The sequence below is a fragment of the Euleptes europaea genome, chromosome 2 (genome assembly GCF_029931775.1).
Source record: "Euleptes europaea isolate rEulEur1 chromosome 2, rEulEur1.hap1, whole genome shotgun sequence".
Lineage (NCBI taxonomy): Eukaryota > Metazoa > Chordata > Lepidosauria > Squamata > Sphaerodactylidae > Euleptes > Euleptes europaea.
The window spans coordinates 118,947,834-119,009,654 of NC_079313.1; the positions used below are offsets into that span (position 1 = coordinate 118,947,834).

Consider the following 61,821-nt stretch of genomic DNA (forward strand, 5'->3'; position numbering starts at 1 on the left):
GACCGGCAGAGGCTCTCCAGGGTCTCAGGCAGGGGTCTTTCACATCACCTACTCGCCTAGTCCCTTTAACTGGAGATGCCGGGATTGAACCTGGGACCTTCTGCATGCCAAGCAGATGCTCTACCACTGAGCCACGGCCCCTCCATGTTACTGTCTGAGCATCCTTGATAAACTCTTGGAGGTGTACTTCAGTACAGGGGTTAGGAGAGATTTTTTTTCATCCATCACAACCCCCCTCCCAAAAATGATAGGCTTAGATCTAACCATTGCAGATCTTTCCTGCCTTCCCACAGAAGCCCCGAGACCTCTGAAAAGCAGATCCTCCTTGACCAACTGTACACCAACAGTGGCCATGCTGGCTCAAGAGGCTTCATTGATAAATGAAACAGTGGTAGAACACACTGTCAAGTCACAGCCAATTTATGGCAATCCAGTAGGGTTTTCAAGACAAGAGACCAACAGAGGTAGTTTGCTATTGCCTGCCTCTGCATAGTGACCCTGGTATTCCTTGGTGGCCTCCCATCCCAGTACTAACCAGGGCTGACCCTGCTTAGCTTCTAAGATCTAATGAGACTAATGGGCCAGCCTGGGTCACCCAGATCAGGAAACTAGATTTTTCTCATTCTCACTGCAGCACCCACTTCCTCCATGCCTCATAGCATGTTGTCCACAAGGCTTTCTTGGGCCCTAGCATTAGTTTGGGGGCATTCATAAAAGGATTTTGGCACAAGTGAGGGGCAGGAAAGAGGCATGTCCACGGACTCTCCTGGCACTTGTGGACCATCAGTTCCAACCCAGAGGTTCAATCCCCAGCATCTCCAGTTAGAAAGATCGGGTAATAGGTGATGTGAAAGACATTCCCTTAAGACCCCTGGAGAGCCGTGGTCAGTCAAAGTACTTGTCAGGAGCTGTGCTGGTCAGGCAGGCTCTTGACATGAGTTAGGCCCAGGACAGTTTCTGTGTATGGTTGGTTTCCTTTTCAGACGCTGCCCAGATGGTCCCAGCTCACCCCCCTGCGCGTCCTTGAGCTTTCAGCGGGCAACTCTGGTATTATGGCTGAGCTCATTCCCTGCTTCCCTTCCTTCCCTTTACTCCCTGTTTCTCACCAGGCTCATTATCTCCCAATTCCCAGGCCACTTGCTTTGTGCTTAAAGTTATGCTTTGTAGGTTGGATGGTCATTAGCAGCTTTGAACTTGTGGATTGCTCATGTGTACCTGCGTGCTCCTGAATAAACGTTTACCTGCTTAAGATCTACCTGTCTGAGCAAGTGACTTTTTGGGATTGCTGAGGGCAGCTGAAGAACCTCACAGTACTGACCTAGATAGACCAATGGTCTGACTCAAGATAAAGCCCCTTCATGAGTTCATAAACTGGCGTATAACAGCAACACAGTTAAAAATCCAAAAGCACCAAGGTCATACTTTTTAGTAGGCGCAACCAAGGGTCAAACCAGATACGCAGTTGGCTCTTCAGTGTCCTTTTTCTTGATAAAGCTGTGGAAAGTACCACTTCAAATCAGGGCTGTGGACCCCTGGCACCATTTTCCTGACTTGGGGGAACAGGACTTTTTCCTCCCTGCATAATTTTTTTCATCTCAAATGATTTCCTGGGAGGGCTGCCAACTCCAGGTAGGGAAATACCTGGAGATTTGGGGGTGGAAATAGAGAAACCGGTAGGACAGGAGAGGAAGAAGTAAATCACCCTGCCCCAAATCAAACCCTCCCATGGCTGCAATTCATGAAGGATAGGCAGACTAGAGAGCCAATTATGGATGTTCTAATCTAGCATCTCATCAGGGCCAAACCTAAAATGCCCCCAATCTACATCAGATTCCCTCCTCCCAGCATGATTGCTTTTTATGGACAAAGTACATTTAAAAAAAAATATTTTGTACATATTTATACTGCCCTTCCTCCAAGGAGCTCAGAGTGGCATACATTGGTCTCGTCTAGGGTTGCCAGGTCCAGATTGGGAAATATCTGGAGATTGGGGGGGTGGAGCCTGAGGAGGGCGGGGTTTGGGGGGGGAGGGACTTCCAATGAAGTATAATGCTGTGGAGTCCACCTTCCAGAGCAGCCATTTTCTCCAGGTCACCTGGAGATCAGTTATTATAGCGGGGAGATTTCCAGCCACCACCTGGAAGTTGGCAAACCTAGTCTCTCCTCCTCCACCATACCACCACAACAGCCTGTGGGGTAGGCTAGCCTGAGAGACCCAGGGAGCTTTTGGGGGAGATTTGAACCTGGGCCTCCCAGATCCTGGTTTGACACTTTACCCCCTCCACCACATTGGCTCTCTGGACTTCTGACAGAACGGCACCATCCCACGCTCTGAAAAGCAATGCACAAGTGATTACTGCGATGGATTTCCCACACTAGTATAAAGTTCCTTTTAAACAGGCTCAGTGTCTGTGCGACATGCTCAGGTTAGACAGAATGGATCATTTCTCTTTCGGGGGCGGCGGATGATTTCCACCCAATGTTCATGAAGGAACAGGGGGGGAAATGACTCTCTTCTGTGCCTCTTTCTCCCCCCCCCCTTCCAAAGAGCTACTGCTAATCTTGAGGCCTGGATAAAAGGCACTTTGTCCTTTAATTTGCTGCAAGGTCCATGACCCTTATGCCGGCACAGTAGGAAGTCAGGAGCCCGGCTCCTGCTGGCCAGACCTTTCACACTATTTAACACCAGCTTGCCAAATCGGTCACACAGCAAGGAGCTAATCCATTCATGACTCGGGGAAGAAAGGCAGAGAGCTTGTAATAGCCTCCGAAGCCCACAGGTCAGTTCTGCTGAAGATGTGCTACCTTTGGGACTAATTGCTTTTTTAAAATATATACATACCACTAATTGCTTTGTTTTCAGCAACCCCCTCTTTTTGCAGTTAGTTTCAGGTCTCAGAATTAGGCTTGCCTAGAATATTGTCTATTTATTTGCACAATGGTAGCAAATAAATGCCCTGACCTGGATGGCCCAGGCTAGCCTGATCTTGTCAGATCTCAGAAGCTAAGCAGGGTCAGCCCTGGTTAGTATTTGGATGGGAGACCACCAAGGAATACCAGGGTTGCCGTGCAGAGGAAGGCACTGGCAAACCACCTCTGTTAGTTAGTCTCTTGCCATGAAAACCCCAAAAAGGGGTCGCCATAAGTCGGCTGCGACTTGACGAAACTTTACACACACACAGCAAATAAATACGTATAATCTCTATTACGTTTTGATTCTGCCCTTCTTTCCAAGGACCTCAGGGCACCAAAGGTGGTTCTCCCCTTTTTGTTTTATTTTCACCGCTACCCTGAGAGTGTGTGACTGGCTCAAGCTCATTTCAGTCTGCCTCACAGCTAACAGTGGGCACAAGGTTGCCAGCTCTGGGTTGGGAAATACCTGGAGATTTTAGGGGCAGAGCCTGAGGAGAGCGGGGTTTGGAGAGGGGAGGGACTTCGATGCCATAGAACCCAGTTGCCAAAGTGGCCATTTTCTCCAGGGGAACTGTCACCTGGAAAGCAGTTGTAATAGCAGGAGATCTCCAGCTAGTACCTGCAGGTTGTCACAAAATATAGACACCTCTGTGCAAATAACGTTAGAAACAAAAGCACACAGAAAAAAAACACACATAGAAAAGAACTACTAGAATCTCTAACTCTCTATAATGCGTCCTCAATGCAGCAAAACTGCCACATGCAGTATGAACATCCAAAAACCACAAGGTAAATGTTACAATCAATTAATAAGAAAATTTGTACAAAAATGCATAACTTCCTCTTCTTCCTTGAGACTCACCTGTGACTCCTATGTATTGAAAAGTTATGCATTTTTGTACAAATGTTCTTATTTATTGATTGTAACACTTACCTTGTGGTTTTTGGATGTTCATACTGCATGTGGCAGTTTTTGCTGCATTGAGGACACATTCTTTTTTCTGTGTGCTTTTTTCTGTGTGCTTTTCTTTCTTTCTTCTTCTAGTACCTGGAAGTTGGCAAACCTAGGTACAGTGTCACACAGTCCACCCTCCAAAGTATCCATTTTCTCCAGGGGAACTGATCTCTGTAGTCTGGAGATGAGCTGTAATTCTGGGGGGTCCCAAGGTCCCACCTGGAGGCTGGCATCCCCACTCTCGGCCTAACCCACCTCATTGGGTTGTTGTTGTGAGGATAAATCTGAGAAGGGGAGAATAATGTTGTCAGATGCTTTGGGTCCCAAGTGGAGAGAAAAGTGGCATACAAACATCTAAATAAATAAATATGCTTTACCTGCAATGTGTTTTGTAGTAGCATGGTGTAGTGGTTAAGAGTGGCGGACTCTAATCTGGAGAACCGTGTTGGCTTCCCCACTCCTCCACATGAAACCAGCTGGGTGAGCTTGGACCAGTCACAGTTCTGTCTGAACTCTCTCAGCCCCACCTACCTCACAAGGTGCCTGTTGTGGGGAGAGGAAGGGAAGCCAGTTTGAGACTCCTTAAAGGTAGAGAAAGTTGGCATCTTCTTCTTCTTTACAATTATAAAAAAGCAGTTAGATCTGTTCACCCCTAGAGGCACTGAGGAGCAGTAAGTTTTAAATAAAGGTGTTGTGTCCCACACTTCTGTCCTTCTGCAGAATGTGCAAAACAGAATTGCTCGGAAGGGTATGCCTGTGGAGGCAGCAAAGCTGTGGTGTAATGGAGCAGCTCAGGAGGTGACTTTTATTAGGACAAGTTTTCCCTATCCTGATTGTCTTGCTGACTTAAACAGATACATTTACATGTGTTGTTCTGGTTTTCTTTTCACCTGTTCTACAATCCCAGCCCATATTCATTGTTTTGTCATACTAGCAATCTTTGCAGGTAGATTCAAATGCTATCATATTTTGTAATCTGCTGACTGATTGACCACAAAGGTTTTTTTATATATATACATGTGTATATATATATATATATCAAACTTGCAATTCACCTTGAATCCCAGTGAGAAAGGAGGACTATAAATTAAAATACTAACTCAAAACCGCTCCCCCGCCCCACCAAAATGAGCAAAGCAGAGGGTGTCACAGTTTCTTGGTGCTTTTTGGTAACACAACAATGCATATTTAGGCTTGCCAGCTCTGGATTGGGAAATACCTGGAGATTTTTGGGGTAGAGCCTGAGGAGGGCGGGGTTTGGGGAGGGACTTCAGTGCCATAGAGTCCAGTTGCCAAAGCGGCCATTTTCTCCAGATGAGCTGATCTCTATTGGCTGGTTGTAATAGGAAGAGATCTCCAGCTAGTATCTGGAGGTTGGCAACCCTATGCATATTTCAGCTACATTTGCAATGATTTGTCTAGAATAGTAGCATTATCTTGAAACTCGTGTGGGTAGGTGCCTTTTTGTAGAACTGCTCTGGGAACTTATCTTGAACTAAAGTCATTGGCCAGCCTCAGATTCACTTAGGGAATGGATGGATGTGACCGTTTGACTTGGCAAACGGGTAGACTCCTTCCAACCTGCTTAACGTCCTTACCTAATTAAACCCTCTCTTTGGAGTAATTCTAACCCTGGCTTTCGGGAAGAAAGGAAGGGGGGAAAGGGAGCTGTGAGGCTCCACCCGTACCACCCAGCCGATGGCTGAACATCCCCTTCCAGGTTGCTCAGAATTCCCCAGGAACTGCTCTTGCTCGGAAATAGCCTTCAGGAAAGTACAAAAGGGCAAAAACGTATGTTCTGGCAGCTAGACAAAGTTCGAGAGAGTGAGTGATGGATTTTGTGAGCCGAGCGAGGCAAGAATACACGGTTGGAGGGAGTAAGAGGGAGGGAGTACCGGCCACAGAGTTGCGCACTGGGGAGTTATGACGGCCAAACTGGACTCTGGCAGGTATCCCACACAGCTAGTAACTTGTGGGGGAAAATGCCATTTGGGGGAAGAGTGCTCCACCCAGCCTTTCCTCTCAGACACTTCACCCCCTCCCCTAGGTTCTCAGAAACCTGTTAGCCACATGGGGATTAACAGGCGGAAGTTTTGGTGGAACGTTTCCTCCATCTGCTATCGGAGACAAATAAAATGTTGACTGTATTGCGCCCTGGATGCATGCGCTGTCAAGTACAGGAGGGCCCAGGGTCATTCTTGCCATGTCTTTTTAAAGAGATTTCAGGTTAACTGATTAAGAAGACTGAGCTACTTCAGAGGGATAATTTTGTATTTTTGTGGTGGAACATTTTGGACAGAGGGATGGCCAGGAAAGAAGAGGATACTGGGAATGACTCTCTTTAATCTGTGGCAGATACAAAAGGAGGAGGGAGGAGGAGGAGGAGGAGGAGTTGGTTTCCATATGCCAACTTTCTCTACCACTTAAGAAAGAATCAAACCGGTTTACAATCACCTTCCCTTCCCCTCACAACAGACACCCTGTGTGGTAGTTAAGGCTGAGAGAGCTCCAAGAGACCTGAGAGTAGCCCAAGGTCAACCAGCAGGCTTCATGTATTGAAGTGGGGAAACCAACCTTGTTCTCCAGATTAGAGTCCACCGCTCCAAACCACCGGTCTTAACCACTACATCACTCTGGCTCTCTCTTACCCATTCCTCATGAGTCGAAGCTGGCAGTAGGAGCAATACTCATTTTTCTGCACTATTTCAGGCAAATCACTCGGACAAAGCACATAAAAGCAGTCTGACCTGAGGGAACAAAAAGCCCAAAGGAAGGCCATCTGAATTCAGTTCAAGAGAGGGGTGGATATTTAGAAGTAGGGGTGGTTCCAGTTGAGAGAGATCTCTGACTTTGCCAGGAACACAAAGTGCTTGAGGGCTCTTCCAAATCCATGGCTGAGATCCACTGGAACGATTCTGTACGGAAGGATTTCCATCGGTGTGACATTCTTGCCTCACCTCTCCCACTACAGCCCCAGGTGTTCCCTTCAATTCTCCCCTCCCCCTGGAACAGATTTGTGGCAGGCATTTTGGCTGCAGTGGGCAAGGGAGGTGAGAAAGTAGCACTCCATGGATGGAAAGCATTCCTTCTGTGGAAACGCTCTAGTGGATCTAACCCCACGATTTTCTGAAGAGGCACCATGCCACCATGACAGAAGAGGCAGTCTCTGAGCGCTGTTGGCCCGTGCCTTTTGAGGAAATCTCCTCCATAATGGCTGCATTCAACTGAAAGCATCAAGTGACACTCAGACCCAATTGGGACTGGCAGGGGAAAGTACCCCCAAGTCACAGCTGACTTATGGCGACCCAGTGGGATTTTCAAGGCAAGGGACTAATGGGTGGTTTGCCATTGCCTGCCTCTGCAGAGCAACCTCGGACTTCCTTGATGGTCTCCCATCCAAGCACCAACCAGGGCTGACCCTGCTTAGCTTCTGAGATCTGGCTAGCTTGGGCCATCCAGGTCAGGGCAACTTAAGGGACTCTTATTCTCAGTACCCCGCATAAAGCCATTCTGAGCTAACCTGAAACTGTTGATCCTTTCCCACTGCAACAGTCCTAGTTGAAACCTTTTCTCTAGGGTAGCCACCTTTTGAAGTCTAGATGAGATTAGTTCTTTTAACACTTCCTATTCATTTCCCTGCACCGACCCCGTCTTAAGTGTCTCACTTGGTTAAAGCAATAATATTATGTCTTGAACTTACCACCTTCCTCGCTGTTTGCCTTAAGTCAGGTTGGAGGTGCAAGACAAAAGGGCCCGCACATGGAAAGTGGACTTGTGTGTGCACAAAGGGGGGTCTTGTCTTAAAGAGTTGGCAGCGAATCAAAGCAATGAAATGCTAGCTATCTCAAACTGTGTTTTCACAGCACCCATACCAAAATCATATTTCTCTGCAGCAGGATATAGTCTTCATCGGGTTTCACCAGATTTACAAGGATTTGTTCTATTTTTGTTCTTTTTTTCTGCAAAATTGTTTAAAAAAGAAGAAGACCTGAAACAGTCTCATTGTATCTCTGGACTAGATACCTATTATAATAAATAAGGGTGTCGGGACCTTTAAAAATAAATTGGAAAGCAAACAAGGAGGTATAAGGGTCAGTGGCTCATTGGAAACTTGTGCCTTCTATTGCAGAAATCTCAACTTTGGAATAATACTTTGTCTGTGGCCAGATAAGAAGGGAACACAACAAGATTTTAGTTATGGGCAAAACCTGGATTGAACTTGATGTGACGAAGATTATTATGTGGAACCGAACTAAGCTAGTTTATCACTCACGTTCACCACCACCCATCTGTCTCGGTTGCTCCTTGAAGTTATGCATGAGTTTTCCCTCCATTAGAGATGACCTCGCTGCCAGCCCTCATAAATCCTGCATCTTCCCATTCCTCTGTTAACCCGATTCCTCCCTCTCCCCTGAGATCAGCCAGGGTGAAATCTCCATGCATAAGGCAAAGTGTGGGACATGCAAGCTTTGTTTTGCTCACAGCCAATTACAAAGCAGCATGTCCAGAGGCGTGGATTCAGATACTTCCTGCTTTCTCTGAACTCCTTCTGAGCAGAAGAAAGGCTTTTTAAAACTGAGCCTTGGATTTCTCCTCCCTCCCTTCTTTTCAGATTGCTCCATTTTTTTGTTTTATGTTCTTAAAATGCTTTTTTATGCAGCAATTGGGTTGGGGGTAGGGAACTTTTCTTTCACTACAGCCAATTACGAAGCAGCATTTCAAGGGGCGGGGATTCAAATACTTCCTGATTTGAGCTTGGAGACTGCTGGTGCATAGACTCCCAACAGGAAAGTGTGGGTCCAGCGAGCAACAAACCGCAGGTAAAACTCCCACGCATAAACAACCGATATTTATGGGTCCACTTAGACAACTACTTCAGGCATTTTCTTTAGCAGGAGGCAACACAGGGTAAGTCAAAGAATGAAGAGGTGCCCAATAAGTAGGGTTGCCAGGTCCCCACTTACCTTTGGTGGGAGGTTTCTGTTGTGGGGGAGCGTGCGGGGGCGTGCGCCAACACACCGACACGCCACTTCTGGTTGTAAACCGGAAGTGCTGCCTGCCACCCGTGGCGGCAGCGGGCAGCCCTCTCACCCTGGGGAGGGCGAGGGGAGGTTCCTGCTGGTGGCGCAGGCCTGCGTGTGCACAATTGCCCACCGACCCTCAGCTGGTCGGCTGGCAGAGGGGCACTTTACAGGGGGTTTGCTCGCCACCAGTGGGCACCTGGCAACCCTACCAATAAGCCCTAAAACTTTGGGAGTGTAGCATTCACGGAGGCCCATAGAGGATGGATCTTCCTATGGGAGTACATAACTGTGAAACAGATATTGTCAGGCAAAACAATAAATATACTTTGAAAGCACATGAGAGAAAGGGGAAATCTTATACTGGAGATAAGTTAAAAAGAAATCCCAGAGATGTTTAAAAGGAAATTTGACCAAGCCCCACCCTCTGCTTCAGCTTGCAATAAGCCATTCTTAAGCTTCCAGGCTCCTCCCCTTTGGAGACAAGGGGACCCTACTATGTACTTATGTGCCATCAAGTCGCAACTGACTTAGGGCGTCCCCAGCAATGGGCAAGTGAGAAGCAGAGATGGTTTGCCATTTGCCTTCCTTTGCAGAGTCTTCCTTGGTGTTCTCCCATCCAACTACTGACTCTGCTCAGCTTCTGCGATCTAACAAGATCAGGCTATATCGCGCCATCTTCCCTTGGGGATCCTATAAGATTCAAAAAGACTTGGCAAGCAGGCAGGTAGTAGTGGGAATAACAGTGGTGTGGTTTTGACACATCAAGCTTTATGAGGGAGCTGTGAAGTAGGAAGACCTGAGAGCCAGCGTGGTGCAGTGGTTAAGAGCGGTGGTTTGGAGCGGTGGACTCTAATCTCGAGAACCAGTTTTGATTCCCCGCTCCTCCACGTGAGCGGCGGACACTAATCTGGTGAATTGGGTTGGTTTCCTCACTCCTACGCATGAAGCCAGCTGGATGACCTTGGGCTAGTCACAGCTCTCTTAGAGCTCTCTCAGCCCCCAGCCTCACCTACCTCACAGGGTGTCTGTTGTGGGGAGGGGAAGGGAAGGTGATTGTAAGCTGGTTTGATTCTTCCTTAAGTAGTAGAGAAAGTCGGCATATAAAAACCAACTCTTCTTCTTCTCAAGTTTCCCCTCTGCTGTAAGTTCACTGGCTGGCCTTATGCAAACCATTGTCTACTGCCTGGTAGCTCTGATCGCTAATTCAACTTTGTTCACATTCCAAATCCCCCTGAATGCCAAATGCTAGTGACATACAAAGGAGGACCACTGCTGTAAGCTTCCCAGAAACATCTGGTCCACCACTGGATACAATAGGTCTGTGGTCTACTGTAGCTTGGCTCCTCTTCTCTCTCTCTGACTCATCCTCTCCCCAAGCTGCAAGATGGGATTAATAATCTGTGGCTCACAAATTGAGTGTGTGCTTTGGATTCAGAATGACTCAGGTTGAGTCTTCACCCAGCTAAAGGGATTTCAGGTAAATAGACAAACAAAAAGTTGAAATTAAATCAAAAGAGTTTCTGTCTAGACATTAGGAAGAATTTTCTAACAGTTAGAGCAGTTCCTCAGTGGAACAGGCTTCCTCGGGAGGTGGTGAGCTCTACTTCCCTTAAGCGGAGGCTAGATGGCCATCTGTCAGCAATGCTGATTCTATGACCTTAGGCAGATCATGCGAGGGAGGGCATCTTGGACATCTTCTGGGCATGGAATAGGGGTCACAGGGGCTGGGGCGGAGGTAGTTGTGAATTTCCTACATTGTGCAGGGGGTTGGACTAGATGACCCTGGTCGTCCCTTCCAACTCTATGATTCTATGATAATACTGACCTACCAGATGGGGTTGGGATTTTGTTGTTGTTACCAATAGCCCTTAGAATGCAAGTCAAATGTTTTGATCTCTCTAAAGTGCAATATTGTGAGCCAGCATGCTGTAGTGGTTAAGAGCGGTGGACTCTAATCTGGAGAACCGGGTTCGTTTCCCCACCCCTCCACATGAAGGCTGCTTGGGCCAGTCACAGTTCTCGCTGAACTCTCTCAGCCCACGCAGAGGCAAGCAATGGCAAACCACCTCCCCACGTCTTTCGCCTTGAAAACCCTACGGGGTCGCCATGTCGGTTGTGACTTGACTGGACACACACAACGGAGCCATATAAAAGCTGCTCTTCTGCTCGATGATAATCGAATCTGGCTCCTTTACAGTCTAAGAGAGTCCAGATTGTGCAAACATACAAAGCGGAGACTCTCGGCTTCCAACAACCTCCCTCTAAAACCGGCTGCTTATTGGTTTCAGCGAATTGTATCCGTCATCCCGCTGGCAAGGATGCCTGCGGGTTTTCAGTCGAGGCAATTAAGACAAATGCTGAGCAAGTTTAATGATCACTGAAGTGTCAAGACTCCCCCTTCTGAGATGCCGCATGTCTTCCCCAAGGGGACTATTGACACAGCCATCTCCTTGCTTCTTGAACGATCAATAGGATTTCAAGTAATAACGGGAGGATTTTTTTGGTGTGTGTTTCTAAACTTTCCATCACTGCAGGAGGGCAAGTCGGAGATGCTGAATGGGAAATCAACACAAGGGGAATGTGGGACTGTTGAGAGGGAGAGATGTGAAAGAATGAACCTCCCCTCCAATTCCTTTCCGCGACTGCAATCAATTAAGGCTAATACAACTACAGGATCTCCAGAAACTGAACTTTGGCAAACTCCACCAGCCACATGCTGGGATTGGTATGTCCACAGCTAGAAGGGTTCTGTGCAAGAAGAGAATAGGGATTGCCAACCTCCAGGTGCAGACCGGAGCTCTCCAGGAATTACAACTGATCTCCAGACTACAGAATTCAGTTCCCCCGGGAGAAAATGACAGAGCAAACTATGGGATACAAGAGATTGTAGGTGAAATCTCTCCCCAAATTCCCACCTCCGGAGGGACCATCCCCCACATCTCCAGGGATACCCCAGGCTGGAGTTGGCAACTCTAGGACTTGCGCAGAGGTTACATGACCTCCGTCTAAAATCAGTTACTGTAGATCAGGGATGTGCATCTCAGATCTCTCCAACAGCCAACATATTTTTACTAACTTAAGAGGACCACTTCCTCATGTTAATAACGGGAAAGCAATTTTTGTTACAAATATACTTAACAAATCTGCTTTTTCTTACAAATCCCTTTTCTCCCTCTTCAGTGCACAACTCACGTCATATTCTTGCTGTACATGTGTACCGTTTTCTTGTCCCTCATTATTTCCCTACATAAGGTTTTTTTGTAGTCCCATTTCTCAGTTATCTCTGCTTTTTAATGCATGGCATCACACTCTCCTTTCTATGTAAATATGCATTTATTCATTCATTTATTCATACACACACACACAGGTTGTTTATCAATGGGCACTTTCACTCATGTTCGCCCCCGGTCTGACTTAGTTGTTCCTTGGAGTTATGTGTCCATTAGAGATGGTATTGCGGCTAGCCCTGGCAAATCCCGGGTCTTCCCATTCCTGTAATAATACGATTCTTCGATCGCCCCTGAGATCAGCCTGGGTGAAATCTCCATGCATAAGTCAAAGCGTGTGACAGGGGAGTTGCAGGGGGGGGTGGCGTTTCTCTCACAGAAAGCACTTCAGCCAATTACAAAGAAACGTTTCAAGGGACGGGGATTCAAATGCTTCCCGATTTGAGCTTGGTGACTACAGGTGCATAGATTTGCAACAGAAAAAGTGTGGGTCAGGCAACTTTCGAGCCCCAGGTAAAATTCCCATGCATAAAAGGCCATAGTCCCCTTTGGGCCCAAAATGGAAAAGGGGAGAGTATTGTAAACCACTTTGGGTCTTCACTGGGAACAAAAGTGGGATATAAATGGAGTAAATACGTAAATAAATTGATAAAGGTTTGAATTCTGCTTCAGCTACATTCAGGGTTATGTGCCAAAAAAAAAAAGTTTTCGAGAGCTTCTGTTGCAGTCGTTTCTGTATGTATGTCATACTAACAATATAAATGTTTTCAGTATCAGTGAATCACCTACCCCAGTCTCTTTTTGGAAGCAAAGGGATTGTGGGTTTGTAGCATGTGCAGCTAGAACACAGGCCCTTTTCATTGGTTATTAAAACAGGCATTCGATACTCTGAACCAATGAGCTGGGCAGAGAGCGCCACTGGCTCTCGTCATGTGTGAGCTGTTAGGTGGGAGACAGTGGAACCCCCAGGAGACCCTCAAAACCAAGGAAAGCGGACCTCAGTGGGGGCAACCATGAAACAGGCCCTCCAAATCTTCGGTGTTGCTCTCACTGTGATCCTAATTAGAAAAGCAAGGAAAGATGTATTCAATTAGTGCACTCCGGAGGGGAAGAGTCTTAAAAATGAAACAAAACAAAAACAAATAAAAAAACCCCATTAATGTCCTTTTCTCCCATTTGTGGAAATCTTCCAAAAATCTGGGGAGCATGAAACAAAGAGAGAGAGAAAGAGAGAGAAGGGGGGGTAACTTTGGAATATCAGAGCCTCCCTCCCTACTTATATCTTTTGCGATTAACGAGATCTGAACTATATGAAATCCTGGCCTTGAACTTGGTCTGAATTTATCCCATACAACTTTTTTTTTTAAAAAAGTGCTCCCAATAAATGAGCTCATTCATGTAATTGGCCACACAGTGACAAGAACGCTGCCAAAAACTAGCTAATATGGGTATACAACACACAGCAATACACATTTGCATGTGCAGGAAGTTTGAACACACGTTCTCTGCCCTGAAAGTGCACCACAGGCGTGTTCAAAACAGACTTGACAATGTATGCCCTTTTCACACTTCAGGGAACATATAGATTTGGGGGCCACACATCCATGCCCCACATTCCCCTTGGAACATTTAGCTGATGGCCGACACACATCCACTGTACATTAAATGGTGGGGGGGCTGTCTTTCATAAGTCTCCCAATCACCTGCACACAGCTCACACATTCACAACTACTGCTCATATCTTCACCTGGACTGACCAGACAGTGGATATTATCCCCACTCCTCCACATGCAGCCTGCTAGTCACAGTTAGTCACAGTTCTCTCAGAACTCTCTCAGCCCCACCTACCTCACAAGGTGTCTTTTGTGGGGAGGGGAAGGAAAGGTGATTGTAAGCCACTTTGAGACTCCTCAAAGGGAGGGGGGAAGGTAAAGGTAGTCCCCTGTGCAAGCACCGGGTCATTCCTGACCCATGGGGTGACGTCACATCCCTCAGTGGACCGGCCTCACCCAGCCCCCTGCAGCACCTCACCACCCTCTGCCTGCTGTGGGAGATGCACGGCACCAAGCCCCTCCTCGGCACCAACCCCTTTGCTGCCGTCTGCCACCTTCACACGTTTCCTCAACCTGGTGCCCACCCACCCACCCCGGGCTGGCCTCCTCGGACTGCTGCGGCCCAGCTGGCAAAGAAGGAGCAGATAACAGAGAGAGGCCCCTCACTCGAAGGCACTTGACCTCAGGGGGGAGCCTTGCCAATTTTTCATTTTTTATTGTAGCTCCTCCTCCCCTATGAGTGGCAGGTTGTATGGATGGACTTGGTTGGACACTATAACGGAGACCTCTTTAGTCCAATAGTCAGTAATGTGTGGGTTAAATCTTTCCTCGTATCTCAGTACAGGCACTGATGAAGGTAATTAAAAAAGGTAAAGGTCCCCTGTGCAAGCGCCGGGCCATTCCTGACCCATGGGGTGACATCACATCCCGACGTTTCCTAGGCAGACTTTGTTTACGGGGTGGTTTGCCAGTGCCTTCCCCAGTCATCTTCCCTTTACCCCCAGCAAGCTGGGTCCTCATTTGACCGACTTCGGAAGGATGGAAGGCTGAGTCGACCTTGAGCCGGCTACGCGAAACCGACTTCCGTCGGGGTCGAACTCAGGTCGTGAGCAGAGCTTGGACTGCAGTACTGCAGCTTACCACTCTGCGCCACGGGGCTCTGTAAAGGTAGAGAAAAGCAGGGTATAAAAACCAACTTTTCTGCTTCTCATCTGCCCTCTCTATTCACTCGCCGAACGAATGAAAAGGGATTTTTCCTCTTCACCCTGAAATATGGCTATTTTCACAGCAGTGAAACGTCATACAAATATCCGGGCTGTGTGACCGTGGTCTTGGTATTTTCTTTCCTGACGTTTCGCCAGCAGCTGTGGCAGGCATCTTTAGAGGAGATGTCCTTCAGTGTTACTCCTCTGAAGATGCCTGCCACGGTCACACAGCCCGGATAACCTACAAGAACTGTTCAGAAACGATCCCTTACTGATTTAAATACTGCTACTGGCAGTAAAATTTCTGATTGCCTCATACTGGAAAAAAAGCAAAGATGCCTTTACTGGGCAGTGGTATGAGGTGTGGAACCTTTGAATTTTAGATAAGTTATCTTCACGACTCGAAGTAGCAAATAACTTATCTTACACTACGAACTTTTAAATAGATGGCTGCGTTTTTCAGAATATGTGGAGAAGGGGCATCATGAAGAAGCAGAAGAGTTGGTTTTTATATGCCGACTTTCTCTACCACTTAAGGAAGAATCAAACCGGCTTACCATCACCTTCCCTTCCCCTCCCCACAACAGACAGCCTGGGAAGTAGGTGGGACTGAGAGAGGGTGACTCGCCCAAGGCCACCCAGCTGGCTTCATGTGGAGGAGTGGGGAATCAAACCTGGTTCTCCAGATCAGAGTCCACCGATCCTTTGACATAGTCCTTTTACAGGAAACTTGGGCTACTACCCATTTGTATCTGGATGGAGTCCACCGACCCAAAGCACCGCTCTTAACCACTACACCAGGCTGGCCAGGAGGAGAAAGAGAAGGCCAGCAGGAGACGGCTTTCCACGGCAACTGGTTGGCTACTGTGTCAAACAGGATCCTAGAGTAGATGGACCACTGCCCGGATGCGGCAGAGCGCTTTTTATCTGCCAATATTCCACACAAGCAATTGCACCAATCTTGACGTCTTCTAGTTGCTGGCTTCCAAACACCCCTTCCTTCTTCTTCAAGGCCGGTAGGACTCATACCCACAAGACAGCCAGGTAGTGTGGTGGTCAAAATATCAGACTAGCGTTGGGGAGACCCAGGTTTGAATCCCCATTCTGCCCCAGAACCTAGCTGGGTGACCTCAGGCCAAAGATAAAATGGAGGAGAGGAGAATGACGTAAGCTACCCTGGGAGCTGCATCAGGGAGAAACGGGGGAGTGTGAGGGGAGTAAATAAAGACGAGCCTATGGAAGAGGGCCAACATCTCCATTTGAAAATGAACCTCCTCTCCTAAGAGAGATACACTGTGGCCATCCTCTTCCATTTCTTACTGAGGCCTCTCCACCTTTTTTTACAGACAGGATTCCTGTTCTTTTTAACAGCTAAATTGCAGCAATAATGCAACAGATACTCGGGAAAGAGCCACCTGCTAAATTTCTCACCTGTCCAGTAGGTAAGGTGAGTTCCCTTTTCAGTCCCAGCTGGGAACAGATTCTGTCCCCCACCCCGGTTTTCCAGGTCCCACTTCACCACCAGCAGGAGGTTTTGGGGCAGAGCCTGAGCAGGGCGGGGTTTGGGGAGGAGAGGGACTTCAATGCCCTAGAGTCCAATTGCCAAAGCGGCCATTTTCTCCAGGTGAACTGATCTGTCGCCTGGAGATCAGTTGTAATAGCGGGAGATCTCCAGCTAGTACCTGGAGGTTGGCAACCCTACCTCCCCCCCAAAAAAACCCATGGTTTTTCATGCTGGCATATAATGCATATAAAAGAATTCATTTTTCAGGTCTGGGTCATGCTGGTACATGTGTGCAAACACACAGAATTATTCAACACAATGGCTGCTCGCTTTTATTACAGCGTCGCAACCATAGCATTTAAACAAAACAAAACAAACAAAAAAAGGCAAGAGCAAATTGTGAACATGACCGAGAGCAGAATGAGCTAATGAAAGCCTCTCTCACACATGCTCCCCTTTCTGTATACAAAAGATTTAAGCAAAGCCCTTATTTGCTAGCATTTCGATTCATAAAGTATGGCTCCACTTTATAATCCCACAACAGACAGGAAGGAATTCTATATTATTTACTCCATCCCAGAAAGATCAGCAGAGCATGCATTTTCAAATGGTGCTCTTTGCCGGTAAACAGAGATTATTGCTAAAACACTGGGGTCTGAACGGACAGAACTTGCAAGTCCTTTGGGAAATGAGTCTTAAAGAACTCCTGATTCTCCAGCCTCGTCTCCCCCCCCCCGCCCCAAGTATTTATGGTTTAACAGGAAATGTTCACCCGTGTAAAAATGTCACAGGGCTATCAAACTGATGAATTCAATCTGCAGATCAAGCACAGTCTATGTAAACAAGCCCCCAAATCCCCTAGCAACATGCAAAATTATAACCTCTTCCCCAAGAAGGGAATAATAAAAGTGGAGACCACTTAATAGCAAAACTAATTGAAGGGACGCCTACTTGAACCAAGCCCACATTCCATTCATTAAAATTCCCTCTTGGTAACCCCCACCACCACCACACACACTATAACAACATCAACCTTCCAAACAAGACTTTAAGGGGGGGGGGATATAGGACTGAAATATCCTCTCAAACATTGTATCCTTTGAGTAGGTCAGTTTAAAAAATCTGTGATATTCAACTGGAGAAGAATTATGCCCAAATTCATGTTCAGAACACCATCTCAAAATGTTGTAATGACTGGCTCGAGGTTACACAGCGAGCTTTCGTGGCAGAGTGGAGAATCGAACCTGGATCTCCAAAACTGTAGCCTGACACTCCAATCATTATGTCACATTGGCTCTTTATTTACTTCACTTATAACCAGCCTCTCCCGCTGAGACACAAGGTGGAGGTCTCTCTCTCTCTCTCTCTGGGCGCTTTCACACATCCTGAATAATGCACTTTCAATGCACTTTAACCATCATTTGCAGGTGGATGTTGCCGTTTCACACTGTAAAATCCTGCTGCAAAGTGCATTGAATCATAGAATCATAGAGTTGGAAGGGACCACCAGGGTCATCTAGTCCAACTCTCTGCACAATGCAGGAAATTCACAACTATCTCCCCCCACACACACACACACAGTGACCCCTACTCCATGCCCAGAAGATGGCCAAGATGCCCTCCCTCTCATCATCTGCTTGAGGTCATAGAATCAGCATTGTTGACAGATGTCCATCTAACCTCTGCTTAAAAACCTCCAGGGAAGGAGCGCTTACCACCTCCCGAGGAAACCTGTTCCACTGAGGAACCGCGCTGTCAGAAAATTCTTCCTAATGTTTAGACAGAAACTCTTTTGATTTAATTTCAACCCGTTGATTCTGGTCCAACCTTCTGGGGCAACAGAAAACAACTTGGCACCCTCCTCTATATGACAGCCCTTCAAGTACTTGAAGATGGTTATCATATCACTTCTCAGTCTTCTCCTCTTCAGGCTAAACATACCCAGCTCCCTCATTGAAAGTGGATTGAAAGTGTATTATTTAGGATGTGTGAAAGTGATGCACACACACACACACACACACATACAATTGGATAAGACAGCATAAGACATTGAACAACACCCCCCCCCATCTAAGGCATGACATACAATAGTGCAGAAAGTTAACGCTGAACTGAACATATGCAGATGTCACCCAGGGTTGCCAATGGAGGTTTGGAAATTCCTGGAGATTTGGGGGTAGAGCCTGGGAAAGGTGGAGATTGGGAAGGGAGCTCAGCAGAGTCCACCCTCTGATGCTGCCATTTTCTCCAGGGGAACTCCCTTCTCTAGTCTGGAGATCAGTTTTAATTCCAGGAGAATTCCAGGTCCCACCTGGAGGCTGGCAACCTCTCTCCCCATTTGCATAGTCCTTCAGCTTGCATAGGACAGCTTTGCTGGGGCAGGCGGGATATAAGACTAATGAAATAAATAAGTCTTCACAGAAACCAAAGCCTGCTATGAGTCTGTCTCCTCTTTTTCAATTTCAGCAGAACACATTAAAACCTTAAGGTTAGAGCAATGCAAATCCAGCCTTTATTAAGAACAGAATGACAAAGCTAACCCTGCAGTCCCCGAGAACCCTTCACATGTTCACTTCGAGCCCTTGAAAGGAGCCTGGCGTTACAAGGGAGCCCTTTTTCGGCAGTATTTTGTAGTGGTTTGCGGGGAAAGCAGGACGTGGCTCTACAACGCTTGTTTGCTGGGAAGTATGACGACATCCAACAAACGAAGAGAGAGAGCTCTAAGCCTTCTGGCCTAAATTATCTGCTAACACAAATAATCAAATTCCAGGGACCACACGGCTCTGGCGCCACTAAACCAAGCGGGAGGCTTGGCCCCGGCCTTGCATTAGCAGGTGGCAGCCCAAGCCGGAATCATATTCTAGTGCGGCGCGCGTCATTCTGGATGGGTCTCGAAGGAAGCCGGTCTCCCCTCACAGGATCGTGGGAAGCTTTTAATGGTTTGCTTAAGGCTAGGCCTCCAAAATGTTTATACTAATACTTGCCTGTTGGATAGCCACTCATTTGGGTCTCAGCTGGAAATCTGTCCAGCAGCTGAGAAACATCTGGTCATTAACCTTAGACAACATCTAATCTGGTAGCCCAGGATTTGAGAGCTCCCCGTGGGGAAGGGAGAACGAAACTTGGCGAGGGTTTCATTTGCATTTTGTTTTTTTAATGGACGGTCTCTGCTCTACCACAGTAGATCCTAAAGCACCGGTTGCTGCTGTAAACCGTGCATGTATTTCTCCGGATGATAGGTGGCGTTCCCCCCCCCCCCCCATTTAGTTAACTAGAAATCTTTGTACATAAACCAGGCAGATCATGAGAGTGAGGACATCTTGGCCATCTTCTGGGCATGGAGTAGGGGTCACTGGGTGTGTGTGTGGGGGAGGTGGTTGTGAATTTCCTGCATTGCACAGGGGGTTGGACTAGCTGACCCTGGTGGTCCCTTCCAACTCTATGATTCAATGATTCTGTTATTCAAACAGAAAGAAACACAGCAGTGGAAGAGAGTGTCAGACTTTGACCAGGGAGATCCAAACTCACGGTTATGCGGCCTTAATTTTAAAGTTTTTGCAAGTCCACCTTTCTCCCAGATAACCAGGACCCAAGGCGGGTAACAACAGTAAATGAAATCCAATTCTTCATGAACAGCAACACCAAACTGAGCCCTAATGAAAGTGCTCTCCCACCCTAACAATCCAGTTGAGTCCCAAAAACTTCTCAAAAGGTCCAAAAGCTCTGCCTAGTCCTACAAACCTTGCAGGATTGCAGCAGTCAGGGAATTCTTAAGGTCCACTGGCCAACTATTCCAGAGCGTACACAGACAAAGCCCATGAACATGCAACCACTGATCAAACCCTTAGGATGGTGCGTGATAGCTGGCGTGGTGCAGCAGTTAAGAGCAGTGGTTTGGAGCGGTGGACTCTAATCTGGAGAACTGGGTTTGATTCCCTACTCCTCCACATGAGCGGCGGATGCTAATCTGGTGAACTGGATTTGTTTCCCCACTCCTACACATGAAGCCAGCTGGGTGACCTTGGGCTAGTCACAGCTCTCTTAGAGCTCTCTGAGCCCCACCTACCTCACAGGGTGTCTGTTGGGGGGGAGGGGAAGGGAAGGTAATTGTAAGCCGATTTGATTCTTCCTTAAGTGGTAGAGAAAGTCGGCATAAAAACCAACTCTTCTTCAACAGATGTTGCCATGCTGAACGAAGTTACCAAGTGATCTCATTTCGGGAAAGTGCTCTTTCAGATATTGGCTTCATAAAGGGTGAGTCACTGGCGTTTAGTGCAAACTACCTCACTGGGTTGTCGTTACCCTGCATTACTTGAAGGGGGCAGGGTGTGTTTTTTTAATAAATTAAGTCTTAAGTACTTAAGAAATTAAATACCAAATATAATTCAAGCGGAGCTTTTCACTGGGAGCGGAAAGAGCTATATAATCTTTCAAGTTTTTAAATAGCTAAAGGATCCTACAGCAGAATCAAACTTGGTGGTATAGCTTCCCTGCTATTGAAAGTGTATATTGATTCTAGCTGAAAAATGCACAATGGACTTCATTTCTGGATAAATCATTACTAGTACCTAATTTTTGTTCTCAGCTAGCAAACAACAGCCGCTAGAATCAGAGCCACGAAACCATGGCTGGAACTAGATATTACGATGTTTGGCTGCTGCTGAAAACTGCAGCCCTGTGTCATTTCCTTCTCTTTCTCTCCAGTAAAGGTAGGTAAAGTGAAGGTAGTCCCCTGCGCAAGCACCGGGTCATTACTGACCCATGGGGTGACGTCACATCCCAACGTTGACTAGGCAGACTATGGTTTTATGGGGTGGTTTGCCATTGCCTTCCCTTGTCGTCTACACTTTACCCCAAGCAAGCTGGGTACTCATTTTACCGACCTCGGAAGGATGGAAAGCTGAGTCAGTCTTGAGCTGGCTACCTGAAACCAACTTGCGTTGGGATCGAACTCAGGTCATGAGCAGAGCTTTTGACTGCAGTACTGCGGCTTACCACTCTGCGCCACGGGGCTCTCTCTCTTTCTCTCCTGCAATATCTACTAATTCAAAACGGGTCAACTTGCATCACTTCTTGTTCTGAGTTTCTTACCCACAAGCACTTCAGCAACGCCTGCTTCAGAGAGCCAGCATGGTGTAGTTAAAAGCAGTGGGCTCGAATCTGGAGAACGGAACCTTGGCTTACCTGTGAAGGTTCCTTCTACACTGAGGGAGGAGGACATCTTCAGCAGTGGGTGTTTACCTTCCTATGCTCAGGGAGAGGCAGGATCTAAAACTTTACTTCCTGTCCCCTGGGCTAGGACCGCCCTCTGATCTCCAGTTTGAGGACTTCCAAAGCAGGATTAGTAGTAGCAGAATTCAGGAAGACCACCTGTGATTGATTCTTCCACCTTAAGCTGCACCCCCCCCAAAAAAAAACACCCAGCTCAACAACAGCAGCGAAGTATGAGTTCTTGTCAGTGCAAGAGGAGTCTTGCAAAGGGACTTCTCAACTGTGCTTAGATTCATGGCGAGTTTCCTGCCAGTTATGCTGTAGCTATCGTCTCTGTTACTTCATTGTCCTCATAAACAACCAAAAAATGGGAAAGGGCAAGAGTCCAGTAGCACCTTAAAGACTAACAAAAATATTTTCTGGTAGGGTATGAGCTTTCGTGAGCCACAGCTCACTTCTTCAGAGTGAGCTGTGGCTCACGAAAGCTCATACCCTACCAGAAAATATTCTTGTTAGTCTTTAAGGTGCTACTGGACTCTTGCCCTTTTCTGCTACTGCAGACAGACTAACACAGCTACCCACTGCAAAAAATGGGACCAATTCTTATCCGCGGAAGGGGGTCATTGGGACTACTGTGTCAATAGTGCAGGGCGGTTCACTCTTTCAGGGCAACAAGCAGAACCATGACTGAGTAGCCAATCACACCAGCCGAGAAAGGCCCAAACAGAAACCCACCGGACCCTTCAGTCTCACCCTAATTAGTTCTCTGATTTTGAAAGCTATCAAGCCCCAATCATCCAATCAGGAAATAATCCAATCCACTACAACAGCATCATTACAAGCTCCCTTCCCCACACACTATATATGCTGTACAAGTGACCTGCAATATGCATTTCATCAGGTGTACATTAGGAGAGGGCTACAGCTGGCTCCTTCAAGGGCAGCCATGAAGGAGCTAGAAAAGATTATTACATGTAAGGATGTGTCACTGGCAACCAAGATCCCTATTACTATGTATGGGTGTGAAAGCTGATAGGAAGAAAGTCGATTCCTTTGAATTGTGGTGTTGGAGGAGAGTATTGCAGATACTGTGGACTGCCCCCCCCCCACAAAAAACCAAGTCAGTGGGTTATAGATCAATTCAAGCGTGAACTGGCCTGCCTAGAAGCTAAAATGACTAAACCGAGGCTGTCGTACTTTGGTCACATTATGAGAAGACAAGAGTCACTGGAAAAGACAATCATGCTTGGAAAAGTGGAGGGCAGCAGGAAAAGAGGAAGACCCAACAAGAGATGGATTGACTCAATAAAGGAAGCCAAAGCCCTCAATTTGCAAGACCTGAGCAAGGCTGTTAAAGATAGAACATTTTGGAAGACATTGATTCATAGGGTCGCCATGAGTCGGAAGCAACTTGACAGCACTTAACACACACGGCTGGTACTGTGCCAATGAATTTCTAAGCCACACTTGACAAGACAGTCTTAGCATCAACCTTGAGATCTTCCAAGTTAACTTCATAGGTTATCTCAGTCATGTCAGGAAGCCTGTTAGGCTCTGGGGTAGGGAAGGAGTATAACAGAACCTCTGTCCTGTCTGCAGTGACCAACACTCAACACATTCTCAAAACAGATCAAAGGGCATGTGGGATGGCTGATAAAGATAACAGGCAGTATTACAATTCACAAAAGAAATGCACTGTTAATTCAGAATGGCAAAACAAATGCATGAGTTTGCTTTGTTTGCCAAAGCAGAATTTCATTTTTTTTTTTTACAGTGTCTTTAAATAGGACTTGTCCCCACCTCCGGCCTACAACTTGAAGGCCATGTCAAAATAGTTGAACTACTTATTAAATCAAGAAAATGATGCACGCAGGTCAGGGAAACCAATTGAATGCTGGCAGTTATTTTGCTGTGCCTTAGCACCCTCTGCTGGTGAAGTGCTTAGCTACAATACCGTTTACAGGCCCATCAAGCTCAAATACCTCAATAGAAGTACATCAGAATATTCAACCACATTGACAGCATGGATACCTGACAGAGGCATACATCCAACCAAGTACTACCCACAATTGCCTCTTATCGTTACTGGTGCGTACCCAACAAATGGAGGCCTTTGTGGAGCAGGATTTCCCCACTCCCACCCACTGAGTACCTCCATCCCCCAAACCTTCTTCCTGGCAGTCAGCAGAATCTTAGGAAAAGTATAGGGGTAAGTGGAGGTGTACAGCGGAAACAAAGAGAATCAGCAGAAATCCTTGTCTCCAGAACAGCACTGATGGACACCATTATGGAGCATGGAAAAGAGAGTTGCTGTAATAGAGCTTACATTTCACAATATCTGTACAGGCATACCTCATTTTATCGCACTTCGCAGAGACTGCATTTTCGAGCAAGTCTATCGGCGCCATTTTTCCAACAGCATGTGCTCACTTCATGTCTCTGGGCACTTTCACACATGCCAAGTAATGCACTTTCAATGCACTTTAACGATTGTTTGCAAGTAGATTTTAACCTTTCACACAGTAAAATCCAGTTTCCAAGGGCATTGAAAGTGGATTGAAAGAGCATTATTCGGTATGTGTGAAAGCGCCGTGTCACATTTTGGTAATTCTCGCAATATTTCAACTGTTTTTCATAATCATTACAGTACTTTTTTTTAGACATAATGCTATTGCACACTTTATAGTGTAAATGTCATTTTTATATGCACTGGGAAACCAAGAAAATTTATGTAACTTGCTTTATTGCAATATTTGCTTTATCGCAGTGGTCTGGAACCAAACCCACAATATCTCCGAGGTATGCTTGTATACGAGAATCACATTACTAAAGACGTTAACCCATCACCTGATGTTAACTTTAATGTTGGAAGTTTGCATAAAAATATTCACATCAAGTGATTTCCCCCAATTTTGCATAATTCTGGGAGCTTCCAGTTCAGGCAACTGCAACGACTTGCCGAGCTACAGAGAATTCAAGGACACTGCAAAAACTCACAACACAAGTTCATCTTTCCCAACTTCCCTTTAAGGCTTCTGCATCTAACACGGTAGGTACCAACTGAACAAGCTTTCAACTATGAATCATGTGCAAACAGGACACCGATCAAAGAAATTTGCCCAGGAATACCTTCCTGCATAGCCAGAGGAACTCCCTGGTTGGAAGCCTCAGGATGAGCATTGACGCCACTTGCCAGAATCAAATACATTTCCAGATTGTAAATAGGTTATTTTGTGTTGCTTGCTCTTGTTTAGCTATATGTATTTAGAACATCTTTGGAATCACTCTTCGTCTTTGGGACTCAGTCAGATGAGGGCACAGCCCACATTCAGCATCCAATGGTCCATGCAAAATTGCACCAACTCCTTCCTTGTTCCAAACAAGCACAGGGAACATTTGTCAGGAAACAGAATCGAGTGAGGCAGACAGAACAAAATTATGACATCTCTGAATCAGGTATAAGCCAACTACTGGTCAAAGGCAGGCAGAGGAAATCTCTGTATGCGCAAGAGATAAAACGGGATCTTAGCGCGCCACCTGTGTATTAAATTGTTGACTGGTGTTTAATTATGGATTAGAATTTTGTATAATATTTTGTTTTCAATTATTGCCAAGAGCCGGCCCGAGACCACTTGGGCAGGGAAGGATATAAGCAGAAAATATAAATAAATAAAGCCCATCTCTAAGCATCAGATGCAGTTTAGAGCACAGTAATATTAATGCACACTTTTATTATATTAAAATCAGGCAATGGTCTGATACAATAAAAAGGCTGCTTATGGAATACTGTTATGTTAATTTTTTTAATTACAGAGGATGTTAAATCCTTACAACTAATATTTTCTTCAAAAGAGTTAATGGAAACATCAATAACCCATTGACTGGATAGCTGCTACTTTTAAATGTGACTTCTTTTTTTACACAAACACTGTTTTTCCCATCAACCTTAAAGAGGACACACTAGATTGTTTGCGTTTTAAGCTTGCGTCCACGCTTTAGCGGTCAGTGGTCCAAAATGAGGAGTCCGAAAAGGAGGTGATTTGCCGTGAAGCGATGCCAATTGCGGTCCCTAATCCCACTATGCATGAGGCCGCTGTCCTGCTCTTTACGAAGGCGTTCTCCTCTCTCCAGAGTGTCGCAACAATACTCTCTTCCCACGGAGCTGATTCGCCTGTTATGGGGGCCAAAAGTTTCATACGCACGCAGAGAAACAAGCCGTTGACACGACTTTTGACGGTGATAACTGACCTTCGGCTGGGGGTGGAGAGAACCGGAGGGTTCGCTGCAGATTTCTACATACAGATTTTTTTCTAATTCTTTTCATATTTTGGCCACTCTTAGCAAGCTTGAGCGGTCCTGGTAAACGACTGCTCTTTTCACTGTATCAAAAGCCTATAGAGTAACATCAGCCAGGACAAGAAGGGAAGGATGCTTGCGGGCAAAAAAAATAAAAAATAAAACCAGACTAAACCCACAGCTTCAAAAAAAAAAAAAAAACACCCTTTCAAACAAACAAGGCAGTTTTGCCAGTCGCTTACCCTCTTTTTGGCCAGGGGGTGTAAAGAAAAGCATCACAGAAGGGGCAAAAAAGAAAGCAGCACCCCAGCTATGACAGAAAGGGAAAGAAGAAACATGGAAAGCGCCCCCCCCCAAGACAAAGACTCTCACCCCACAAGGCCCGTGTTATTGGGAAAAGGGTGGTGCAGAAATACAATCTACACTTTTGCCTGAAGTTTACAGTAAGGAAGAAGAGATTGCCCCCCCAAAAAAAGACCAACCCCCCCTAGATACATTCAGCCTTTACTAGAGCCTTTACAAAGGAAGGGATGACCAAGGATGCCACTGCATCCTGATAGTAGTCTGTACAGCTCAGCGCAGAACTGGGAATTGAAGCTTTCGGGCACAATCCTTTCGAGAAGTTCTCCTGCCCGAGCTCTGTTAGGATGACTGAGAGGCCGCCCAAATGCTGCAGTCCCCATTCTTGCCTCCAGGGGGAGCCAGAGCATAAGAGCTTTTTTGTAGGGTGCCCCCTTGGCATCTACTCTAATAAATAGCCCTGAGCACCCACTCGGTTGCAAACAAGAGAGACAGAGAATGGCAGAAGGTAAGGGGCTGGGGGGGAGAGGGAAGAGACAGACCCAGGCCAAGCGCACAGCAATGTGATTGTGTGACATATGCTTTTTTTTCACAGTTGAGTTCAATGTGCCACACCGGTCTTTTGACGGCAATCAATTTAAATAGACTTTTTCTTGATACCGGAAGTTCAGCTATGTGGACAGTGGTTAACACATGACAGGATTATTTGTTATAGCACAACTTATTTTCAAAATGGAAAAAAAATAATTAGTATCATTTACAGTATGTCAAGAGAGGCTTTCCTTTGCATGGGAACTTTCTTTCCAGTACTTGGAGGTTCTACAAGATGCACCTAGAAAATTTACTACTGTGGAAAATGAAGAGAGCTTAAATTGAATGAAGGGGCATGATTCTTTTTTTTTTCTTCCTGTTTGCTTCAATTAATTACTGTAACATTGTCCTTCGGGTGGTTGAGGAAGTTTCATATTTTCTTTAGACATCATTAGACGCCGCAGCTCTTGCAGAACCACTTTGATACTATAAGAATTCTGCCATTTTGCTAGGACTGAGATGGCTCTGGGATCCACCTACAGGCAAATACAAAAAAACACAACAGTTAACCTCGAGCGGCACCCTTGTTTCCGTTCCTACACTGGAAGAGGAAAAAAACACTGCCTGCGGTTCACAGAATAAAAAGGCCGTGTTTCTAAAGCAGCTCTTTGGAATCTTGCCAAAGGGCTTTTAACTGGTCTATCAGCAACTAATTTTTTTTTTAAGTCAACTAAATTTTTAGGTAGCAACTAATTTTTTTTTTTTAAGTCAACGAAAATCAATTATTTGGTGAAAGCTGAGAGCCATTTGTTTGGGTGGTTCTGATGTGTTACTGTAATAAATACCAAAGGTGGCTTCTCCTTCCGTTACCGAGTAGCTTTGGTTTATAAACTGAGCTCTCGCGTATGCCTCAGTGTATCAAAGAGACATCTGTACTTAAGTTATGATTATATGTTGATTTAAAGTGAAATCAGCTATCAGACGGATGGACAATCAAACCTTTCATCAGTAGTCAGCTCTAAAAACACAGAAGTTACGCTTAACACTAACAAAATATTACATGAAAGGGTTAAAAAAAGTTCTAAACGTAAGCTCTAAGAACATATTAGGCTGTTTCCACATGGCAATGATTCTCCATATAGCTCTCATTGTTGCTGTGAATGCAGAGGCATCAGCACCATCAACTGCACATCGACACAGTAGTTTTCCTTGCACTTTCCTTATCTCAGCCCCCTGAGTTGCCATGTTTTCACATGCTTGGGAGGGGCTTTTAAAAATAAAAAATGGTAACTGGTTGATCCCTATAGCACAACATTATACAATCTGTTATCACAATCTGCTAGCTCTCTTCTTTTTTTTAAGTCTCTAGCCCTTGCTGTTGGGAAGTTATAAGGGGAAAGGCAAGCAATCTGTCAATTACTGTTCTGGTTTTTAAAAAGCCCCCCAAAAGCCCTTTTGTGGCAGGTGAGGAAAATGACCACTGCAGAACCTGAAGGAAGGAAGACAGCATCGATGTGGGAAGGATCTGAAAAAGGGTGTACGCCCCTGACCACACAGCATCCAAATTCAATTTGACTGAGGTCTTTCCAAAAAGATCCTACCGCACCAGGTTTGGGAAAGATCACGGCAAAGTGAGGGAAAATACAGAAAGACGTGACATCATGTGAGCACTCCCAAAAACAGTGCTGCAGTAAAAAAGCCAAGGCTGCATAAAACATCCACGTGGAAACAGCCTCACATGCACAAAACTCTTCCATAAACAATACTTGTTAAGCAACGTTAGTAGTAAGAAGGAGAAAAAAAAGAACTTACCACTCCATTAGAACTATTAACTCCGTTCATATTAATTTTTGTTACAAATCTTACAAATGGAGGTGCTTCTGGATATTTAGGCCCACATTCTATTTTAAGGCTGTATATTCTGTTTTCATAAATTGTCTGGAAGAGAAAAACATCCATTATCCATAACTGAAGGAACATCATATTCAGGGGATCTATAGATTGATCAACTTCATGATAAGAGACAGTGCAGATACCCCCACAGAAAACCCACGTCTCTGAATTAAGCGAATAGTCACTTCATTGCCTCCCCTGAATGAATCAGTGTTATGCCCACCACACATACCCCACCCACTTCTAAGCGTATTTGGCTCATTTTTTGTAATGATCACGTCACTTGGGGAAGAAAACAGAGTTGCACTAACCTATAACTGTTGTTCATTGAAGTCTTCGGTGCAGACACACATGTGGGACAGCCCCACATGTGGGACTGCGCCTGCGCGCAGGCCTGCCACCAGAAACTTTTCATAGCCTCATACCTAGACTGGGGATGCCCCTCCCCTTGGAGCAGGCAGGCCCGGCTTCCTGCCAACCTACAGCATGCTTCCTGGGTGGGGCATCCCCTCCCTCCTTAGTTCCATGCCCGCCGCCAACCCATGTAGGTGTAGTTTTCTCTCTTTTAAAAAAATCTTTTTTTATTTATTTAAGGCTGACAGCGGGGTAGGATGGGAGGGATGTGTGTCTGCACCGAAGACTTCAATGAACAGCAGTTACAGGTAAGTGCAACTCTGTTTTCATTTTCAGTCTTCGGTGCAGCCCCACATGTGGGATTTTAGCAAGCTATATACACCAGGAGGTGGGTGTCGGTCTACTGGAACAGAGTTTGAAGGGCCACTTTGCCAACTTCTGCATCTCTACTTGCTAGCAGGTCAATGGTGTAGTGGCTCACAAGCACCTCCTCGCTCGCCCAAGTCGCAGCCTTGCAGATGTCGGTCAGAGGGACCTTGCTGTAAAAAACTGCCGACGATCCCTGGGCCCTGATAGAGTAGGCCCTAACTCCTAAAGGACATGGAGTATCTGCTGATTTGAAAGCAGACCTGATAGCAGAGGCCATGCATCCTGCAACAGACTGGGCCTAAGCTGCTTTCCCAGTTCTTGGGGCTTGGTGACAAATTAACAGGCTCTTGGAATGTCTAAAGTACTTTGTTCTGTCTATATATTATAAGATTGCCTTCTCATATCTAAGGCGTGTAACGCTTTCTCTGCTTCCGAAGACGGGTTTGGGAAGAAGACAGGCACCACAAACTCTCGAGTTAGGTGAAAACTGAAAATCACCTTGGGTTTAAATAGTGGGCTGGAATGTAAGACCACCCGTTCGTCAAAGTTCTTTAAGAAGGCTTTTCAATCCTGAGGGCAGCTAGTCCTCCCACTCTTTTAGTGGATGCCACTGCTATCAAGAATGCTACCTTAGCTGACAGCAGATTGACTGGAGAGGTAGCTAAGGGTTCAAAGGGGGAGAGCATCGGTCCTGCTAGCACCAATGAAAGGGACCACTGGGGAGCAATCTCCAGTGCCGGAGGAAAGTGTTGATGAAACATTTAGCTAGTGGGTATATAGAGACTGTGTACCCCTCAACCTTGTCATGGCAGGCTGAGATAGCAGCCAGGTGTACCTTGACAGATGAGACTGCCAAACCCTGTCTGGTTAAGTCTAGAAGGTAAACCAGAATCAGTGGTAATGGGCAGCTAAACGCTGAGGAATTGTTAGAGCTAACCCAGTGCTCAACCTTTCCCATTTCAAATCATACAAGTATCTAGCAGACGGTGTTCTGATTTGTAAAAGAATCACTCTGACTGGTTGGGACAAACCTATGCCCTGGGTTCTATCCTTCGGGCTGTTCAGTGTAGGCGATTTATATCGTGATGCATGAGAGCGTCCCAGCGGAACAGATCTGGGGCCCTGGAAAGTTCCCTGAAGTTGTGGTCTGCTAGGTGGAGCAGCTCTGATAACCACATCTGGTGGGGCCAGAAGGGGGCAATCAGAATACAAGATGTGTGATTTCGCCTTGATTTTCCCTATGACTCTTGACAGGAGGGCGAAGGGTGGGAATGTATAGAAGGGGGTGCCTGACCATTGTATCTGGAAGGCGTCCCATAGTGACTCTGGGTCGTGACCTGCTAGGCAACAGAACCTCTCTGCCTTCCTGCTGTTGCGGTAGGCGAAAAGATCGACTTGTGGGAAGCCCCATAACTGAACAATGGGAAAACAGGAGCTTGTCCTGGAGCTCCCACTCATGGCTCATGAGGAACTCTCAGATGACTGTCTGCCCAGATGTTGTGAATGCCTGCTATATGGATGGCTCTTACTGAAATGTCGTTTTCCAAGGTCACTTGTCATACTCTCTGGGCTTCTCTGCACAGGGAAAACGAACCTGTACCCCCCTGCTTGTTGGCATAATAGACCGTAGGAGTATAGTCTGATTGCACCAATGTTCCTGAGCCCCTGAGAATATCCACGAAGGAGGTGAGTAACAAATTGCACGCAGGTCAAGCACATTGATATGCATGTTTCCCTGCGATCCTTTCCAGCAACCCTGTATGGAAGGAACCGGTTAGAAGGTTGGACTCTGATAACCACCAATCCAGGGACCTGAGAACTGTCCTAGGGATAGATAACCTATGGGATTGTGAGTGACAGAACTGGTTGAAAGTATGTAAAAACCAGTTCTGCAGGATTCTCATGTGGAGTCTGGCCTGGGGAGTGACGGCCGGGGTAGAGGCCCTCAAACCCAACAATCTCTGAATCCATACCACCAGGTGGTGTCTGCAGCTTTGGAACACTCCTGCCAGATATGTTGTTAAGAGTAGAGTCTGAGACAGCTTCTATAGACTGGATTCTTTGGGTGGGGACCAACTTGGATTTTATCCAGTTTACCGCAAGATCTAGGTTAATGCAGGTTGTTAACACCAACTCTGTCTGGAAAGGGCGATTGGGGTGTCTGCCGTGAGAAGCCAATCGTCAAGGTAAGGGAACATACTACATCCTATACGGAGGGTGGTGGAGTCCCCTTCCTTGGAGGTCTTTAAGCAGAGGTTGGATGGCCATCAGTCGAGGGCACTTTGATTGAGGGATCCTGCATAGCAGGGGTTGGACTGGATGTCCCTTGTGGTCTCTTCCAACCTTGAGATCTTGTGATCTTGAGAGACCCTTTGAACATCGCCCTGCTGCAGTAGCTTCTGCAGTTGTGGGCCAAACTCGGGGAAGGGGTCTCTTGTAGACATATAATGTGAACAACTGGGGGGAAATTTACCTCTAAATGGTACCCCTCCATGACAACTCTCAGGATCCAGCTGTCCATGTAGATGGATCTACAACGATCACAAAATTTGGCCAGGCTGTCAAGAAATTGAAAGCTTTCTTGGATGGCCTGCAGACACAGTCAGAAACTTTGAGTAGGTTGTTGCTGATCATCATGCCACTAAAGGTGAGTGAAAACTGAGACTGAAACTGAACTGCTGCTGTCTTTCAGAAGAGGGTTAGTGGCAGGCCTCTGCCTGTTGATTGGCCTGCGTTTTCCCGACTGGCCCTGGTGACATGGCTGTTGGTATTGCCTCTGTTGAGGACACAGCTGCTGAAAGAGTTGTTGCCTTTGCCCTTTAAGAAGGGAGGAGCAAAGCCCTGGTGACGTGGTTGATAACACGGGAAGGGTTGTTGTATGGTAGGACTCCCAGGGATCTGGCTGTCTGGTTGTCCTTCTTTATGTTTGTCAGAAATTCTGTGGTGTAAGGAGCGAATACAGTGTCTCCCCCTAATGGGGGGTCCTCCTCGGCCTGTATTAGGTTAACTGTATTAGGTTAACTTGGCCTCCTCAGGGAGGGGTTCCAGATGGGGAGTGGCTTTTTCCCAGAGGAACAGCTGGTATCCCCCCATGATTGTCTGGTAGTTGGCGATCCTGAAACTCAGGGCAGATGAGGTATGAGATTTTCTGCCCAGGCAGTCAAGCCTCCTGTTCTCAGTGTCAGCAAGTGTGGAGTGATGCCCCTGCGGGGCTCGCATCTCTCCTGTTGCGATGAATGGTCAGGGATTTCACAGAGTCCTGCTTGTAAGGATCCTCTATTTTCTTTGCAAAAACAGGGGTGGAGGCTGGTTATTTATTTATTTATTTTATTTATTATCCTTTCCACACTAGCTTGCCACTATTCCAGGAGCATCTGGGTAGCGGCAACTAAGGATTCTGTCCTTGGGCCTATTATCAGAGGTTGTGATCTTAATCTCGAGGGCTTCTGCCAAGAGCAGCATCTGCTCGCTCTGGAGACCTAAGTCTTCAGAAGGTGAGATGGCTTCAGTGTCTCCCACGTGCTCATCCAGAGAAGGTTCTGACACTCCCTCTGAGCCTGCTACAGAGGCCGAGGCCAAGGCCTTGAATGGAGGAAGGCTAGGTTGGTGAGCTGGATCCATGGCTCTCGGATCCATGGCTCCTTGGATCCATGGCTCTTAGGATCCATGGCTCTCAGATCCATGGCTCTTAGGATCCACGGCTCTTTGGATCCACGGCTCTTCAGAGCCATGGTGACCGGATCCATGGCTCTTTGGATCCATGGTGACTGGATCCATAGCTCTTCGAATCCATGGTGATCGGATCCATGGTGACCGTATCCATGGTGACCGGATCCAAGGCTCTTAGGATCCACGGTTCTCGGATCCATGAGTCGGAGCCGGTGGAACCGACTGGACCGAGGGGGGCCGCTGGGGCGTCTCGGATCCAGCGGGCAAGTGGGAGCTAGTAGGGCTCTTCTCCACGATTCGGCATTCAGGCGTGTAGTGCGGACATTGCGAACTCCAGCAGTGAATTATTGGCATACTTTACAAGCAGCCGTGCAGTGGGCGTTCGCCCAGACACATTCTCAGACCACAGAAGCGGAAGTCCATTGGCTGGCCGGGCAGCCCCAGGCGGCAGCCATCGCTTAAAGAGGGCCTTGGAGGCCATAACGGCCCTCGGCACTTGACCGAGGGGACCGAGATTTCCAGAGACAAAAACTCCCGTACAGGGGAGAGAGGCTGGTCAGGAAGCCCTGAGCGGCAGCCTGGAGTAAGGAGAAGAAGACTCACGATTCTATCAGGAACGAAAGTGAAATGCACTGAGGTTTGTTAGAGACGTCTGTTCTTGGCGGCGGCAAAGAAGGAACTGAGGAGGGAGGGGATGCCCCGCCCAGGAAGCATGCTGTAGGTCGGCAGGAAGCCGGGCCTCCCTGCTCCAAAGGCAGGGGCATCCCCAGTCTAGGCCTGAGGCTATGAAAAGTTTCCGGTGGCAGGCCTGCTCGCAGGCGCAGTCCCACATGTGGGGCTGCACCGAAGACTGAAAATGAAGAGTTGGTTTTTATATGCCAACTTTCTCTACCACTCAAGGAAGAATCAAACTGGCTTACAATCACCTCCCCTTCCTCTCCTCACAATGGACACCCTGTGAGGTAGGGGGGCTGAGAGAGCTATTAAGAGAACTGTGACTAGCCCAAGGTTGCCCAGCTGGCATCATGTGGAGGAGCGGGGAAACCAACCCTGTTCACCAGATTAGTGTCTGCTGCTCCAAACCACAACTCTTAACCGCTATACCACGCTGGCTCTCATGTGGAAGAGTGGGGAATCAAACCCGGTTCTCCAGATCAGACTCCACCGCTCTTAACCACTATGCCACACTGGAAGGGGGCAGGGAGAGAATATACCTGTGGGGGGAGGGAAGAACTGCAAATTGCAACCAAAACTTAGATCCACTTTTGCTTGTGCTCGAAAAGTGTCTCCAGTTTTCCCTCGCCTCTCCGCAGAAAGCCATTAAGTCTTCAATCCATTTGGGGAGGAGAAGGGAATTGCCAAGGCTTACTTCTGCAAGCACCCGATTCACACAGCAGGACCCAAGCTCATATGGAGGATAAGACATGATTTATAAGGGGCATGTTCAGACTTAATGTCTCCAAGGGATCAACAAAAAAGGCATCCTACGTTAGATCAGTGGTACCCAACCTTTTCGGTATGGTGATCCACAAGTCCAAATTTATCCGGAATGGCTGACACAAGGTTTTTTTTGCACCCTTAGGCAAATTATGACCATAGTGCCCATCTAGTCCAGCATTCCATTTGTGACAGTGGATAACATAATTTTTTTTAAAAACTAACCACCACTTCACAAAAGGCACAACTACGCCCAAGCTGGTAGTGGCTTTCCAAAGCTCACAGCCTTTTCATATGGAGGTTACGTTTCATCCCTCTTCGTCTTCATTACTTCCTCTAATCCTCTCTAAGATTCTAAGAAACTCGCTCTAGTGTACATCAGGACACATTTTACTTAATTCTTTGTCAATCGATCAGCACCCCTAGTTTCTATTTAAAGTTAGAAGGGTGAAAACCACCAAGCGTGAGAGGGTAGATGCTACTCAACAGCTGTTAACTCAAAACTATCTTGCACTGAGCATTGTACCACCTGTAATTACCTTCATCAGTGCTTGTACTGAGATACGAGGAAAGATTTAACCCACACATTACTGACTATTGGAATTAAGAGGTCTCTGTTATAGTGTCCAACCAAGTCCATCCATACAACCTGCCACTCATAGGGGAGGAGGAGATACAACAAAGAGTGAAAAATTGGCAAGGCTCCCCCCTGAGGTCAAGTCCCTTCGAGTGAGGGGCCTCTCTCTGTTATCTGCTCCTTCTTTGCCAGCTGGGCCGCAGCAGTCCGAGGAGGCCAGCCCGGGGGCCGGGCACCAGGTTGAGGAAACGTGTGAAGGTGGCAGACAGCAAAGGGGTTGGTGCCAAGGAGGGGCTTGGTGCTGTGCATCTCCCACAGCAGGCAGAGGGTGGTGAGGTGCTGCAGGGGGCTGGGTAAGAGGCTGGTCCACTGAGGGAGCAATGCCGAGACAGGGCCCCCTCCCACACGTGCCTCCTCCTCTCGCTGAACAGCTCCTGACAACTCTCCAGCCTTTCTGCCCCTCCTTCCTGCTTCTACCAGAGCCAGCGTGGTGTAGTGGTTAAGAGCAGTGGTTTGGAGCAGTGGACTCTGATCTGGAGAACCGGGTTGGTTTCCCCACTCCTACACGTGAAGCTAGCTGGGTGACCTTGGGCTAGTCACAGCTCTCTCAGCCCCACCTACCTCACAGGGTGTCTGTTGTGGAGAGGGAAACAGAATCAGAGTTGGAAGGTACCACCAGGGTCATCTAGTCCAACCCCCTGCACAATGCAGGAAATTCACAACTACATCCCCCCACACCCAGAAGTTGGCCAAGATGCCCTCCTTCTCATGATCTGCCTACGATCATATAATCAGCATTGCTGACAGATGACCACCTAGCCTCTGCATAAGGGAAGGAGAGCTCACCACCTCCCGAGGAAGCCTGTTCCACTGAGGAACTGCTCTGTTAGAAAATTATTCCTAGTTGTCTAGACAAAAACTCTTTTGATTTAATTTCAACCTGTTGGTTCTGGTCCGACCTTCTGGGGCCACAGAAAGCAACTTGGTGCCCTCCTCTATATGACAGCCCTTCAAGTATTTGAAGATGGTTATCATATCCCCTCTCAGTCTTCTCCTGTTCAGGCTAAACATACCCAGCTCCTTCAACCTTTCCTCATAGGACTTGGTTTCCAGACCCCTCCAGGGAAAGGTGATTGTAAACCAGCTTGATTCTCCCTTAAGTGGTAGAGAAAGTCAGCATATAAAAAGCAACTCTTCTTCTTCTACCATAAAGTTACTACTTGCAAGAGGGCTTCCCCCTCCTCATTATTGTTGCAAAGGGAGGGGGGAAGCGATAATGTGACAAATCTGGAAGTAGGGAGAGGAGAGAAAGTGAGCGATGCAAAGGGCAGAGGCAGGCATTACGGAGGGCGGACCTGCAACTCACTTTGGGGTCACGACTCATAGGTTGGGAAGCACTGCATTAGATGCACAGTGAGCTCTTCAAAGGAAGCTACTGCGTTTCAGAGGCACTGTGTTGCATCTGCTTCGTCATCTTTCTCCCATGAGCTTAGTGAATGAGCATACGGTTCCTGCATGGGCAATGCCTAGGGCAATGCCATGGGCAATGCCTAGGGCAATCTCATCTAGACAGCAGAAGGCATACTAGATTGCAACCCATTCTGACAGAGGAGAAACGAGGTGATTTTTAACTTGTACAGCTGATCTTCTCCTTCATCCCCGAGTCCCAAACACCACACCACAAAGCTGGAAATATCTTCACATAATTTCATTACTCATGCTCAGATACCACACCACAGAAATAAGAACCCATTACATCGAAATGAGAGCCAGTCCCGAAGACAGACTGTGGAATTTACCCCCCAAATAGGAAATAAAAATTTATGGGAAACTACTGCATTAACTCAAAAACAAGAAAATTAAAAATGGGGGAGGGACTTCTTTAAAAGGAGGGGCCATCTTCAACTTACATACAAGTTTACCAGTATGCAAAGTTGCCCCCATTCTATAACTGGTGGGCTCTGTTTGGGGGTAGGGGCTGTACAGAGAGACCCTTAAAGGTAAAGGTCCCCTGCACTAGCACCAGGTCATTACTGACCCGTGGGGTGACGTCACATCCTGACATATACTAGGCAGACTATGTTTACGGGTTGGTTTGCCATTGCCTTCCCCAATCGTCCACACTTTACCCCAAGCAAGCTGGGTACTCATTCCACCGATCTTGGAAGGAGGGAAGGCTGAATGAACCTTGAGCCGGCTACCTGAAACTGACTTCCGTCGGGATTGAACTCAGGTCGTGAGCAGAGCTTTTGACTGCAGTACCTGCAGCTTACCGCTCTGAGTCACGGGGCTCTATCTACAAAAAGGCCTTTAGAATACACCTTTACTCTCACTTTCCGCACCCTACAGTTCATTTGGTATGACCACACCAATGCAGTAAATTGTAAGGGGAAAAAACACTAGCCAACCAAATCCAACAGAAATGTGTCCCAACAAATCCATTTTATGAGGAAATCGGGTATATCTTTACTGATGCTTACTCTTGGAGGCCCAATGATCATGCCTGTCCATCTTGTAAGTGTCATATCTTCGTCGTCTTCAAGACCCCAGCTAACAGTCCCATCACCTACTCCTTTCTGGCCTTCTTCGAGTTCTTCCAACAGTCGAAAATTACGAGGAACTTTAACTCCTTAAAAAAATATATATTAGCAGCTTTTGAGATAAGAGCATAAAACCGGCAATCTGGACTGCTGCTTTGGGAATTCTGCCAGGCATTTTAATCATGATAAGAAGCACAGTTCAAAGGAGAAAAGGAAAAGAATACCAACGTATACCTATTTTAATTAGCACAAGCTGGAAGAGGAAGCAGCAACCACGCTTCAAGGAGTTAAACCATTTGCATCTGAAGTTTACTCACGCTGAAGATGTACATTTGATTGTATGCAGAAGTTACATTGGGAAGCACAAATAAAGCTCTGCTTGCAGCATGAAATTCATCCATAACCCCCCACCCCCACCCCAGTTCTAGGTACGATATGGGAACCTGCAAAGGGAAACTGGCAAGATTCACTCCCCGGTCCTCCAATGATAGTTAAGCTCTCACCCAGGCAGAAACCACGTGTTGGACCCACCCCCAAATCTTAATACTAATACTTGGTAACAGACTGGGGAAAATGGAGCCTTGACTACTTACCGTGAGGGCTCCTTCTCTTCTGAGGCGGAGGGCATCTTGGAACTGTGGGTTATTGTCCACGCCCTATCTGGGGAGGCAGGACTAAATTAACTTCCTGCTGCCCCCTGTCGGGACACTAACCCGCTGTACCTCAGTCACAGGCTTGCCTAGCTCTTAGACAGGAACGAAACGAGGTATAACGGAACAAAAACGTAACCTTAACCAATGAACACATGAAGGAAAAACATTCCTATAACATTACAAACAGACAGGCAATGGGACCGGAATTAGGTCTGAAAATGGCTGTCTTCTGAAGGTATGGTCGATAGCACGTTGTCCTGACTCTTCGCCCGGGTGGGCAAGATGCCCTCCGCCTCAGAAGAGAAGGAGCCCTCACGGTAAGTAGTCAAGGCTCCATTCTCCTCTGAGGCTCGGGCATCTTGGAACTGTGGGACCTATAAGAGCTCCCATCAGGGTGGGTCATGCGTTCTCATCCACTACGTGCTGTAAGACCCTACGGCCAAAGGCCGCCTGTGCAGATGACCATGTACTGATCTTGTAGTGCTTGACAAATGTTGACACGCTTGACCACGTGGCTGCGCGGCAAATTTCGTCAACAGGAGATTGTTTGTCAAACGCCGCCGTTGTAGAGGCGCTGCGAAGCGAATGAGCCATAATTCCCGGTGGAAGAGGAGCCCCCGCTGCTTTGTATGCCTCAGCTATTGTTGACTTTAAGGCATAACTGATGGATGCCGCTGACATTCTGAAACCCTTGTTAGTGTTGGATATGTTAATAAACAAATAGTCTGTCTTTCTCAGGTCTGATGTTCTCTCAATGAAGATGCGCAAGGCTCTACGTAGGTCGAGAGAGTGCCAAGATCGTTCCTTTGGGCAAGAAGGTTTAGGACAGAACGATGGTAAGGAAATATCCTGACCGCGATGAAAAGGAGAATTAACCTTGGGGATAAAGGTGGGGTCTGGTCTTAATACCACCTTATCCCTATGAAAGATGCATAGTCCCTGACGAATAGACAGGGCTCGTAACTCTGACACTCGACGAGACGATGTGATGGCTACGAGAAATAGAACTTTCATCCTAAGAATCCTAAGAGGAGCTGTCCGAAGGGGCTCGAAGGGTTCCTTCGTTAGGGCCTTAAGAACGATGTTAAGATTCCAGGTAGGGAACCGGTGAACAGTAGGAGGTCGAGTCTGGGAAACTCCCTTTAGAAAGGAGACGATATGCCGATGCTTGGATAACGCCGCTCCATCCACCATTGGAACCACTGTTGCTATGGCCGCAACCTGTCTGCAAAGAGTAGAAACTGCCAGGTTTAGTCTCACTCCCTCCTGTAAGAAACCCAGGATGTTGTTAACTCCTGGTTGAAGAGGGTCAAACTTCTTTCTACGTGCCCATCTGACAAACGCTTTCCATGATGCGGAATAAATGCGACGGGTTGCAGGTCTGCGCGCCTCAAGAATGGTGTTCACGACCTCTGTGGGGTAACCCAGTTTGACCAGGCTCAACCTCTCAAGTGCCAGACGGTCAAGCAGAACCAGAGGGGGTCTGGATGGACTAGAGGACCTTGGCGTAGAGTCCCCCACTGAGTTGGAATTCTCCATGGTTCTTGAACTGCTAGTCTTTGTAGAGTGACGAACCATGGACGGCGAGGCCAAAACGGGGCCACCAGGAGTACATTGGCCTTTTCCATCTGGATCTTGCGAAGGACCTTCGGAATGATTGGCAGAGGTGGGAATGCGTACAATAGAGTCCTTGGCCAAGGACTGAGAAGAGCGTCGATTCTCTCTGCGTCTGGATGGAAGAATCTCGAGAAGAATCTTGGAAGTTTGGAATTGTCTGACGAGGCGAACAAATCGACCTCTGGAAGACCAAATTTTTGAGTGATGAGACGAAAGGAGTCCTGGTCCAAGGACCACTCTCCTTCGTTTACTTGCTGCCTGCTCAGCCAGTCGGCCTCCACGTTGAGAGCGCCCTTTATGTGTTCGGCTCGTATTGATAGAACCTTGAACTGGGCCCAGCGGAACAGTTTGACTGCTTCCCGATGTAACGTCGATGACCTTGTGCCCCCGTTTGTTCAGGTGGGCCTTGGTAGTCGTATTGTCCGTCCTGACTAGGACGTGGTGGTTGCAAATGTCCGCTGAGAAGAATAGACGAGCCAGTCTCACAGCTCTTAGCTCCAGGACGTTGATGTGAAGATTCGACTCCTGAGCAGACCAGCGTCCCTGGGCCATCTGCCCGTTGAGGGTGGCTCCCCACCCTTCCAGACTGGCATCCGTAAAGAGCTGGAGAGGATCCTCGTGCAGGTACTGTGTAGGTTTGGTTAAATTCTCCCTGGATGCCCACCACCGCAGGCTCTTGCGGACCCTGAGTGGTAAGGGAATGCTCCTGTCCCTCTTCATCCCAATGTCCCCTTGATATGGACGAAGGAGCCACTGTAATTGTCTGGAGTGGAATCTGGCCCAAGGCACCACTACTATGCACGAAATCATGTGCCCTAAAAGTTTCGCTAGGGACATTAGTCTGGCTGATTTGGAACTGGCGGCCGAAGCAGCCCGACTGACAATTTTTTCCACTCTCTCTCGGGACAGGGTTACAGTATTTTTCCGAGAGTCTATCCGCACTCCCAGGTGTACCAGAGATTGTGCGGGGGTGAGGGAACTTTTCTCGAAGTTCACTAAATATCCATGGTCTTGAAGAACCTAGACTACTCTGTTGGTATGGGTCCGGGATTGTTCCCTGGATTGTGCACAGATCAGGATGTCGTCCAGGTACGGATGTACCTGGATAGACTCCTGTCTGAGGGTGGCCATAACAGTCACCAGGGTCTTTGTGAAAACCCGGGGGGCAGAGGCTAACCCAAAGGGGAGGGCCCTGAATTGATAATGATTGATGCCATGGGTGAACCGAAGGAACCTCCTGTGGGCTGGATGGATAAGGACATGGAGGTAGGCCTCCGTCAAATCCACCGCCGTCATGAAAGTCTGAGGCTGGAGGGACTCTATGATGGATTTTAACGTTTCCATCCGGAAATGTTTGCGCCTCATTCTCCTGTTCACATACTTTAAATTGAGGATAGCCCTCCAGTCTCCATTTTTCTTCGGAACCGTGAAGAAGATGGAGTAGATCCCCAACCCCCTCTCCTGGTTGGGGACCTTCTCCACGGCTCCTATGTGCAACAGGTGCTGAATTGCTGTGGCGGTTCTGGCCCTCTTCTCTTTCTGTAGGGGTAAGGGGGAAGAAAGGAAACGATCCCGGGGCAGGGAAGAAAACTCCAGGAGATATCCCTGAGAAATTATTTGGGATACCCACGAATCCGGGTTGGATCTGGCCCAAATGTGACTGAAAGCCTGAAGTCTCCCCCCCACTGCCAGCAGTGAGGCGTCATTGTGAATTGCTGTTTTTGGGGAACTTATCCCCTTTGTCAGGTCTAGTCTGGCCTTGTCTCTGGAACTTCCCCCCTTTCCAAAAGGATCTACTCTGGTTCCATGAGTTACTCTGGTTCCAGGAGCCCTTTCTGTAATCTGCCCGGTATCTGGGAGGGACCTTGGAAGAACGAAAGGACGGGTAAGAAGAGGATCTATTCTCCTTCCGAAGCTGCCTAGGGAGGACGTGTTTCTTATCCCTAGTTTCAATCAAAATCCCGTCCATTTTTTCTCCAAAAAGCCGGCCCCCTTTAATGGGGTAGGACATGAGAATGGTTTTAGATCTGAAATCGGCCGGCCAGGCCCTTAGCCACAGGGCCCTTCTAATGGATGTGGTAGAAGCCATGGCCCTAGCCGTGAAGGACATTGTGTCCAGAGAGGCATCTGCCATAAGAGTGATGGCGCTAAGCACTCTCTCCAAGCCCCCAACAACCCTGCGGTTGTCAGGCGGAACCAATTGTAGGAGTTTTTTGACCCATAAATAAGAAGCCCTCGCAAAAATGGAAGTAGTGGCGCTAGCCTGGATGGCTAGGGCCGAAGCCTCGTGAGCCTTTCTTGCCAAATGATCAGTCTTCCTGTCCAACTGGTCACGGATGGATCCCACCCCATCCTCAGGAATCAACCCAGGGGTCTGAAGGTCAGCCACTGGAGCATCGACTACATGAACCTTCAACATCTGCATGGCGTGAGGAGCCAGAGTATAATGTTTTTTGACGTAGGCCGGGACCTGTTTATTAGAGAAGGAGTTATCCCACTCGTCCGTGATGGCCCTAATAAAAAACTCTGGGAAAGGAACTAGGTTGCTTTGAGTTCTCCTTCTAGGGAAGCACTCCCTAACTCCCTCTTTGAATTTTGATTTGGGTTCCTCTGAGGACTGTTGCTCCTCATTAAGGTCCAAAGCGATCATAGCCTTTGCCAACAGGCCCTGGAAGTCCTCTCCCGAGAACAACCTGGGCTGTTGGTCATCGGGGCGGGGGGTCTCGTCCTCGGAGTCGAACTCCCCCTCCTCGCGTTCTTCCCCTTCTGACTCCTGGTCAGTGGTAATGGTATCCTGAAGGCTAGGGGAGTCAGAGCCAGATTGAGAAATTGGCTGTGACTGTGCCTTTTTAGCGGCCTTAGTGGGCCATGAAGCGGATGTCTCCCCTCTGGATGGCCCCCCCGAGGTGGATGAACTGCCCTCTTCCCCCTGAGATTGGGGGACTAAGGTAGGAGAGGATCCTGAAACCCCGTTAGAGAACTGGGGCAGGCGCATTTGAAAAGCATGGAAGGCTTGCCACTGCCTCTGCAAGGCTATATTAACCATGTCATTAGCTTGATCAGCAGTTAAAAACCTCCCTGTTGCCGCCCCTGAGGTGGGAAAGGGGTTAAAAAATGGTTGCTGGACTGGAGCCTGCTGCATAGGCATAAAGTGGCCCCCTATAGGCCCCAAGGAAAAGGCGGGAACAGAAACAGCGGGCTGCCTTTTTGTTTGCTCCGAAAGGGGGGGGTACGTTACCACCTCCCGACGGGAGACCGTCTGTCGCCACGGGATCTGAAGTCGCGGGCGAAGTTGCTGTTGAGGAGGGCTGGGTCCGCGAGTAGACAGTCGGGGCCTTCCCGCTGGCTCTCGCCACGCCGGCGAACTTCCCGCTGCCGCGCTTCCTGCGTTTAGCGCCGGCAAGGGACGGCGCTGCTTTTCGCGCCTTTTTCTGCTTGGGCTGAGCGGCGACTCCGCGAGCCTCCTGCGGCTCTCCGCTCTCCTCCGTCGCCGGGATGGATACGCCCTCGTCGCCCTTGGGCAGTGCGCTGTTAGTCGGGGCGAATTGGACCAGCCCCACTGAGTAGTCGTTCTCCGAGAGAAGGTCATCTTCTCTGTCCAAAATGGCGTCCGCCATTTTTTCTCCCCTTCTCCTCTCGCTTCAACACTCAGGAAGACACCAGGAAGGTCGAGGGAAAAGACACCGGGTAGGTCGGGTCGGGTGGGGAGGTAATTGGAAAGAAGGTTGAGGAAAGGAATAAGGGAAAGGACACAAAAAAGCCTCTAAACCTAAGCCTAACTCACAGAGCTGTGAAAACTCACTGCTCTCCCCACTAGGCAGGACAAAAGACTGAGGTACAGCGGGTTAGTGTCCCGACAGGGAGCAGCAGGAAGTTAATTTAGTCCTGCCTCCCCAGATAGGGCGTGGACAATAACCCACAGTTCCAAGATGCCCGAGCCTCAGAGGAGAAGAGAACTTTTCTAGAATTTAATTCACAGAATCATAGAGTTGGAAGGAACCACCAGGGTCATCTAGTCCAACCCCCTGCACAATGCAGGAAATTCACAACTACCTCCCCCACACACACCCAGTGACCCCTGCCTACTCCATGCCCAGAAGATGGCCAAGATGCCCTCCCTCTCATCATTTGCTTAAGGCCATAGAATCAGCATTGCTGACAGATGGCCATCTAGCCTCTGCTTAAAAACCTCCAGGGAAGGAGAGCTTACCACCTCCCGAGGAAGCCTGTTCCACTGAGAAACCGCTCTCACTGTTAGAAAATTCTTACTGCAGAATGGCAATCTGTCGTCAGATATATGGCATGCAGACTTCAGGTGGTCCAGATTGTGGCAGTCACAACCAATGGGAAGAAGCTCCTCCACAGATTTCATCCACGTTGTTAACCTTTTTGATTTCCCAGTGGAGGGGCTTCTCCCTCAGTCTCCCAGTTTTGGCCCCATGCTTATTAAAAAAATGCAGTGACTCCTTTTCTGCTTCTAACTACCCGCCGCCCCGCCCCCCCAATCTGAGGGTCTCTCTGGACTGGGTATTTTCTCTCAGCTACTGATGGAAGCTTGGATTGGGTCATCCATTTGAGGCAAGCTTCCCCCTCAAGCTTCTCTGCCTGGAAAGGGGGAATGCCACATGGATCCCATGCTTTGGCCAGGAGTTTTCCCGTCGTTCCCTCCAAGGTAGCAGAGTAGTGTTGGCGGCCGCGGAAGAGAAACCTCATCCAGCCTTCCACCCAACAAAGCGGCTACAAAGAGGCAAGGCGAAGTTGCGCTCGTTTCACCCAGACTAGGGACAGTAGGATTTCTCAGTTTCATGCTCTTTCTATGAATACATTTCTTTGCATCTTCCACAATGATAAAGTGGTTCTCAGAATAGATCTGGCCTTTATTCCTGAAGTCAACTCCTGTTTTCACAAATCGTAGGAGATTGTTCTGCCCGTCTTTTGTCCTAATCCCTAACATCCAAAGGAAAAGGAGCGGCATTGCTGGGGTGTCAAGAGCACCTTGAGCATGAATATTGATAAGGCTAAGGCGGTGAGAAAGTCCAACTCCCTGTCTCCTTCAGACAGTCCTCCATGGGCTCCAGGGATTGGGTGTTCACCCTGGGAAGGTAGATTAGCGGTTGTATCGCTTTGACCTGTATAGCTAGGGTCTTGGAACGCCGGTAGGGGTTACGGCTCATTAGGGGAGCCAGTAACTTAGCAGCATTTGCCAATTGCTTCATGATAAGCAATCAAAATTGCCATTCTAGAGCAGGCTGTGAATAACATAAGACTTCTAGCTAATTGCAGAAGCCACCTTGATAACCTGAACAAACTCCAAGGAACCCGTCTGTGACCCCTTTATGGGAGCAAGTATGACTTGCCCCCCCCCCCATGCCCTTTACTAGTGCAAAGCTACTGAACAAAACTATTCAAAAGTACCTTAAATATTTATTGTGTCCTATCGGCTCTTATTTAAAAAGAAATACCAATGTTGAATACCACCCCATGTATTCTGCTGAATGAAAAATTATCCCTATCTGGTGATAAAAGCAATTAGCCTATAACAAAACTATGTAATTAACAGTGATCAATCAATATTTATGTCGGGTGGATTTATGAGTTCAGTCAGAAAACACCCAGATGATAATTTCTACTAATGAAAGAGAGGGCAGGGGTTTTGTCTTTTGGCCAAACCCTGCCCACTGCAAAACTTCATTTTGTGTCTTGTGCTGTGACTGGGTGTTCCTCTCCCCAGAGAAGCATTTCACATACATCAGTGGGTTGCAGTGGAAGAGAGAAGGGAGAGAAGCTCTGCTAACACAAGTGCCTCCCATCGGCACGTAACAACGACATTATCAGACTCCAAGCCACTGCCTCCTAGGTTTCCAGCTTTGAAATTTTATCTTTACCAATATTAATAATAGGTGATTAAGGCTACATGGAACAGCCTATGACACTTTACTTAGTGATGATAATTGGAAAGGTATGCCTAAATAATACCTGCAAAGGTACATAAATTCTAAAACAAAAACCCAAACTAAAATGTATCCTATTCTTCTGTTTTAAAGAAGAGTATGTCTACAGTGATTTTAAAGGGAGATGAATTTGACTGTTCCTGACTCAAACTGGAGTACGTTATTTGTCAATGGTCCACCCACCTCACTGAGCATTGGTTGAAAAAAATCGTGAACGTTGCTTTGGTGTTTCATGCCATATTGCATTTGCAACATAGATCACATTACTGGCACACACCAATAATGATATGTGTTGCTTCTGTTGAAGAGACTTTTTATATAAGTGGCGCCAATGTACTGCCATTCAGAAATACTGGAGGAAAATTACATCACTTGAATTGATACAGGTTATAAAAATCAATCTGATCTGCTGAATTTTATTCCAGGCTCTTCACCACTCCTCTCCATTCAACACACTATAGTGTGATTTGATTACAAGCTGATATCATAGAAAACAGTCCAAACTTTAATTTCTATATGTGTGTGTGCATGTGTGTGTGAAGTGCCATCAAGTCGCACCCAACTTATGTGTGTGTATATAAAGTGACTTACGGCAACCCCCTTATGGGGGTTTCAAGGCAAGAGACTAACAGAGGTGGTTTGCCATTGCCTGCCTCTGCATAGCAATACTAGTATTCCTTGGTGGTCTCCCATCCAAAAATTAACCAGGGCTGACCCTGCTTAGCTTCTGAGATCTGACAAGATTGGGCTACATGCTGCCTTCCCTTTCGCACTTAATTTACGTAGGAGGAAAAAAACTGTACACCAGGTATCCATTTGTCTGTTTATGAATACAGTGGGGTTTGATTCCCCACTCCTCCAAATGAAGCCAGCTGGGTGACCTTGGGCTAGTCACAGTTCTCTGAACTATCTCAACCCCACCTACCACACTAGGTGTCTGTTGTGGGGAGAGGAAGAAGAATGTAAGCTGGTTTTGTTCTCCTTAAAAAAAGGTAGAGAAAGTTGGCATATAAACCAACCAACTTTCACAAAATGTACGCTACCATCTCTCTGTAAGATAAGTGATCCAGCTAGATATTCATAAGTTTGCAAGATGAAGATGCAACATACATCAGAAAACAGACCAGACATTTTCTCCCTATGGTTTCTTCCTACTCCTATGAGAATAAATTAGTTTGAAATGAATGCATAAGATTTAACGCAAGATTTTTACCACATTTAATTCTTCATGAATGGAAACCAGCATATTAATGAATGAATTTAAAACATAAACCAATTTGCCATTTGAGTCAATTTATTTTTAGGTTCTCTTTGGACATATCAGCTTAAAACATTTTCATTCTGCACTCAGTTAAACTCCCAAAGCAGCTTCCATCAATTATAACAAAATAAAATCACCTAAAATCTGCCGTATTGTAAAATTACGCATTCCAGAATTACAGCCGCGCAATCTTTGCCAAAACAAGAACAGAGGCAACATGCTTCTGAGTCAGAGCAAGTGACCGTCAATAAAACAGCACCGCTAAGAATTCTGGCAGCTGTCAAGGGAGAGGTGTTTATCAGAGAGGTTGTCTTTTCTGAAAAACAGAAAAGACAACCTCTCTGATAAACACTCACATTTCTGAAGATGGGGGGGAGAGACACAAAGGAAGCCTCCACAGAAACTGACAGGGAAGATTTGTATCAGAGCAGGAGGTTCTTTAGATTATTCAGGCACTAGACTATTGAGGGTCTGAAAGATAAGAACCAGCACCTTACACTGTGTTTGGAAGTCACTGTAGGGCTGTTAAGATGACTGAATTACTGTTGAGGTGTGTTCTGTTTGATCCAATCGAGGTTGCCAAACAGTTTTCAAGGGCTGCTTCCCCACCACCACGATAGAGAACACTGCAGTAATCTAACCTGATGCGATCAGAGTATGGATAACTGCAGGTATCGCTTTTCAAGGAAAGCTGGAGCACAAAATGTGGATTAGCAGCACTAAGCACCATTGGTGATGCAGTTATGAGATTGTGGCCCAAGTACTGTCAACAGCTGTACTGCAACAGGTTTACATTAGAACATAAGAAAGGCCCTGCTGGATCAGACCAAGATCCATCTAGTCCAGCAGTCTGTTCATACAGTGTCCATCCGGGTGCCTCTAGGAAGCCCACAAACAAGACGACTGCAGCAACACTGTCCTGCCTGTGTTCCAAAGCACCTAATATAATAGGCACGTCTTGATTGTGGGTTTCCTATAGGAACCCGGTTGGCCACTGTGTGAACAGACTGATGGACTTGATGGACCTTGGTCTGAATCCAACATGGCCTTTCTTATGTTCTTATGCTGAGGGTTATGTAGCAAAATGGAAGGCAGAGAAATACCCAGAACTGAACGAATGGACAAATAAGTAAACTGAATACGCGACTATGGCAAAATTAACATCCTTTATACATAATAAACAAATTTCAGGAAAAAAATTAAATGATAAAGCTGAAAATTAAGATTTAAATTAAATTAAAACAGAAGAAGAAATATTTAGGTAATACATGTTTTTCAATAAGATAAAGATATATTGAGAATATAGAGTAATGTAACTCAGAAGAAGTGAACTACTAAAATGTAAATTTATAAAGTAAGCTCCACATAAATTGTATTAATGTGATTGTTTATATGTTTGTTTGTATACTGAAATTAAACTTTTTAAAAGCTTTTTAAAGCTGCTGAGGGGTCCAGGAGAATCAATAGGGTACCAACACCCCACCCCAGACTTTCTCCAGGCAAAGTTCCTGGTAACTAGCAGTTTGGGTCCCAAAACCAGGCCAAAAACTGGACTGAAATGCAATACAGAAACTGGATTCATGGACAAATTATCTAATGCTAGTTTCCTCATCTTCTGAAAGTAGTCTTTTTGAAAAATAAACACTTAAAATGTGTAAGTAATTGATAGGGAAATAATTACTTTCCCACTAAAGGCAACACCTCCTGGTTCCAAACTATAAAACTACTTTTCTTTTTTTATCAATGTTTAAAAACCACAGATAATAGCATTTCCCTTAATTCCACCCATTATTCTGACTGAAGGCTATTCTGACTGAAGGCTATTAACTTCCTCTTCTTTTTTAGGGGGAAAGGGAGGACCACAACATGGCTTTCTGGCTTTTTATTATTTTCATTTTTTTTCTAATTCTTTTGACCATCTTGGGCTAACTTGCAGAGCTGTGGTGTTCTGCCTTTTCAAAGCTGAGAGCTACCGTTAATTTAGCTTACAGCGCCAGGGACAAATGCTTTTACATGTATATCCACCTTCTTTGTTTTTCTCCTTTATTTGTCTAATAACACCAACAAAGTGGTGGGGGCATCAATGAACACATGAAGCTGCCTTATACTGAATCAGACCCTTGGTCCATCAAAATCAGTATTGTCTACTCAGACCGGCAGTGGCTCTCCAGTTTCCTTTAACTGAAGATGCCGGGGGTTAAACTTGGGACCTTTTGCATATCAAGCAGATGCTCTACCACTGAGCCACAGCCCCTCTGAATGGCTGAACCAAGGGTGCAAGGCAGTTATGAAACATCCTAGAATTGATCCAGTGGAAGCCAATGTCCTAGAATTTTAGGAAGGAATCACCTCTGCAGACACCTGAGAGATCCACCACCAGTCAGAATAGGCAACACTACATGGATCACAGGTCTCAATCAGAATAAGACATCCGGTGTGTGGCAATTATGAGGCTAAATGAGCCCACAACATGAGCCTCAATCTGTTCAGTGTCCATCAGGAGAGATAGCTGGCTTCCCACTCCCCCCTAGAGGAAGTATGACAGACGAGACATTTGCTTTGCACAGAGGTACTCGTGGGCATTCACTCCCCTTGAAATCACATTTATGTTTTGAAAATCAACCCTCAGACCAAGTCTTACAAAGTCAGGACTTCCATGACAGAACAAGCTATACATCTACAGTTGTTCTCTCCAGCCTAAATGTCTTCTAAAGGTAGATACTGACTAAACTAGAATCGTTATGACAGTATGCACACTTGGGTGCTTTTTCAACTGTTACAAAGTACTTAGTCAGAAAAGATTAATGTTCATATTAGTAAATTCTTCCAAAGCCATCTGGGGAATTAAAACCAGAATCAGTCACCTCTCACCACATCAACTAAACAGAAGCATTTTATTACTAAAGCTAAGCAGGGTCTTTCCAAAGTCACTTTCAGCATTAGAACAAAATTAGAGTTCAGTAGCACCTTGAAGACCAACAAGGAGGTGGTAAGTGCTCCTTCCCTGGAGGTTTTTAAGCAGAGGCTAGATGGCCATCTGTCAGCAATGCTGATTCTATGACCTTAAGCAGTTCATGAGAGGGAGGGCATCGTGGCCATCTTCTGGGCATGGAGTAGGGGTCATTGGGGTGTGTGGAGGTGAGGTAGTTGTGAAATTCCTGCATTGTGCAGGGGGTTGGACTAGATGCAGGGGGTTGGACTAGATGACCCTGGTGGTCCCTTCCAACTCTATGATTCTATGAACATTTTCCACTGATGAACATTTTCTACTGATGCTTTGCCTCATGAAAGCGGACAACCTGGTAAATCTTGTTGGTCTCTGAGGTGCTACTGGGTTCAGATTTTGTTCTACTAGTATAGACTAACAGGGCCACCCACCTGAAATGTTCAACATTAAGAGTTCCGTTTAGCAGAACCATCTAAAAGAACCTTGTAACACCACCGCCTCATATGCACACTTTGGAACCTAAAACTTAGCATTTGCATAACATCACAAAGAATGCTGTCCTCTTGCTTAAAGTTGCAGCCTTAAGGGTTTCCCTAGCTTGTTGTAGGACCTAGTAGGTTAGAAAGGAGCAATCTTTATTGGTTCCGTTACATAACTCATGTGATTTCACTACTTGCTGCATGCCAAGGAACAGAAAGCAAAAAGGGGAATCCAACCAGCAGATGGCAATGGTGATTCCCCACTCCCTTGTAAATACTTGCATGCCAAAGGGCCATCACTCAGTAGCCATCACTCAGTTCAGAGCGCATGTTCTGCATATATGAAGTTCCAGGTTCAAACCCCCAGCATCTTCAGTTAAGAGGATTTCAAACTGCCAGACCTTTGCTTCATGTTACCTATTGCTGGTACAGCACCATTTTCCATCCTAAAGCAGCAATTTCTGCTTTGTCTCTTTATTCTATCCGTTCCTATGGGCTACTATATTTGTTTAATACAGAAACAATTAAGAACAGCAAGAATAACAGCTCATTCCTGAGCTGGAAGGCCGACAGTGCCAGAGTGGTACGGGTGCAGGCGTTGGGCCGTTCGCACCGGCCTCCCCGTGGCAGCGCAGACCTGGGACGCAGGTGCGGCCTCCTGCCGGCACACCTCCATCGTCCCAGGTGCGCCATCATCCCAGGGGGCATTCCTAAACCCCCTTCAGGCCGGGAACGCCCCCGTTGCCCTTACCTGCAGATACGCCACCTTTTTAGGGCTTGCAGGTAAGGGCAAGGGTATGGCTTCGGGGGGGGGGGGAGATCCTCCTTTGGAAATGGCACGGCTGCCCTGCCTCCAGTCAACGGCGCAGCCCTCCCCCTCAGGAATGGGCTGCTCATGAAGTAGGAAGAGAAACAGCGCAGTCAACTCTCAAACCACTCCAAAACTCATTCGTCATTGCCCAAACCTATCTTGTAGGCCAGACATCCTACGTTTACCGTTCAATTTCTGTTACTTACTTTCAAACTGCAGGCTTGTAAGAGACGCTTGTGGCACTGTCAGTACACAGATGTGCTGTTCCATAATCAAAACTGAACAACCAGAACAGTTCAGAGAGCTCTGGACTGATGGAAGAGTAGCTCTGACTGCTTTTCTCCTCCTCCTGTCAAAATTCAGCAAGCAAGAGAGGAAAGCGTAGAACCAAGCAATGTTCTCTCTTCCCCTTTAAAATCCCAACCGTGTGTATGCACATCTCACTTTCCCACTTACTGAAAAAGACTCATTCAATGCATCTTGGCAGGCCTGTCGCAGCCGTTTAACGATAACCTGCAAATGTATGGTAGCTGACAGATTTTGGCTTGCCACACTATTATTCTGCCATGTGGAAGCCACTCACCAAAGCTGGACCTCTGTTGCCTTGACAGGCGGGGAGAACATTTTCTATAGTATCTCTCCGTGAAGGACCTCAGAGTCATCCGGGGGGGGGGGGGGACAAGACAGAAGAAAGTCATTTTGCCTTGTTCCTCCTGCCAACTGTAAACCGCAAAGTCAGCAGCTGCAGAAGATTAAGTGAATGTAGGCTTGACCGGATGAAAGGACATGGAGTCCCACATTAGCATCAAGTCCTATACAAACAGACCAATCTGAGAACTTCCTGTGACACCATGTAAGTGCTTGAGAGAAGCCACCAACTTGTACACCGGCACAGTGGCCCAATATGTAGAATTCAGCTGGCGCTGTGATGGTATCACACCAATAGCCTAGACCCGTGTTGGCGAACCTATGGCACGGGTGCCACTTCCGGCACGCGTAGCCCTTTCTGCCGGCACGCACGGTTCCTCCAAGCCGCTGGCCTTTCCGGCTCTGCCCCACCCCGGATGGGGGAGGCTGTAGCCCAGGGGTGGGGAACCTCCAACATGATTGGCGGTGGCCCCCGGACTCTCCCACAGAAGCTGCCGCCATTGCCGCCGCTGGAGCGTGCGCGGCCAGCCAGGCGGGTGGGAGAGCGGGGAACAGAAGCCGAGCTCTCACACTCGGCATGGCCGGTGGCTTCTCCGGCACCCTCTGGGCCTGTGCGGGCGGAGGGGCATGGCTGGTCGGTGGGTGCGAAGGAGGCGCCCTCTGCCCCACCCTGCTTGCCTCTCACAAGCCTGCCGCCGCGCCCCACCGAGTGGCAAATCCAAGGCAAAACCTCCCATGCATAAATGGCCTCTTTCTTTTTCTGTCTCCCTCTGTCCTTTTCTTTCTCTCCCTTGCTCCATTTCTTTCTCCCTTTCTCTCTCTTTTTCTTTCTTTCTCTCCCTCCCTTCCTTCCCTTTCCCCCTCCCTTCCCTTCTTTCCTTCCTTCTTTCCCTCCAGCGGCTTCTCCGGCACCCTCTGGGTCTGTGCGGGCGGAGGGGCGTGCAGTCCTATTCCACCTTTGAAGTGCCCACAAGCCATCCTCCAAACACCTTTCCATTTATCTTGATATGTAGAGAGAAAACACTAAGGAACTAGTTGCCAATCTCCAGGTACTAGCTGGAGATCTGCTATTACAGGTGATCTCCAACCAATAGAGATCAGTTCCCCTGGAAAAAATTGCCACTTTGGCAATTGGACTCTATGGCACTGAAGTCCTTCCCCAAACCCCGCCCCTCCTCAGGCGCCACCCCAAAAACCTCCCACTCATGGCGAAGAGGAACTTGGCAACCCTAGCCTCTCCCTCTGGGCCCCCTCTGGGGGTGGTATTCAGGTTAAATTGCCGCATTGGCACTCGGCGATAAATAAGTGGGTTTTTGGTTGCAGTTTGGGCACCCGGTCTCTAAAAGGTTCGCCATCACTGGCCTAGACAGTCATGCTGGTGCAAGAATTTGGGACTTAGGAGAAATCTTACCAAATAATTGCGAAAGGGTCAGGTCTGCCATCATTATCAGTGGCATTCTATAGCGTGTGTTTCTTAACACTCAATATGTTAACTGCTTTTTTCCCTGCTAATGCAATATCCCATTTGACTCTTTCCTGAACCCCATTTTCTTTTTTTTCTTCCATTTCTTGACGTTCTATCTGGCTGCCTTTCTGGTAGCTACACTACCTTTAAACGCCACCACCCGCCACCAATTTGGGGGAGCCTGGCTGTAAAAAGAAGATGGGTGGAAAATATTGTCGAAGGCTTTCACGGTCAGAGTTCATTGGTTCTTGTAGATTATCCGGGCTGTGAGACCGTGGTCTTGGTATTTTCTTTCCTGACGTTTCGCCAGCAGCTGTGGCAGGCATCTTCAGAGGAGTAACACTGAAGGACACCTTCAGTGTTACTCCTCTGAAGATGCCTGCCACAGCTGCTAGCGAAACGTCAGGAAAGAAAATACCAAGACCACGGTCACACAGCCCGGATAACCTACAAGAACCAAAGATGGGTGGAGTTTGCAGAATCTCTATTACTATATGCTCCTTGCCTCTATTTTACATAATATGACCGATACAAATCTGAATAATAAAAAGCACTAGAGTACCAGCATTTCAACTCTGGCTGGTGAAAAAAGCAGGCATTTGTGGCAAGATTGGAAGAGACCTCCACCAAATTCAGGCCTGAAGTGAGATTAAGTAATTAGCCGCCATTTTACAGAATGTTGTGAACCCTACTTCCGGTTTGAAACCCTAAAATGAAGAGCAGAGTTACAAGTCAAGGACTGCTTTTCATTTCCTTATGCAAGAACTGTTTCCTGCGTGCCGTGTATTTAAATGTGCGTTCAAATACACCTCGGTGCTAAAGTTTCAAAAAAGGAATATGAAAGTAAAACCAATTTTTACAGTTCCATTCTAACCTAGCAAGGTAGAAAATCCTAGAACAGAAAAGCAAAGTGGAATCTGACGATTGCTTTAAGATTAAAGGTGCTTTTAGTTATTTATATATGGGTTTTATGCAGAACGTATCACTTTCATATTAAGTGTAGGCATTTACTCAGTGGGCTTGTCAAAAGCTATTTTGCTCAACAAAACCAACTGCCCAGGAGAAACGGAGGCAGAAGACTTTGTCATGAGGTGCTTCAAGTGTCAGACGTGGACTGAAGATCAGAAACTCACTGGGTAGCCTTTGTCCAGTCTCACACACTCTCAACCTAGCCTACCTAAATGGGAAAAAAGGGACAGCACCTCCTCCTGCTTTTTTTTTTTAAGTGTGGGAACAGACAATACAAAACTGATTGCAGTTCTAACAGCAGCTGCAAGTATGTATATTATTGCAAAATTGAAGTCTACAACCTCATCATCAATTATGGAATGGTGCAGACACATCTGGAATATAGCATTATTAACAGAGTTACCCTATTATAAAAGAAGGAAACAGTAATCTAACCAGTAGATTTATGAAGAACTAGATAATATTCATTGAACACTGGAATATGAAATTTATGGATAATGTACAGCCCTATGTATTTTTTCTCTGATATTATTTTTTAAAGGAAAGCACCTAAATACACCACTCAGAGTTTCAAGGAGGAGAAATTGGATTTGAGAAGTAAATTATCACCCAATCCCATCTATCTAGCATACTGTGCATTTCCTCCATCAGATTTTGTCTAAGTTAAAATGTCTTGATTAGATCCAACAGGCAAAAAATGCAGGAGGATGTCAATATTTTGTTGGAAAACCCTAAGAGGAAAGTTGATTATTGCATCAATGACAATCAAAGCAAGGCCACTTTGGCATTTTATTAGTTGAAAACTTTTAATTCCTTTTAAAAGTCACTTGGGAGGTTATCTTGAGCATTGAGCATTAGAGCAGGCTTTGTGTGGAGGAGCAAGGAAACAAACCCGGCTCACCAGATTAGAGTCCACTGCTCTTAACCACTACACCACATCTGCTGTATATATCCTAATTTTTTATCCTCCAAATTGGGATATATACAGCCAGTGTGGTGTAATGGTTAAGAGCGGCAGACTCTAATTTGGTGAACAGGGTTTGTTTCCCCGCTCCTCCAGATGAAGCCTACTGGGTGACCTTGAGTTCTCTCAGAACTGTCTCAGCCCCACCAACCTCACAAGGTGTCTGTTGAGGGGAGAGGAAGAGAAGGCAATTGTAAGCTTTCTCTTGAGTCTCCTCAAAAGGTACAGAAAATCGGGGTATAAAAACCAACTCTTATTTCTTCTTCTTAAGAGAAATATGCTGCAGCCAGCATATTCCACTGATGAGGATGACAGAATTCTCCTTTAAGCACAAAAATGCATTATATGGGGCCAGTCCAGGCTCTCTCCAGGTCAGTATAAATGAACCAAATTAGCCTCATGTCTGCTTTGGCTACACAGGTTGAGAAAGTGTTTGCATCAGACCAGTATTGTTGCAAATCAATGCCCATTAAAAGGGTTTTTAATTTTCAAGTCTGAGTTCTATTTTTATTGTGTTCACCCTCACAACCACCCAGTGAAGTGGATAACTATTATTCCAATACAGGAGAAAAAACTGGCACCTGAATTCACATCTCCCAGGTCCAGCTGCTTATAGACAGAGCCACACTGGATTTCCTGGAGACCTCCCTGCCCATGGTACAAAACCAGACTCCAGAAAGGGATGACAAAAACTCAAAGACACAGACTTCCGCTAGAGACACTGATCTGAGCGCCACGTTCCTTGGGAGCTCCCGAGGGACCCAAGAAACGTTCAAATTTGGTGTGCACCCTGCACCCCTACCCGGCTCCTAAACAGTGGACCGGGAAACAGGAACTCTCCTGCAGCCTTGAAGAGCGGTCTGACCCCCCATTTTTCTGAGAGAGGAAGACTCTCGGGGAATTGGGCGCGGTCCCGCCGGCATTGTGGGGAAATACAACGCCACGAACGTTTCTTTGGAATCAGGCTCAGATCGCCTCTACCTATTACCACCTAAGCAACTACATGGAAGCAAGAATACCTACTCTTCTAAAATGAGTAAGTTACAAAAACTCTTTTGTTTTACCTGGATCTGGAGGTTCTGAAGGATTGCCGAATACATCTATTAAATCCGCGCCTCCCCACCTGATGTATAAATGACTCTTAGAAAACAAAAAAACATCAGATAAATCGGCAGGAATCCTATCAATCTGATCAATGGGTAGACATAACAAACAGGATCTTTTGAAAGACGTTACAACTATCAATCAGATACTTCGACGCTGAAAGGGGAGGGAGGAAGAAACCCCCCCCTTAGGTGTCGTCTTTCCATCTTCAGTGCCTAATGCCATCGCGAGAGTATCATAGATCGTGAAAGACCGGAAGTGTGGCTCCTTTGTGTAACTGGCAAATAATTCCCAAGTTCCTGGACAAGAGGAGGTAACGGAAGGTCCACGGTCCTGCAGCCTTTTGGGTATATACTGTTCTCTGCAGCAGCTCTATACTAGAGTGTTTTCAACTTGAAGTTTTCAACTTCAGCTGTATCTGAAGAAGTGAGCTGTGGCTCACGAAAGCTCATACCCTACCAGAAAATATTTTTGTTAGTCTTTAAGGTGCTACTGGACTCTTGCCCTTTTCTACTTCAACTTGATGGTATTCTAACATTAAAGTACTACCCACAATACAAGAATCCTGTTGAATTACCTACAATTTTTTTTATTTTTTGGTGTATTTGTCTGGACTTTACCAACTAAGTTTCAACAAAACCCTTAAAAGCAGCAAGCATGGAACGTGTGATTAAACAGATGGATCAACTACTTGCCATGATTAACACCCAATATCAATCTATTAACCAAAAACTGGATACTATTCTGGATGTAATTAAAGACATAAAGGACCAAGCTACTACAACGAAGTCAGACGTGAAAGGAGTGGATTCTCCAATTGAGAAGACAGCTGAAGATCAGAAAATCCCCATAAAGGAAGTGGAGAGCCAGGATAAACAACTAGACGCTGCATCCTCTCAACAAGAAACTGCAACAGACCAGCTGCTTACGATGGATACAAACGTGAGAGACTTTGATTTTTGTCTTTACAATTTGCCTGAAGAATTCTTTGATACTAGCTTGGAGGACTTGAAGGGTGGAAAGGCTGGAGCTACTGGGATCTCTCTTTATGATTTTGGAATTGAAGAAATTACAATGCAGGTTTACTATGAGAACTCTATGCTTGCAGAGGGAACTTTACCAACAATATCCAAGGATGCTCTTCGGTGTTTGGTGTTAATGAGGAAAAGTGGAAGACGTTGGAAATTCCGGACAAAAGGACTGGCTAAAAGAGTCTAGATTTTTTGGAAATAGACAAGGAACTGGTTAAAAGGTCTGATTTTGGTAATAATGGTATAATTTACTATATTAATACATTAGAAAGACAATTTATAATGAATAGGTGTTGGGAGACATGGAGGGTTTACGGAGAAACTGTTTTATAAAGTAGTTGATAATTGTTACTTATTGATCTAATCCATTTACTAATAATGAGATTTATTAACTTTTTTCTGTGTTAGTATTAATTATTTTCTAATGATTATATTCAATGCTATATCTTTAAAACTGTATGAGATTTAGTTTAAGGAATGTAATTAAAAATATTAGGATTAGAACTGTTGATACCAAAGAGTATACATGTTTATCAATGGATGGAGGAAGTTGTAGTGGAAGTCCTGTTTTATTTTTTGTTCTTTTTCTTTTTACCTTTATATTAGATATATTTTCAATAACAACATAATTTTTGATGGTTTTTAACAAATGTAGAAATGTATATGCTAACTTGTTTCAGAAAAATAATAAAAATTACTTTAAAAAAACCCTCAAAGACACAGTACCTGCTCTGCATTCAGAAGGTCCTAGATCCAGTCCATGGCATTTTCAGTGAAAGGATCAGGAGGCAGATGCCGAGAAAGACCTCATGGAGAGCCATTACTTATCAGAATAGACAATACTGTGATACAAAGATCAGTGGTCTGACTCAGTGTAAGATGCCTTTGTATGTACAGAACTATCTTACAGCAAAATAACCCAGCCTTTATACCATCACCTTCCTTCTTTGTTGTTGACACCTTAGCCTACCAAAAACTCTAGCACCTTCTGGAAACCAAACTGTGCTGGAGTTAGGAGGCAAAACAAGGGCTCAAGTGTTGTGTTTTTTTTAAAGAGACTTCAATACAATATCTTCATAATTTTCATACTAGCCTTGTAAAAAAGTATAGTAAAACCACATTAGCCTTATAGCGCACACTAGGGGAGCACTGTAGCTGAAAGACAGATGCTTACTTATTATCCAATAGCAGGCTTGTAGAAGGGGTGGGATTTGAACACTGCCCTCCCCCACACAAGTGTACAGTTCCAACTCTTAACCACTGTGGCTATCCCATTTTGGGAACTGCCACTAGGGTCGAATTCCATCCTGGTAGAAAAGCAATACACAAAACATAGCTAAATTTCAAAGAAATTCACCTTTCTACATAAAACCCATATCCACCTCCCTATGCCACCCTTCCCCACACCCCCACCCAGGAAACCATTTCCACCCAGCCTTCCTCAACACACACCCTGATTAAAAAAAAAATGTTAGAAAAGCCCTCCAGGATCAGATTAAAAGTTATATAGCACAGCAACCTGCTTCCCACAGCAGGAAGCATGATGCCAACAGGAAACACAGACATAGTCAACAAAGCCATACCTTAATATCTGCCCCCCAGCAGCTGGCATTCAGAGATATGCTGCCTCTGAACATGGAAATTTCATGTAACTAACCTGGCTAATATATATCTTTCCCCATATGCCAATCTGACCTCCTCTCCCAAAACGCATTGAAAGATATACTGCCTTTGGACCCAGAGGTTCTACTTAGGCTAAAATTCACCCTCTCCCCACATACACCCTCTAACCACTTATTCAGAGAGATAGGGCGGCCAAGACTAGACGTTCCACTTCCCCGTCCTGGCTCATTACAGTTCCCTTTCCCGCACTATCACACGTCTAGGGGAGTTCTTCCTCCAGCTATGGAAGTTCCATTGAGCCAACCCGAAAGTGTCTTCTTCCCCACACTTTACCCAACCAACACATGTTCAGGAATTCTGCCTCTGATCAGGAAGCTACGCCACCCTAGCTAACGTGCATTACCTTCGCATGTGTCACCCTAACTCCCCACCCCGCCCACTTGTATTCAGGGGTAGAGTGCTCCTAGATATGGAAGCTCTATCTCACTAAATTAGTGAACGCGGTCTCTCCAGATGTGCCACTCTAACCCCCACTCCCCTTCACCCCACACGTTTCCTTCGGGGTCCCCCCACCATACCCCTGCCATGAGGTCCTCCCCCAAGGAGGGAGGGCCGACCCCTTGTCCCCTCTCCCCAACCCAGAGGGAGGAATGTTGCCTCTGATCAGGAAGCTACGCCAACCTAGCTAATATACATCACCTTCGCATGTGTCACCCTAACTCCCCACCCCGTCCACTTGTATCCAAGGGTAGAGTGCCCCTAGATATGGAAGCTCTGTTTCGCTAAATTAGCGAACGCGGCCTCTCCAGGTGCACCAATCTAACCCCACCCCCTTCGCCCCACACGTTTCCTTCGGGGTCCCCCCACCATACCCCTGCCAGGGAGGGAGGGAGGGAGGGCCGACCCCTCGCCCCCCCCTTCCCCAAGCCATGCGGACCCCCCCCTCCCTCGCTCCTCCCTTCACCCTCTTCCGCCTCGCCCCCGCCGCTTCCTCCCCCGGCCTCGCCCCCCACGCGAGCCTCGGCGGCCACCGCCCCTCGGGCCCCGGCACACCCAGCCGGCGAGGCCCGGCTCCGCAGCGCCCCACGGGCCCGGCGAGGATCGAGGCCCGGCCTCCCCTCGGCCCCGCCGCCCCCGCCCCCCCCCGCCCAGGCTGGCCTGGGCTGCCCCGTCCCCTCACCCGAGCCCGTGGTGGCCGCCATCTTGCGCCGCTGTCGCTGCGAGCCCGGCCTCCCTGCCGCCCACGTCACCTCAACGCGGGAAGTGAGCGGCGGCGGCGGCAGCGGCGCTCCTCAAGGGCTCCGCGAGCGAGCGGGCGGGCGGGCCGCAGGCGAGGCGGGCGGGCGCAGGAAAGGGGGGAAACACAATCAGGAACGAAAGGGAAACGGGAGGCCGGTCGGGCCGGCCGACGCGTCCCGCCGCAACACGCGGGGATCCCCCCCCTTTTTTTTATTTTTACGGTGCAAGTATTTCATTGGGGATAAGAATACGCTCGGGAGGGCGGGATGGAGGAGCAGGCTCCTTCACGGCGTTTTGAAGCCGGGGCGAAACGGGGTTCCCGCACGTTGTATTCCCAGCGGTGTATTAAGAGTTTGGAAATGTTATATAAAAAACAACAACATCGCTTTAAAAGGGTTTTTGGATACCGCGGCTTGTAAATGGTTGGAAGGCGTCTTCACAGCTTAAGGGGCCAAAGTGCGAACGGTATTTTTTTATAACGTTTTCAAACTCTTAATACGTCGGTGGGAATACATAGAAAGTGCGAACAGTATTTTTTATAATGTTTTCAAACTCTTAATACGTCGGTGGGAAAACATAGAAAGTGCGAACCCTATTTTTTATAACGGTTTCAAACTCTTAATACGTTGCTGGGAATACATGGAAAGTGCAAACCGGATTTTTTATAACGTTTTCAAACTCTTAATACGTGGGTGGGAAAACAAAGTGCAAACCGGATTTTTTATAACGTTTTCAAACTCTTAATACGTCGGTGGGAATACATAGAAAGTGCGAACAGTATTTTTTATAATGTTTTCAAACTCTTAATACGTCGGTGGGAAAACATAGAAAGTGCGAACCCTATTTTTTATAACGGTTTCAAACTCTTAATACGTTGCTGGGAATACATGGAAAGTGCAAACCGGATTTTTTATAACGTTTTCAAACTCTTAATACGTGGGTGGGAAAACAAAGTGCGAACAGTATTTTTTATAACGTTTTCAAACTTAATACATCGGTGGGAATACATAGAAAGTGCAAACAGTATTTTTTATAATGTTTTCAAACTCTTAATACGTCAGTGGGAAAACATAGAAAGTGCGAACCCTATTTTTTATAACGGTTTCAAACTCTTAATACGTTGCTGGGAATACATGGAAAGTGCAAACCGGATTTTTTATAACGTTTTCAAACTCTTAATACGTGGGTGGGAAAACAAAGTGCGAACAGTATTTTTTATAACGTTTTCAAACTTAATACATCGGTGGGAATACATAGAAAGTGCAAACAGTATTTTTTATAATGTTTTCAAACTCTTCATACGTCGCTGGGAATACATAGATAAGTCCGAACAGTATTTTTTATAACGTTTTCAAACTCTTAATACATCGCTGGAGCAGTTTCCTGTGCCTTTTTGTTTGTTTTGTTAAGCGAGCAATGTTTTTGGGGCCGGCTAGTTATTGCGAAGAGAGGCTCGCCGATTTCTCATCCCATTTTATTTGGCTTTTTAATACATGTAACA

General features: G+C 46.7%; 1 protein-coding gene across 1 annotated transcript; it reads right to left on the minus strand.

The window, feature by feature from the left end:
* Positions 1-26,712: 26,712 nt before the first annotated feature.
* UBE2V1 (ubiquitin conjugating enzyme E2 V1) lies at positions 26,713-60,354 on the minus strand. The gene is made up of 4 exons (XM_056844567.1): positions 60,262-60,354; positions 37,499-37,647; positions 28,532-28,657; positions 26,713-27,255 (listed from the first exon to the last, which is right to left on the minus strand). The coding sequence occupies exons 1-4, from the start codon at positions 60,281-60,283 to the stop codon at positions 27,109-27,111; spliced, it is 444 nt and encodes a 147-aa protein (XP_056700545.1). The 5' UTR covers positions 60,284-60,354; the 3' UTR covers positions 26,713-27,108.
* Positions 60,355-61,821: the final 1,467 nt, after the last annotated feature.

What these genes read in the sequence shown, in the direction of transcription:
- UBE2V1 (XM_056844567.1), bottom strand. Translation starts at nt 60,283, where the DNA reads ATGGCGGCCACCACGGGCTCGG. An exon ending in GGCGGCCACCACGGGCTCGG is followed by an intron (nt 37,648 to 60,261) that starts GTGAGGGGACGG and finishes TATTTTTTTAAG; the next exon opens with GAGTTAAAGTTCCTCGTAAT. An exon ending in TTAATAGTTCTAATGGAGTG is followed by an intron (nt 27,256 to 28,531) that starts GTAAGTTCTTTT and finishes ATTTGCCTGTAG; the next exon opens with GTGGATCCCAGAGCCATCTC.